Raw genomic sequence first — 72,089 nt, 5'->3', positions numbered from 1 at the left:
TTACCTTCGCACTTCTTACGTATCGCGGGGCATCCGTCAACGGTATGGTCAGCAGACGCACAGTATAAACAGAGGTTGAGGTTACGTCTCCTGGCTTTCTCTCTCTCGGTCAGAGGTCCTCGGATCGCCCCAATCTCCATCATCTCTACAGCAGGACCCTGGCTGGACGGTCTTGGGTTGGGTGTGAAGCCTGAGACTCTCTCGGCTCTGCGTTCCCTCAGCCGTCTGTCAATGGTGGTGGCCTTGTGCATCAAGGCATTAAGTGTAAGTGGTAATTCTCCTCGGGCTAATTCGTCCTTCAGGGCCTCGGAAAGACCTAGGCGGAACTGATTCCTAAGAGTGAGGTCATTCCATTCAGTCTCCCGGGCCCAGCGAGTGTATTCCGCAATAAAGTCCTCTACAGGTCGTCTCCCTTGTTTAAGGCTGCGCATAGCGGTCTCAGCGGTCAGCTGTTTACTATGGTCCTCGTAGAGAAGGGCCATTTTTTCAAGGAACAGAGGGAAGAAATCCAGGACTGGGTCTTCCTTTTCTAAATAAGTATTGGCCCATGCTCTGGGCTCCCCCCTGAGGTAAGAGATCATGGTAAGTACTTTTGTTCTCTCAGTTGGGTAAGTCCGGGGCTGCAGCTCAAACATTAGTTTGCACGCGTTCAGGAAATCCCTGAACTGCCTTCGGTCACCCGAGAATATCTCAGGTGGGCTGACCTTGGGTTCTGGTCCATCACGGGGGTGTCCTGGCCCGTGAGTGACAAGTTGCCGTAGTGCCTGGTTTTCTAGCTGGAGATGTTGTACAGTCACGTTGAGGGTCTCCACCCTCTTAGTGAGGGTGACGAGGTGACCTGCAACCTCCGCTGGATCCATGTGGGTTCCACTAATATGTAACGCACCTAGTTGATCAGTTAGGATCTCAACTGCGGAAGCAATGGACATCCACTATTATCCCACCGCCCTTGTTTTTGGCTGTGGGAATCGCGGTTACTCAGTATGTACCCCAGGCGTCTCTCTCCGTCTTGGGCGGAGAGTTTGGGGTAACAAAATCATTTACCGCTATCCATCTAATTAGTTACTGCTGGAAAGGAAGGCCCCCCAGTATTACAGGAGTCACAAGTTAGTATAAGCTTGTGCACAGTTCAGAGTTAGTATATAGTATGCCCTCAGTTTAGTCTATAGTATGCCATAGGTTCAGGGTTAGTATATAGCATGTCCTCAGTTTTAGTATATAATATGCAGTAGGTTCAGAGTTAGTATAGCATGTCCTCAGTTTTAGTATATAATATGCAGTAGGTTCAGAGTTAGTATAGCATGTCCTCAGTTTAGTATATAATATGCAGCAGGTTCAGAGTTAGTATAGCATGTCCTTAGTTTAGTATATAATATGCAGCAGGTTCAGAGTTAGTATAGCATGTCCTCAGTTTAGTATATAATATGCAGCAGGTTCAGAGTTAGTATAGCATGTCCTCAGTTTAGTATATAATATGCAGCAGGTTCAGAGTTTGTATAGCATGTCCTGAGTTCAGTGTTGGTTTGGGAATATCGCCTCACACCAGCTGGAACCACCCCACTCTGAGTTCCAGGACCTTAATCAGAGCAGGTAACAGGCATATACTTGCGGTTAGTTGGTCCTGGCTAGGAAGCCAGCAGTGGGGAAGCCAGTGGCAACAAGGTAGGCAGTCCTTCACAATGTTGTTAGGGATCCAGGTCTGGATATGTGGACAGAGTCCTCAGATGCAATGGAGCTAGCAGGGTGCGCACTCCATTAGTGGAACACCCTGCTTAGCACCTGTCTTCTATTTAAGGCCCGGAGGTAAGTGGGCGGAGTCACAGGGAGCTGCTGCGATCCAGGCTGTACTGTTACAATGACAGCCCGGCCACCACCATCTTGCTTGAAGATCTTGCGCGAAATCGTGCGCGGATCGAGATGAGGTCGTCATGCTGGCCGGCGTGGTGACGTGATACATCACCACGCATGGGATTTTGGTTAAGATCTTCAATCAAGATGGCTGCGGTGGCCCGTAGCGAGAAAATGGAGGAGGTAAGTATGTTTTTTGTTTTGTATTTTTACACTATTTCAGGTTAAATCGATTTGCTACCACGAAGCACGAGAAAATTTGGCTTCGCAGCGAATCAAATTTATCCTAAAATTCGGATAGAATTTCACTTTGTTGGATTTGATTTGCTCGTCTCTGGTTGTAATCGTACTGACCTGGAGAATGAAGTTAACAGGTGAGTTTTACCGCATAGTAAACGCTGTAAAAACAAAACTCATAAAACTGTGGCAGAATAGTTATTTTCTAATTTTATCCCATTTGGATTTTTTTTCACCATCCCACTACATTATATGCAACAGTAAATGCCGTTATAATGTTCCACAAAAAATAAGCTCTCATATGGCTATGTGAATGGAAAAAAAACAAACATATGGCTTTGAGAAGGCAGGGAGTTAAAAACAAAAATGTGAAAACGGATAATGGCCTGGTCCTGAGGGTTTTAATCTGGATTATGCATTCATCTGGTAACTGTATATAGTATTTAGTAGAACTAGGTATACACTACTTATATAGAACATGTGTACTTTTGGAGTCATTTATCAAACTGGTGTAAAGTAGAACTGGCTTAGTTGCCCATAGCAACCAATCAGATTCCACCTTTTATTTTCTAAAGGAGCTGTCAAAATGAAAGGTGGGATCTGGTTGCTATGAGCAACTAAGCCAGTTCTACTTAACACCAGTTTGATAAATGACCCCAATTATGCATATACAGTAGATGCTGCATTAAACTTTTTCTCTGGATCCTGTATACACTACTTATCTCAATGATGTGCTGCAAACTGCTATTTAATTGAACGATGCATGGTACTGTTCATCTTTCTGAAGTGTACACTGCCTTATCTAGAGTGTTTATGTGATTCCTGTTTGACACTTTTTATCTGGGTGCTTTAGGTCAATATTCTTCTTTCTGCAATATGCACATGTACTGTACAGTAAATTTATTGATGCTAATTGACAATTTTTATGTGTGGGCTGTTACGGTATCCATGTACTACTTATCTGTACAATGCATATATCATTTATCTGTACAGTTTGCCACCATTTACATGTACAGTTGTGTTCAAAATTATTCAACCCCCAATGCTGTAAAGGGTTTTAGGGAATTTAGTGTACATTTGTAATTGTGTTCAGAATGAAATCTTACAAGGACTTTTTAAAGAACCAAATGCAACTAAAATGACATCAATTGTTTTTGTAATACAGTATTAAATGTTTTTTTTAGTGATTTCTTCATTGACACAATTATTCAACCCCTTAAAGACTACCACTCTTAAGAACAGAGGTTCATTCAAGTGTTTTCGATCAGGTATTGAAAACACCTGTGGATGTCAAGGAGCAGCAATCAAGCATAATAAGCACCAATTAGGCAGATTTAAAAGGACTGTGATACTCAGCTCCTTCTAGACATTTACTGGTGTGTTTACAAACATGGTGAAGTCAAGAGAATGGTCCAGGAAGACAAGAGAAGAGGTGATTTCTCTTCACAGGAAGGGCAATGGCTATAAGAAGATTGCAAAGATGTTAAACATACCAAGAGACACCATAGGAAACATCATTCGCAAATTCAAGGCAAAGGGCACTGTTGAAACGCTACCTGGTCGTGGCAGAAAGAAGATGCTGACTTCGACTGCTGTGCGCTACCTGAAGCGCAAAGTGGAGAAAAGTCCCCGTGTGACTGCTGAGGAACTGAAAAAAGATTTGTCAGATGTGGGTACTGAAGTTTCAGCTCAGACAATAAGGCGCACACTGCGTAATGAAGGCCTCCATGCCAGAACTCCCAGGCACACCCCCTTGCTGTCTCCAAAGAATAAGAAGAGTCGACTGCAGTATGCCAAAAGTCATGGGGACAAACCACAAAAGTTTTGGGATAGTGTTCTGTGGACTGATGAAACAAAATTAGAACTGTTTGGGCCCATGGATCAACGCTATGTTTGGAGGAATAAGAACAAGGCCTATGAAGAAAAGAACACCTTGCCTACTGTGAAGCATGGTGGGGGGTTAATCATGCTTTGGGGCTGTTTTGCTTCTACAGGTACAGGGAAGCTTCAGCGTGTGCAAGGTACCATGAATTCTCTTCAGCACCAGGAGATATTGGATGAAAATGTGATGCAGTCCGTCACAAACCTGACGCTTGGGAGACGTTGGACCTTTCAACAGGACAATGATCCCAAGCATACCTCCAAGTCCACTAGAGCATGGTTGCAGATTAAAGGCTGGAACATTTTGAAGTGGCCATCGCAGTCACCAGACTTAAATCCGATTGAGAACCTCTGGTGGGACTTAAAGAAAGCAGTTGCAGCCAGGGCCGTCTTTAATATTGATTGGACCCTGGGCAAAAATTTACTTGGGCCCCCTGGATCCCGCCTTCCCACACCTTAGGCAATCACGCCCTCCACCACAACACACACAAAAAAAATCCACACATCTGGTAGAGTACAGTGAATGACTGTAAATACTTCCAGTTCTGAAGACTCCAGCGGGTCAGGATCAGTGCCCTGGGCAGCTGGGCTCAGGCTGGAAGTGGGCACCGCTCTGCAGGAAGGAGACCGGGGCTCGGCTTACCCTAGTGTTACAGTGCACCCAAGCACCCCACAGTATGCAGTATAGCACCCTATAGTATACAGGACCCCACAGTATACAGTATAGCACCCTATAGTATACAGCAACCCACAGTATGCAGTATAGCACCCTATAGTATACAGCACCACACAGTATGCAGTTTAGCACCCCACAATATACAGTACCCCACAGTATATAGTAGAGCAGTATAGCACCCCACACTATACAGTACCCCACAGTATATAGTAGAACAGTATAGCAGCCCACAGTATACAGCACCTCACAGTATACAACACCTCACTGTATACAGCACCCCAAACTATACACGATACAGCCCCCCACACTATACAGTACAGCAGTATAGCACTCCACACTATACCGCACCCACAGTATACAGTATACAGACCCCCACTGTATACAGTACAGCAGTATGCCCCCCCCTATACAGGCCCCCCCACTATACAGGCCCCCCCCACACTATACAGGCCCCCCACACTATACAGCCCTCCCCCCCACACTATAAAGGCCCCCCCACAGTATACAGCCCCCACAGTATACAGCCCCCCCACACTATACAGGCCCCCCACACAGTATACAGCCCCCCACACAGTATACAGCCCCCCACACAGTATACAACCCCCACACAGTATACAGCCCCCCACACAGTATACAACCCCCACACAGTATACAGCCCACCACATAGTATACAGCCCCCCCACAGTATATAGGCCCCCACACAGTATACAGTCCCACACAGTATACAGCCCACCACACAGTATACAGCCCCCCCCCACAGTATACAGGCCCCCACAGTATACAGGCCCCCACACAGTATACAGCCCACCACACAGTATACAGCCCACCACACAGTATACAGCCCCCCCCCCACAGTATACAGGCCCGCACACAGTATACAGCCCACCACACAGTATACAGCCTACCACACAGTATACAGCCCCCCCCCCCCCCACAGTATACAGGCCTCCACACAGTATACAGACCACCACACAGTATACAGCCCACCACACAGTATACAGCCCCCCACAGTATACAGCCCCCCACAGTATACAGGCCCCCACACAGTATACAGCCCACCACACAGTATACAGCCCACCACACAGTATACAGCCCCCCACAGTATACAGAGCCCCCACAGTATACAGAGCCCCCACAGTATACAGCCCCCCACACAGTATACAGCCCGCCACACAGTATAGAGCCCCCCCCCCCCCCCACAGTATACAGGCCCCCACACAATATACAGCCCACCACACAGTATACAGCCCACCACACAGTATACAGCCCACCACACAGTATACAGGCCCCCCACAGTATACAGGCCCCCACACAATATACAGGCCCCCACACAATATACAGGCCCCACACAATATACAGGCCCCCACACAGTATACAGCCCACCACTATACAGTAGTTTACAGTATATTAACATAACAGCCCCTGTCACCTTTTTCTGATGTAATGTTCACACAAAAAAGCTCCACAGCAACACTCCTGGTAGGACCTGTGATGACCTCATAGCCATGTGACCAGTAATTGCTAGGTTACTGGTCACATGGTGATGATGTCATTAAGGTCCTGAAGTGATCACACACAACTTTAACAAAGTACGATCATGATGCCTGGACTCAGTGCAATAATGGCATGGCAGCACCCCTGTGTAGCTGACAGCTTGACACCCGGGGCAGTGGCTAGCAGGGCTCAAGAGGCAGCTGCCTTGGGCCCCCCAGGAGCAACTGGGCCCGGGGCAGCTGCCCCTTTTGCCCCTTGGTAAAGACGGCCCTGGTTGCAGCGCGCAAGCCTAAGAATGTGACTGAACTGGAGGCTTTTGCCCATGAAGAATGGACGAAGATACCCGTAGATCACTGCAAGACACTTGTGTCAAGCTATGCTTCACGTTTAAAAGCTGTTATAACTGGAAAAGGATTTTGTACTAAGTACTAAGATTGAATGTCACTTGGGGGTTGAATAAAACTGATAATGATGTGAGCACAGAAAAGACATTTGTGGTTATTTCATTATAAATGTTATGTTATATTTGTCTGACTTACAAGTGCCTTTTTGATTTAATTGTAAACAAGATGACTGAAATGATCAAAATCAATGTCAAACTGGCCAAAACACTCAATTTCAGTGGGGGATGAATAATTTTGAACACAACTGTATAGTATGCCACTAGGGATGAGCGAACCCGAACTGTATAGTTCGGGTTCGTACTGAATTTTGGGGTGTCCGTGACACGGACCCGAACCCGAACATTTTCGTAAAAGTCTGGGTTCGGGTTCGGTGTTTGGGGCTTTCTTGGTGCATTTTGAAAGGCTGAAAAGCAGCCAATCAACAAGCGTCATACTACTTGCCCCAAGAGGCCGTCACAGCCATGCCTACTATTGGCATGGCTGTGATTGGCCAGTGCAGCATGTGACCCAGCCTCTGTATAAGCTTGGGTCACGTAGCGCTGCACGTCACTCTGCTGTTACAAGTGTAGTGAGAGGTTGCAGCTGCGACGTTAGGGTGAGATTAGGCAGTGATTAGCTCCTCCAAAAGACTTCATTCAGTGATCGATCTACAGCTGTGGATCATTGAACTGCTGCTATTCAATTGCTCACTGTTTTTAGGCTGCCCAGAGCGTTTTTCATTCACTTTTTTCTGGGTTGATCGACGGCCATTTTGTGTCTTGTGGTGCGCCAGCACAAGCTGCCACCAAGTACATTTAACCATCAATAGTGTGGTTATTTTTTGGCTATATCCTACATCAGGGTCAAGCTGAGCCTGTCACTAAGTGCATTTAACCATCAATAGTGTGGTTGTTTTTTGGCCATATACTACATCAGGGGCAAGCTGAGCCTGTCACCAAGTGCATTTAACCATCAATAGTGTGGTTATTTTTTGGCTATATCCTACATCAGGGTCAAGCTGTCATCAAGTGCATTTAACCATCAATAGTGTGGTTATTATTTGGCCATATACTACATCAGGGGCAAGCTGAGCCTGTCACCAAGTGCATTTAACCATCAATAGTGTGGTTATTTTTTTGCCATATACTACATCAGGGGCAAGCTGAGCCAGTGACAAAGTGCATTTAACCATCAATAGTGTGGTTATTTTTTGGCTATATCCTACATCAGGGTCAAGCTGTCATCAAGTGCATTTAACCATCAATAGTGTGGTTATTTTTTAGCCATATACTACATCAGGGGCAAGCTGAGCCTGTCACAAAGTGCATTTAACCATCAATAGTGTGGTTATTTTTTGGCCATATACTACATCAGGGGCAAGCTGAGCCTGTCACGAAGTGCATTTAACCATCAATAGTGTGGTTATTTTTTGGTTATATCCTACATCAGGGTCAAGCTGTCATCAAGTGCATTTAACCATCAATAGTGTGGTTATTTTTTGGCCATATACTACATCAGGGGCAAGCTGAGCCTGTCACCAAGTGCATTTAACCATCAATAGTGTGGTTATTTTTTGGCTATAGCCTACATTAGGGTCAAGCTGAGCCTGTCACCAAGTAATTCTCAATAACTTCACACACACGCTACTGTGCCATTCCAAGTCTAATTCTGTGTGTAAACGTATACCTGTCACCCAGCGCCTAAAAAATAGGCCTCAAATTTATATTCATCCAAATCTGTCATTATTGCTTTAGCTGGTCAAGTTATTTAGTGTCCGTCAAAGCACAGTTTTTGTTCTGGGTTGAAATACAATTCCCAATTTTGCAATTCTCTAAATTAGTGGTTTCTGCTGTATCAGGCCTATTTTAAATCTATCCCTAAAAGGGTATATAAGATTTAAGGTGCAGATAGGGTTATTCTCAATAACTTCACACACACGCTACAGTGCAATTCCAAGTCTAATTCTGTGTGTAAACGTATACCTGTCATCCAGCGCCTAAAAAATAGGCCTCAAATTTATATTCATCCAAATCTGTCATTATTGCTTTAGCTGGTCAAGTTATTTAGTGTCCGTCAAAGCACAGTTTTTGTTCTGGGTTGAAATGCAATTCCCAATTTTGCAATTCTCTAAATTAGTGGTTTCTGCTGTATCAGGCCTACTTTAAATCTATCCCTAAAAAAGTATATAAGATTCAAGGTGCAGATAGGATTATTCTCAATAACTTCACACACACGCTACTGTTCAATTCCAAGTCTAATTCTGTGTGTAAACGTATACCTGTCACACAGCGCCTAAAAAATAGGCCTCAAATTTATATTCATCCAAATCTGTCATTATTGCTTTAGCTGGTCAAGTTATTTAGTGTCCGTCAAAGCACAGTTTTTGTTCTGGGTTGAAATACAATTCCCAATTTTGCAATTCTCTAAATTAGTGGTTTCTGCTGTATCAGGCCTACTTTAAATCTATCCCTAAAAGAATATATAAGATTCAAGGTGCAGATAGGGTTATTCTCAATAACTTCAAACACACGATACAGTGCAATTCCAAGTCTAATTCTGTGTGTAAATGTATACCTGTCACCCAGAGCCTAAAAAATAGGCCTCAAATTTATATTCATCCAAATCTGTCATTATTGCTTTAGCTGGTCAAGTTATTTAGTGTCCGTCAAAGCACAGTTTTTGTTCTGGGTTGAAATACAATTCCCAATTTTGCAATTCTCTAAATTAGTGGTTTCTGCTGTATCAGGCCTACTTTAAATCTATCCCTAAAAGCGTATATAAGATTCAAGGTGCAGATAGGGTTATTCTCAATAACTTCACACACACGCTACAGTGCAATTCCAAGTCTAATTCTGTGTGTAAACGTATACCTGTCATCCAGCGCCTAAAAAATAGGCCTCAAATTTATATTCAGCTAAATCTGTCATTACTGCTGTGCCTGTATTAGTGTAATACGGTACCTAAATAGATAGCCAGATAGTGTTAGGTGTCTGTAAAAAAAAGCCTGAATTTGAATTCAATACATTGGGCCAAATAATATTTTTCTTATTGTGGTGAACGGTAACAATGAGGAAAACATCTAGTAAGGGACGCGGACATGGTCGTGGTGGTGTTAGTGGACCCTCTGGTGCTGGGAGAGGACGTGGCCGTTCTGGCACAGCCACACGTCCTAGTGTACCAACTACCTCAGGTCCCAGTAGCCGCCAGAATTTACAGCCATATTTGGTGGGGCCCAATGCCGTTCTATGGATCGTAAGGCCTGAACAGGTACAGGCATTAGTCAATTGGGAGGCCGACAGTGCATCCAGCACGTTCACATTATCTCCCACCCAGTCTTCTGCAGAAAGCGCACAGATGGCCCATGAAAACCAAGCCCATCAGTCTGTCACATCACCCCCATGCATATCAGGGAAACTGTCTGAGCCTCAAGTTATTCAGCAGTCTCTTATGCTGTTTGAAGACTCTGCTGGCAGGGTTTCCCAAGGGCATCCACCTAGACCTTCCCCAGCGGTGGAAGACATAGAATGCACTAACGCACAACCACTTATGTTTCCTGATGTTGAGGACATGGGAATACCACCTCAGCACGTCTCTGATGATGACGAAACACAGGTTCCAACTGCTGCGTCTTTCTGCAGTGTGCAGACTGAACAGGAGGTCAGGGATGAAGACGATGCAGGGGACGATGAGGTCCTAGACCCCACATGGAATGAAGGTCGTGCCACTGACTTTCACAGTTCGGAGGAAGAGGCAGTGGTGAGACCGAGCCAACAGCGTAGCAAAAGACAAAGAGGGAGCAGTGGGCAAAAGCAGAACACCCGCCGCCAAGAGACTCCGCCTGCTACTGACCTCCGCCATCTGGGACCGAGCACCCCAAAGGCAGCTTCAAGGAGTTCCCTGGCATGGCACTTCTTCAAACAATGTGCTGATGACAAGACCCGAGTGGTTTGCACGCCATCAGAGCCTGAAGAGAGGCATTAACGTTCTGAACCTTAGCACAACCTGCATGACCAGGCACCTGCATGCAAAGCATGAACTGCAGTGGAGTAAACACCTTAAAAACAAGGAAGTCACTCAGGCTCCCCCTGCTAGGTCTTCTGCTGCTGCCGCCTCAGCCTCTTCTGCTGCTGCCACCGCCTCGGCCTCTTCCTCCGCCTCTGGAGGAACGTTGGCACCTGCCGCCCAGCAAACATGGGATGTACCACCAACACCACCACCTGCGTCACCAAGCATCTCAACCATGTCACAAGGCAGCGTTCAGCTCTCCATTTCACAAACATTTGAGAGAAAGCGTAAATTCCCACCTAGCCACCCTCGATCCCTGGCCCTGAATGCCAGCATTTCTAAACTACAGGCCTATGAAATGCTGTCATTTAGGCTGGTGGACACAGACAGCTTCAAACAGCTCCTGTCGCTTGCTGTCCCACAGTATGTTGTTCCCAGCCGGCACTACTTCTCCAAGAGAGCCGTGCCTTCCCTGCACAACCAAGTATCCGATAAAATCAAGTGTGCACTACGCAACGCCATCTGTGGCAAGGTCCACTTAACCACAGATACGTGGACCAGTAAGCACGGCCAGGGACGCTATATCTCCCTAACTGCACACTGGGTAAATGTAGTGGCGGCTGGGCCCCAGGCGGAGAGCTGTTTGGCGCACGTCCTTTCGCCGCCAAGGATCGCAGGGCAACATTCTTTGCCTCCTGTCTCCTCCTACTCAGCTTCCTCCTCCTCTTCTTCCACCTGCTCATCCAGTCAGCCACACACCTTCACCACCAACTTCAGCACAGCCCGGGGTAAACGTCAGCAGGCCATTCTGAAACTCATATGTTTGGGGGACAGGCCCCACACCGCACAGGAGTTTTGGCGGGGTATAGAACAACAGACCGACGAGTGGTTGCTGCCGGTGAGCCTCAAGCCCGGCCTGGTGGTGTGCAATAATGGGCGAAATCTCGTTGCAGCTCTGGGACTAGCCGATTTGACGCACATCCCTTGACTGGCGCATGTGCTGAATTTGGTGGTGCAGAAGTTCATTCGCAACTACCCCGACATGTCAGAGCTGCTGCATAAAGTGCGGGCCGTCTGTGCGCGCTTCCGGCGTTCACATCCTGCCGCTGCTCGCCTGTCTGCGTACAGTTACAGCGTAACTTTGGCCTTCCCGCTCACCGCCTCATATGCGACGTGCCCACCAGGTGGAACTCCACCTTGCACATGCTGGACAGACTGTGCGAGCAGCAGCAGGCCATAGTGGAGTTTCAGCTGCAGCACGCACGGGTCAGTCGCACTGCGGAACAGCACCACTTCACCACCAATGACTGGGCCTCCATGCGAGACCTGTGTGCCCTGTTGCGCTGTTTCGAGTACTCCACCAACATGGCTAGTGGCGATGATGCCGTTATCAGCGTTACAATACCACTTCTATGTCTCCTTGAGAAAACACTTAGGGCGATGATGGAAGAGGAGGTGGCCCAGGAGGAGGAGGAGGAAGAGGGGTCATTTTTAGCACTTTCAGGCCAGTCTCTTCGAAGTGACTCAGAGGGAGGTTTTTTGCAACAGCAGAGGCCAGGTACAAATGTGGCCAGACAGGGCCCACTACTGGAGGACGAGGATGAGGAGGAGGTGGAAGAGGATGAGGATGAAGCATGTTCACAGCGGGGTGGCACCCAACGCAGCTCGGGCCCATCACTGGTGCGTGGCTGGGGGGAAACGCAGGACGATGACGATACGCCTCCCACAGAGGACAGCTTGTCCTTACCTCTGGGCAGCCTGGCACACATGAGCGACTACATGCTGCAGTGCCTGCGCAACGACAGCAGAGTTGCCCACATTTTAACGTGTGCGGAGTACTGGGTTGCCATGCTGCTGGATCCATGGTACAAAGACAATGTGCCCACCTTACTTCCTGCACTGGAGCGTGATAGGAAGATGCGCGAGTACAAGCGCACGTTGGTAGACGCGCTACTGAGAGCATTCACAAATGTCACAGGGGAACAAGTGGAAGCCCAAGGCGAAGGCAGAGGAGGAGCAAGAGCTCGCCAACGCAGCTGTGTCACGGCCAGCTCCTCTGAGGGCAGGGTTAGCATGGCAGAGATGTGGAAAAGTTTTGTCACCACGCCACAGCTAACTGCACCACCACCTGATACGGAACGTGTTAGCAGGAGGCAACATTTCACTAACATGGTGGAACAGTACCTGTGCACACCCCTCCACGTACTGACTGATGGTTCGGCCCCATTCAACTTCTGGGTCTCCAAATTGTCCACGTGGCCAGAGCTAGCCTTTTATGCCTTGGAGGTGCTGGCCTGCCCGGCAGCCAGCGCTTTGTCTGAACGTGTATTCAGCACGGCAGGGGGGGCGTCATTACAGACTAACGCAGCCGCCTGTCTACAGCCAATGTGGACAAGCTGACGTTCATAAATATGAACCAGGCATGGATCCCACAGGACTTGTCCATCCCTTGTGCAGATTAGACATTAACTACCTCCCCTTAACCATATATTATTGTACTCCAGGGCACTTCCTCATTCAATCCTATTTTTATTTTCATTTTACCATTATATTGCGGGGCAACCCAAAGTTGAATGAACCTCTCCTCTGTCTGGGTGCCGGAGCCTAAAAATATCTGACAGTGGCCTGTTCCAGTGGTGGGTGACATGAAGCCTGATTCTCTGCCATGACATGAAGACTAATTCTCTGCTGACATGAAGCCAGATTCTCTGCTATGGGACCTCTCTCCTCTGCCTGGGTGCCTGGGCCTAAATATGTGACAATGGACTGTTTCAGTGGTGGGTGACATGAAGACTGATTCTCTGCTGACATGAAGACTGAATCTCTGTTATGGGACCTCTCTCCTCTGTCTGGGTGCCGGGGCCTAAAAATATCTGACAGTGGCCTGTTCCAGTGGTGGGTGACGTGAAACCTGATTCTCTGCTATGACATAAAGACTGATTCTCTGCTGACATGAAGCCTGATTCTCTGCTATGGGACCTCTCTCCTCTGCCTGGGTGCCTGGGCCTAAATATGTGACAATGGACTGTTCCAGTGGTGGGTGACATGAAGCCTGATTCTCTGCTATGACATGAAGACTGATTCTCTGCTGACATGAAGCCTGAATCTCTGTTATGGGACCTCTCTCCTCTGTCTGGGTGCCGGGACCTAAAAATATCTGACAGTGGCCTGTTCCAGTGGTGGGTGACATGAAGACTGATTCTCTGCTGACATGAAGACTGATTCTCTGCTGACATGAAGCCTGAATCTCTGTTATGGGACCTCTCTCCTCTGTCTGGGTGCCGGGGCCTAAAAATATCTGACAGTGGCCTGTTCCAGTGGTGGGTGACATGAAGACTGATTCTCTGCTGACATGAAGCCTGAATCTCTGTTATGGGACCTCTCTCCTCTGTCTGGGTGCCGGGGCCTAAATTATATGACAATGGACTGTTCCAATGTTGGGTGATGTGAAGCATGATTCTCTGCTATGACATGAAGACTGATTCTCTGCTGACATGAAGCCTGAATCTCTGCTATGGGACCTCTCTCCTCTGCCTGGGTGACGGGGCCTAAAAATATCTGACAGTGGCCTGTTCCAGTGGTGGGTGACATGAAGCCTGATTCTCTGCTATGACATGAAGACTGATTCTCTGCTGACATGAAGCCAGATTCTCTGCTATGGGACCTCTCTCCTCTGCCTGGGTGCCTGGGCCTAAATATGTGACAATGGACTGTTCCAGTGGTGGGTGATGTGAAGCCTGATTCTCTGCTATGACATGGAGACTGATTCTCTGCTGACATGAAGCCTGAATCTCTGTTATGGGACCTCTCTCCTCTGTCTGGGTGCCTGGGCCTAAAAATATCTGACAGTGGCCTGTTCCAGTGGTGGGTGACATGAAGCCTGATTCTCTGCTATGACATGAAGACTGATTCTCTGCTGACATGAAGCCTGAATCTCTGTTATGGGACCTCTCTCCTCTGTTTGGGTGCCGGGGCCTAAAAATATCTGACAGTGGCCTGTTCCAGTGGTGGGTGACATGAAGCCTGATTCTCTGCTATGACATGAAGACTGATTCTCTGCTGACATGAAGCCTGAATCTCTGTTATGGGACCTCTCTCCTCTGTCTGGGTGCCGGGGCCTAAATTATATGACAATGGACTTTTCCAATGTTGGGTGACGTGAAGCATGATTCTCTGCTATGACATGAAGACTGATTCTCTGCTGACATGAAGCCTGAATCTCTGCTATGAGACCTCTCTCCTCTGCCTGGGTGCCTGGGCCTAAATATCTGACAATGGACTGTTCCAGTGGTGGGTGACGTGAAGCCTGATTCTCTGCTATGACATGAAGACTGATTCTCTGCTGACATGAAGCCAGATTCTCTGCTATGGGACCTCTCTCCTCTGCCTGGGTGCCTGGGCCTAAATATCTGACAATGGACTGTTCCAGTGGTGGGTGACGTGAAGCCTGATTCTCTGCTATGACATGAAGACTGATTCTCTGCTGACATGAAGCCAGATTCTATGTTATGGGACCTCTCTCCTCTGCCTGGGTGACGGGGCCTAAATATCTGACAATGGACTGTTCCAGTTTTGGGTAACGTGAAGCCTGATTCTCTGCTATGACATGAAGACTGATTCTCTGCTGACATGAAGCCTGATTCTCTGCTATGGGACCTCTCTCCAATTGATATTGGTTCATTTTTATTTATTTTATTTTTATTTTAATTCATTTCCCTATCCACATTTGTTTGCAGGGGATTTAACTACATTTTGCTGCCTTTTGCAGCCCTCTAGCCCTTTCCTGGGCTGTTTTACAGCCTTTTTAGTGCCGAAAAGTTCGGGTCCCCATTGACTTCATTGGGGTTCGGGTTCGGGACGAAGTTCGGGTCGGGTTCGGATCCCGAACCCGAACATTTCCGGGAAGTTCGGCCGAACTTCTCGAACCCGAACATCCAGGTGTTCGCTCAACTCTATATGCCACCATTTATTTTCAGAAAACTTTTGATGTGTCAAAGAGATCGCTGCAGAGGACAGAATCGAGATGGTCTCATAGACTTCTATTGAGCCAGTCTCCTGCTGCAAGGAGACAGAGCATGATATACCAGCACTTCTCTCTCCTCATTCTAGCTATCAGTAAGAATTTCAGCACTCAGCCCTCCACCAATCAAAACGTTTGATATTGTTTCTATAACATATTAAAAGTTTTTTGAGAACTCTGACCATACTCTTCTGGAAGAGAATGTCTCCCCTGCTAGTGCCATCTCTTTCACTTACAAAACTATTGAAACTTTGAAATATGAAAGTTGGTAGTATTGATGGCATCAGACTTCCTGCCCAGTGGTGAGACATGTTTCTGCTATGATAATTTCATTGAATGTAATTGATTTTACAGTAGAGCCACCTCGGCAATGATTATTATGTCTACAAAATAATTGCTTGGAAATGCATTACACAAACAACTAAATGGGATCATTGCTGCTGTTGCTCACATTTTATAGATTAATTACTTACATGCCAATTTTTATGGTCTGTGTCACACGGCTTTTGGGAATTGCTCCCTTTTCTAGAATATACACCTGTTTTGATGTAAAGGCTCAATTCACATCTTACTTCTCGTGTTCTATGTTGTTCATGTGCAGCGCGCCCCTGAGGAGCCGATGCACAGAATGGGAGTGGTAGTGGTCCTGATTAAGGATAAGCAAAGTGAGCTTCGGATCCTAGTTCTGAAGTCGCTTCACTCAAAATTTCATTTTAGTGCTGTACAGAGATTCATCTCCGCTCAGCATTAAAATGTATGGGCTCCGGGAAGGCAAATTCGTCCCATGAGACTTTGGTGAATAACTTCGGGATATGATTTTTCAACTTGAAAACAATTTTAAAACTTGGTTCCGAAGTTGGCTTTGGTACTAAGGTGCCAGACAGTACTGAAGCTGACTTGGATACCTGTTTTAAAATGGTTTTCTTGTTTAACCATCAAATGCCAAAGTCTTCGGTGATATTTCCTATTAATACACCCAGTAAATGGCTGTAGTACAATGTAACTTCACAGCTGAACGGCAATTATGACATATGTATATATTATTTTTATTTTTTTCTATTAATACCCCCCTCCCCAAAAAAAATAACAATCAAAATTCACCACAGAACGGCTACTAGGACGGAGGTATATTTCCTATTAATACACATGGTTCATAACTGTAGTACAATGTAACTTCACCGCAGAACGGCAATTAAGACGGCTAATAGGACATACGTATCTTTCCTATTAATACACCCTGTAAATGGCTGTAGTAAAATGTAACTTCACAGCTAAACGGCAATTATGATATATATTTATTTCTTTTTTTCCCCCTATTAATACACCCCCCAAAAAAACTAAAACAATGTAAAATCAACACAGAACGGCTATTAGGACGTATGTATATTTCCTATAAATACACCCCATAAATGGCTGTAGTACAATGTAACTTCACTGCTAAATGGCAATTATGACATATATTTTTTCCTATTAATACACCCCCCCCAACAAAAAAAAAAATCTAAATTCACCACAGAACGGCTGTTAGGACGTATGTATCTTTCCTATTAATACACCCCGTAAATGGCTGTAGTACAATATAACTTCACTGCTGAACGGCAATTATGACATACCATTTTTTCCTTTTTTTTCCCCTATTAAATCTCTGTCCGAAAAAAATGCAAAACAATGTAAAATCAACACAGAACGGCTAATAGGACGTACGTTGATTTCCTATTAATACACCCCGTAAATGGCTGTATCACACAAAACTTGCACCCCAATAATAAGCAAGGTTTGCTGGAATTACTGAGCTATCATATAGTGCAAACAACATAAAAGCAGCAGTAAAACTGCAATTTGGATCCCCAATTAGTGCAGCAAGGTGTAATAGAATGGCTCCTATTACCCAGGCTGTACACTCTCCTATTGCACCCTATTCTCCTTTTATAGTGTGGATGATTCCTCCCTATTCTTTCCCTACACCTTGAATAATCTTTCCCTGAACTTCTAAATCAATTTTTCAACATAATGAAGTCTTTCCTAGCACTGTCCCTAGCGCCTGCTGACGTCACTGGAAAACGGCAGAATCCAAGATGGCTATTTATAGGGCTGTGACATCACATGGGCTTGCTGGCTGGCTGATGATTGGCTGCATGCATGGCATTGTGGGTGATTCTTCGTTCCCAAAGTTCTTTGCTCCATGTCCTAACATGTGCAGCAGCCATTTTAGGAAAAAATGTGATTTGTTACTACGAAGCGTGAGGAAATTTGGTTTCGGTGTGAAACAAATTTTTCCTGAAATTCGGATCTAATTCCACTTCGTCAACTTTAATTCGCTTATCTCTAATTGTCATCTTACTGTTACCCCCATTACTGTACCCGTTGTGCTCCCCAATGGCCAGAACTAATAGTGCCATATAGTCCTCCCCATAGTAATATGCTCCTAGACTGCCCTCAATAGTAATAGTCCACACTATAGTATCCTCAATAGCAGCCCCATTAGTAGTAATGCCCTTCATATTGTGTCCAATAATAATAATGCTACCACAGTACCCTCAGTAATAATAATGCCCCCATAGCGCACCTTTAACGAGATATAGCCGCAATGATATTCTTTCCAGGTTCGGCGTCCCACGTGTTAGTACCTTTGCCTTTCCTCTGGATAGCTGTGACTGTTGGATCTGGGGCTATTGAAACTTCACCTCAATTGGGTATTTATGGTGTTTCCTTCCGTTTCTCTTTAATGGATAGCAGTTTCCTTTTTATTTTTTTTAATAAAAGGTTATGTCCGCGGCTATAGATATCGGTGTATAATTCTTTAGCGGGTCTTCCTAGATTGCATTTAATTTATACCAGATGCGTTTCGGAGCCTGCACACTCCTTCCTCAACGGTATAAAATGCAATCTCTACGAAAGACCTTTTTCTAATTATCGTTGCATAGGGCGGGATTATTTAGAAATATCCGTTGGAAAATCCGCAATACGGCCACGGCTGGGCCGTGTGTCTAAGGCCTAACCCTGACATCACCATGGAATCCGCTTGGATAAGCTGCGATTCATTATAATTACACACCTCTGTGGAAGCCATGATGAGAGCATGAAAAGAGCTTTATGCTGATGACAATCTCAATTTTTTTACAGGTGTTATTGTCTTATAGGTGCCTCAGATAAAAGGAATGTTATCAAATGTTTGTGGCACACATAGGGGTTGATTAAGTATAATTTGGTATATAAATTGCAATCTCCGATCATACTCATTATGTGCAGTGCATCATGATTGGTTTCCACCCAGTCTTTCAACTGCTATAAAAGTAGCTGAACTTTTTCTGAACACTAATCACACGTCCTGCATCTACAGGTAGGTACTTAATATACAAATTTGTAAGCAGTTGTTTAAACAATATCATTTTCCCTTACTTTACAGTATATTAACATTTAAAGTTGAATATTGTTTTGCTTGTGAATGCTCCCAATTCCTGTTCCATTTGGGGCTACTTTGTAGGAATATTTAGTAAATCATTTGTCTGTTAAACGGGTATTACAGTAGAAAAAACTGTTGTTGTATGATCATGAAATGGTATAAAACAATAAACTAGCTTATACCCACCTTGCCAATCCCCCGTATCGGTCATTCCGATGTTGCACGGTACGCCACTGCGCTCCATTTCCTGCCTGCGGAATGCCACTCAGCCGTTTCCTGCCATGTCAAGACAGGAGCAGGAAGTGGAGAGCAGCAGGGATCTGGCCACCATCACAAAAGCAGTGACGAGGTGTCGGCAGAGTGAGTATAAGCTAGTTTACATTTTTTTAACAATTTCATGGCCGTCCAAGATACTTTTTTTCTTCTGGAATACCCTTTCAAAGTCCAGATTTTATATTATTATGGGTTATATGTGGGTTTAATGCAAATCTATTACTACTTGGCTTCTCTGTCAAAAATTTGTATGTCAAAATCTATTGCACGAGCCAATCGGAATCCTTTAATATTTAAAGGAGTGTGAGTATGTACGAATGTGCATGTGGATTCTCGTGTGGAAAATGTGCAGCATAATACAGTACCAGCTAAGCAGATGAGATCTTCATGTACACGGCCTGGAAATTGCCCTGTGGTGTGGATTTCACCTTTTGTAATGCAGGGTGAGAACTGTGTCAAATTTCATAATAAGACCTGCTTATCTGGAGCAGAAATGCAGAGAAAACAGCAGGAAAATCTGCATAAAGAACATTTCTTCTCGACATTTGACAAAAAATGCTGTATATTCATGGCCTCTAGGAGATTCCATTTACACACAACTCATTGTTCCAATATTACCAGAAACAGTTAAAGGAGTATTTGCTTAAAGGGGTATTTGCATCTAAACATTTGTGGCATATAACTAAGATATGCCACAAATTTCAGATTGGTGTGGGTCCTTCCTATGGAACCGGCTCCTATTTCGAGAGAGGAGCCACCAAAGTGAAGGGAGAGCGGCCGCACATGGTCACCTTGCTCTCCATTAGCTGCTTTGAGACATTTGAAAATAGTGCTCACCTATTTTTGGAACTCCCTTAGCGTTGAATGGAGGGTGGTTGCACAGGCGTGGCCGCTCTTCCTTCATTCAGGCTCCGTACTCCAGAAAGGGATGAGTCCCAGAGGTGGGACCAGCACCCATCTGACATTTGTGGCATATCTTAGCGATATGCCACAAATATTTAGAATAGTACCCCTTTAAAGAAAACTATAGCTAAACTATACTTCACACTGTGTACATTCAGATAAAACTTTTTTTATGGTAATATATCTAATATATAAAGCTGAGTATGTATGTATGTCTGCTAAAGGAATCCCCACCGTCGCATTTACAATCACAAAATATTGCACAGCCGCCTCCTGTGACTCGGGGAAAGTCATAGACTATGTTTTCAGTGGAGATTTTCCCCCCTACGCTTTGCAATTATTTGCCATAAAATATGCTTAGTAACCTAACCGCCAAACTACAGAAAGCATTGTCTGTTGGCAGTTAGCCTGGATATTCATCAGGTTGCATATAGCAGCCAATCACAGCTCAGCTTCTGTTTTGCTACAGGTCATTAATATGAGCTCTGATTGGTTACTATAAGCATCGAAGGACAGTTTTAGTATAAGACAGCTTATGTGTGAGTTAATATGATTTCAATTGCGACACTTAGCCAATGTTGTAAAAAAAGTAGTAAATGAGGCGCACAGGAACACACAAAGACCAAGCAGAGGTGCACTCAGTAAAGTGGACTCACCCAGTCCACTAAAAATAACGTGCAACTTGTGATAAATGAACTGGGAACTCTCAGGATACAGGGATCACACAGATATTTATTAATATATAAGGCAAAAAACGACAATAAAAGAGAGAATATGGCCCTCCTGTAGGAAAGCTATGTATAAAACAACACTTGCTCACTATAACCGGCACTCTGACTCTAGATGGATATTATAAACTACACATGGCATATTCTAACATTAAAACGACAATAAAAAGGTACATCATAGATTATTCACACAATAAAAGAATCGCACAATTAAAACGCATATATATCGCAAATGCTGAATTTTTACTGGGAAAACTACAATTGCGAGTTGTTCCCCAACTCACTGGCAAAGTTCTGAAGCTCCAAGGTAACAGTTAGAGGCACCGTGACGTGATAGTCCCACAACAAAACAGGTATAGCGGCGTCCCGCTCTATATTCAACCAGTAGCGTCCCACTGGGCTAATAGCATTTGAGTCTTGTTAAATCTCTTGTCAGCAAATATTTGATGAAAAAGATAGTCTTACCGGAAAGGTTCTCCTCACCACTTCGCTGCACACCGTCGCTCTGCTGGGTCGTGTTTTTAATTACCTCCAGGCTTTTTTGAGCGGTCAGGTTGTTAAAATCCCACGTAGGTAAAAGTTTGGCATGTGCAGCCCGGTCTCTGCTGTAGGCTGTCACGGATTCTTTATACTTGAACCTTATCGTGGTGTTTAGCAGTATGGTGCGAGGTTCCGGCACTATCTATTGGTCCTCACTCCTTAAAAATTCGGGGTCCTGTTGGAGCTAGACGCGTTTCGGGGCTTAAGATTGCCCCTTCCTCAGTAGCTACCAGTCCCCCTGAAATGCTTCCTTTTATAGTCCTAGACTACTTCTTCAAAACCCGGCATGGATCCTGACCGGAATCTGGACCCACAGTTTACTGGAGCTAATGTTTGCTCCTAGAACACATGGAGCTTTGTTTCTTTTACATATCCCCCCACTCCTACAACTTTACGGAATATTGAAAATATTGGAAGTATCGAATGGCAAGACCCAAATAGTTATATTGAAATGGCTTATTAGTGGTATTGATTGATGAATTTTTGTATTTTTTAGAAGTATGTTCTTAAGCGACTGTTTTTTATCACTTTGAAGTTATAGACTTAATTGTTATGTATTGTCCACTACCCAACAGACAGTAGGGAGCATGAACAGATGTTTTGTTATATTTTATCTTATAAAAGGGAAAGAGAAAAAATAAAATAAAAAAAAAACGCATGAAAAACGCACCAGAACCGCATGGGTGTAGTTGCGTTTTTTGGTGCAATACAACCAGCAGAGAGAGATAAGTCACTGGTATGAATATTTTTTAAAACTGATATTGCTTTGATGTGTTTTTAATAGTTTTTGTATAAACATGATGTAGGTTATTGAACACTATTATTTATAAACTCAATATGCTGGAAGCATAAAAGAAACAAAGCTCCATGTGTTCTAGGAGCAAACATTAGCTCCAGTAAACTGTGGGTCCAGATTCCGGTCAGGATCCATGCCGGGTTTTGAAGAAGTAGTCTAGGACTATAAAAGGAAGCATTTTCAGGGGGACTGGTAGCTACTGAGGAAGGGGCAATCTTAAGCCCCGAAACGCGTCTAGCTCCAACAGGACCCCGAATTTTTAAGGAGTGAGGACCAATAGATAGTGCCGGAACCTCGCACCATACTGCTAAACACCACGATAAGGTTCAAGTATAAAGAATCCGTGACAGCCTACAGCAGAGACCGGGCTGCACATGCCAAACTTTTACCTACGTGGGATTTTAACAACCTGACCGCTCAAAAAAGCCTGGAGGTAATTAAAAACACGACCCAGCAGAGCGACGGTGTGCAGCGAAGTGGTGAGGAGAACCTTTCCGGTAAGACTATCTTTTTCATCAAATATTTGCTGACAAGAGATTTAACAAGACTCAAATGCTATTAGCCCAGTGGGACGCTACTGGTTGAATATAGAGCGGGACGCCGCTATACCTGTTTTGTTGTGGGACTATCACGTCACGGTGCCTCTAACTGTTACCTTGGAGCTTCAGAACTTTGCCAGTGAGTTGGGGAACAACTCGCAATTGTAGTTTTCCCAGTAAAAATTCAGCATTTGCGATATATATGCGTTTTAATTGTGCGATTCTTTTATTGTGTGAATAATCTATGATGTACCTTTTTATTGTCGTTTTAATGTTAGAATATGCCATGTGTAGTTTATAATATCCATCTAGAGTCAGAGTGCCGGTTATAGTGAGCAAGTGTTGTTTTATACATAGCTTTCCTACAGGAGGGCCATATTCTCTCTTTTATTGTCGTTTTTTGCCTTATATATTAATAAATATCTGTGTGATCCCTGTATCCTGAGAGTGCCCAGTTCATTTATCACACTTAGCCAATGTTGTTGTAGAGGCCGATGTAACTGACATGACCTTAAGTGTATACTAATTCTGTGGGGTTTTATATACTGTCAATTAAAGACAATAATGCCGCATAAGAAAAGGAATTTGATTGGACGATTGTCAAGCCCCTTCTGGATGTCACTGTTAAAGGGGCGGGCACTGTGGAGGTCACTGTTAAGGCAGCAGGGTACTGTGAGGTCACTGTTAAGGGAGCGGGGTACTGTGTCAGTCACTGTTAAAGAGGCATGCGCTGTGGAGGTCTCTGTTAAAGGGGGCAGGGAATGGTGGAGATCACAGTTAAGAGGACTGTTCCCTATTGTGGTCACTGTTAAGGGGCGGGGTGCTGTAGAGGTCATTGTTAAGGGGGCAGGCACCTGTGGAGGTCACTGTCAAGGGGTTGGGGTGCTGGGGAATCATTGTTAAAGGGCAGGCTGCTGTGAAGGTCAAAGTTAAGGGGGTGGGCTTCTGTGGAGGTCCTATTTTAATGAGGTGGGGCACTGTGGGGGGTCAGTGTTAAGGGGTGGATTGCTGTGGAGGTCACTGTTAAGGGAGCGGGATACTGTACAGGTCATCTCCATTCACAGTAGGTATGCAATTTAAAGTACCTGTTCTGTTAATTATGAGTCCCTGATGTACCAGTAAAAAGCCTAACTGATCAAAACATAATCTCATTTGGAATAAATTGTAAACATTTGAACTGCTTCCTTAACGTAAAGGGGTTGTCCCATCACAGACCATGGGGACAAATCACTAGGATATGCCCACATTTTCAGATAGGTGCGGATCCCGAGAACAGAGCAGGTAAAGGTGGTGGAGGGTGCACTGCGCATGCGCAGTCGCCCACCATTCATTTCTTTGGGGCAATCGAAAATAGTTGAGCTCTGGCTTGGCTATTTTCATCGGCCCCATAGAAATGAAGAGAAGCGGTGGCCACGCGAGTGTATGGGGAGAGAGCTTGGTGGTGGCCGGACCCTGGGAAACCTGGGGTCCTATTAACCTACAAAAGGCCACCCGTCGGCTAGACGGTTAACAAAAACCACTTGTATAACAACCAAGGTAAACCAAAAACTAACAAATGGGGAATGGTATAAAAATGTAAATTTATTGATAAAAATACAAAGGATGGAGCTACTACAGAATTACAGGAATGCGGAGAAGCACAGGGTCACAGACGCCACAATACACCAAGGTGTCAATGAATAATGACATCTATTTCAGGTACCAGAGTAAAATGCTAATGTGCATTTAAATAAACCCAATTGGTCCAATATGTAGTTGCTGTACGATTCCTTCAAACAATTGATGCAAAAAGCCCTGTTAATAGCAGGGGAAAAGCACAGCGAATCCACACATAGCATAGAGGCCAGAGAGCAACAAATCATGTAAATAAAATTCTCTCATAAATAGCACTATATAAACAATAATCGGCATGAATATGTAAAGAGGCTCGCTATGGATACGTGCAGAATCACCAGCAGGGTTAGGACAGGAAGAAATCAATGCAGACCGTACCTGAAGACATGGTGGTAAGTGGGTGTGAGGACCCTGAGCGCACAACCTCGACGCGCGTTTCGCCCTACGGCTTCGTCAGGAGGTATAGAATGATGTATAGACAGGGTATATATAAGGAGAGGTGGGGTGGGTCAAGGAAATTACCTTGATTTGGTACATCTGTGGTCCACATGTATGGGCGCGGAATGCCCCATGATGCTCGACGCCATCTCTCGGCGCATCCACGTCATCGCGCGAGCGCGAAAATGTGACGTCATGGAGCGCGTCCAGATGGCGCCGAGCAGCGCATGCGCAGTCCGCGACCCTGTGGAACGCAGGTGACCCGCAGCCGGAAGTGTATCAATGTATAAGCGGAGAATACTGCAGACATGTCACTAACTCTAATCTCATGCCAAAAGAGACACCGGACGCATCCATACCGAGCCTCACATCAATACAATTGCGCTTAAAAGCAACAGTTCACATCATATATACATACCAACCAAACATATAGGGAATCAGCCGCGTATGAGTGGGGGCGGGGCGGAGCACATCCTAAAACAGATAGTTGCTCCAGCCCAACCCCACCAATCACGGCCGAAACATGGGAAGTGCCACCAAAAAGCCATATAATGATAAACCTGACATCATACACCAAACGTGACATAAAAACAAAATAGCGTGATGTGTAGTACGTCATATAGAAACATACACATGTATACATAGCAAATATTTGACAATAAAATTACATGCATATTTTCAATGATTATACTCAGGTGTCGGCTGTGTGCTCACTGATCCGGGCGACGTAATTAAATACGCCTGCCCGTTGATAGATGTCCTAAATGGTTGAATTTAAGAATGAAGGTGTAGAAAGATCCACACCTTAATAGGTGAAACGATCTAAATATACTACCCAATTGGATATCGAACACACAGTCGACATCCGAAAATCAACCAGCATGATTCAAAAAGACATATCACACAAATCATGATAATATCTAAGAAGTCATGATCAATATAGTGAGAATTAAACCTTCATCGCAAAAAACATAACTGTGATAATATAGTGAATAGGTGATTATCATGTGCTGAGACAGTGATATATCCAATCGCCCGCCCCAGCAGATTTAAGGGTCAAGGTCTGGGTGAGGGACATTCAGGGACGACACCGCGGGCGGCAATGACTGGCCGCCGGCAGAGTCAACCGAGAAAGTCCCCCATCCAACAATAACCCAGACCTCTGCAGTGAAAGAAAAAAGAAAGAGAATCGAGTACGACCCAGCAGTGAAAAAAAGAGGAGCAATCCAAGCCAACCTAGGGCTCGGAAGTAGTCCGCATAATCCAAAGGCGATGTTGAATCTGCTAGCAGAACTAACAATGTGTTGCAACCCTAGATGTTCAGGTGATGGAGTAACCATGCCAAGGAATGATGTCCTTCATATGATCCATGATGCAAAATCCGATGTTATCCCACATGATGACCGTATTCTCCTATGGATGATGGCAACCTTCCTTGCTACCAGAACCCACAAGGACTGAATATATGGAACCTCGAAAAGAAAGGAAAAAAGAGAGACAGATACTATTTAGTCGTGAAACATATATAAACATCTAAATATATATATACCCTGTGATTAAAATTCGCGCGCTATTCATAGAAAAGAAGAAAAGCTGCTAAACTCATTGAGGCCGTGGGGTGTAACGGTGTCTAGGGTGACAATCCACTTGGTTTCCCTACGCAGCAATGCCACTTTTATATTGCCGCCCTCTGGATCCCAAGTGGATTCTGTCAATGCCTCTAACTGATAGTCCCGCTGGGTCGGATCTGTGGAATTTGTAAAAGTGTCTAGGGACTGCTTGTAACGAATCCCAATCCTTTTCAGTGTACCTGACGCTGCCCGAATACTGCGAATGTGTTCTAAGACACGAACCTTGAGAGCTCTTTTAGTCAAACCGATATAAAGTAAATTGCAGGGGCAGGTGATCTGATATATCACTGCCTCAGTATTGCAATTTATATGGTGTACGATGGTGTATTTCTTCAGACCAGAAGAATCACAAAAGCCAGTGGACCGGATCATGTACTGACAAGCAGTACAGGATCCGCAGGAGAAAGAGCCCCAATTCGGGCCCCTGCTCCCAAAGATTCCACCAATGGGTTTAGGCACGTAATGGCTTTTGGTGAGGATGTCGCGCAAATTGCGCGACCCTTCTCCAAGTAATCTGGGGATACGCCGGAAGGCTCGCAGCCAGATCACCATCGGTTTGCCAGAACTGGCCAGTGCTTGCGGAGGATGTATTGTATAAACTTCCACTTGCTATTGAAGGGGGTGATGAATCTCACGTTATTATCTTTTTTGTTTTTTGATTTCAACTTACTTACCAGCAGAGAGTCTCTAGATGTTTTTTTGGCTCTCTCATAACCCCGTTGAATAGTGTTGAATTGGTATCCTCTTTCGAGAAATCGTTGTGTTAGGGCTGAGGACTGCTGGTCGAAGTATTCTTCGCTGGAACAAATCCTGCGGGTTCTCAGGAATTGCCCTGTAGGGATTGCCTGAATCGTGTTTGGATGGTGAGCAGAGGAGGCGTGGAGAAGGGCATTGACAGCCGTGGATTTCCTGAATAAGTCGGTAGACAGATATCCATCAGGGCCTTTAATGATCATGATGTCTAGAAATTCAACATTTGTAAGACTGTATTTCCAGGTAAGTTTAATGTTGCGGGTATTTGTATTCAGACGAGCCAGAAAATCTTCCAAGGCAGGAATGGTGTCGTGCCATAGAAAAAATACATCGTCTATATACCTCGACCATAGGAGTGCGGCATCATATCCAGGTGTTTCATGTACCAGCTCTCTCTCCCACAGCCCCAGGAACAAATTTGCATATGAGGGTGCACATGCTGCCCCCATTGCTGTACCCTGGAGCTGTAGGAAGAGGCGGTCCTTAAACAGAAAATAGTTATGCGTCAATGTGAATTCTAACAACGCTAAGATGAATTCAATCAAATCGTTGTCAAAGTCAGTCATGACTAAAAAGGATCTGGATGCTCGCACTCCCTGGTCGTGGCATATAGACGTGTATAGCGATTCAATATCGCAGGTGACAAGAACCGCATCTTGATCGACGTGGATGCCATTCAATCGCCTCAACATATCTGTCGTATCTTTAACAAAAGATGGGAGAATTTCCACACTCTTTTGAAGGAAAAAATCGATAAACTTCCCTATGTTGGTACACAGACTGCCGATCCCCGAGACGATCGGGCGTCCAGGAGGATGGGTACGGTTCTTGTGCACCTTTGGGAGCAAATACAGGGTTTGGTTTAACGGGAAAGTCAACCATTAAACCCTTCCATCATTTTTAGAGTAATAACGCCCTGATCATGGGCATCCCTTAGGATATCGTCTAGTTCCCTTTTAAAATCAAGTCGGATCTTTCTCAATTTTTCTATAACATTGTTTGTTATTTAACTGTCGGAAGACTTCCTTTTCATACATCTGCACAGGCCATATCACGACGTTGCCCCCTTTATCGGCAGGTTTTATGACTACCTCCTTCAGATTCTGCAGTTCTCGCAGTGCCTGTCTCTGTGGGCGTGACAAGTTATCACCCCTAATATGTGAGTGATCGATGTTAAGATCACGTTTAACAAGCTTCACAAAGACATCCACTGCGGGACATAATGTTTTGGAGGGAAACGTCTGTGAACGCCTGTGCAGATGTATGGGGGATCTACTGGGTGTAATTTCTACCTGGTCTTCCAAAAGGGATTCTAGATCTCTAATCGCTTGCCTCTCAACCGGAGACAGTGAGGCGATACCTTCCTGACCGCGGTTAAAATATTTTTTGAACAGTAATTTTCGAGGCAAATAGTTCTAGATCTTTGATTACTTCAAAGTAATCAAATCTGCCCACTGGGGAAAATGATAAACCCTTTTGTAAGACCTCTTGTTGTGCTGAGGTGAGATTAATGGTAGAAAGATTTATTACCTTTAATTCTTTGCTCTCTTCCCTCGACCATTCCCGTTCCAGTGTTTCCGTTTTTGTACCGGAGTGCGGAGATTGTAACCTGCCCTGTCGGGATCTGGACCGCGAGTAGTGCCCGGGCGCCCTTCTAAAAAAGGCCCGCCACATTCTTCCTCAGACAGAGATGACGCTAGGGACTGAGATCGTGAGCGTGATTCGGGTCTAAGATTCGTGCGTTGCCACTTGAATACTTTATTAGACTGGTAGTCTCCCAGATCTCTCTGGAATTTTTTTGTTTTAATCGACTGGATTTCTTTTTCCCACTTGACTAGGTCTTCCTCAAGACCTCTGTCAAAGGTCTCCAGATCCTCCTTAGTCAGTAGTTGGTTAATATTATCCTTATAACTGTCAATGTCCTTCTCCACAGCCTCCAAGGATCTCCGATCCACCCCAATCAGCAATTCAATTAGGGTTTGTGAACATTTAGTGAGAGTTTCCTCCCATTTTGCAATGAAGGAGGGATCTTCACCCTCCAAGGTTGGAAAGATCTGTATCCGAAGTCCCCGGGGTATAATATTCCGATTAAGGTAATTCTCAAGTGAGGCTTTATTCCACCACAACTTGGTACGTTTTTTTAAGGCCTCTCTGAGCTTATGCTTCAATTCTTTACCATCACATTTCTCCGCATCTTGCACTGCAGTGTCTCCAAACACTGATCCCAATTGTGACATCCAATCTTTGTCACGTGATCGATAATCCATAAATGAGGAATTGCCTATAAATATATATTCAATGCTGGTCCTCAATGCTGGTCCTCCTGCCACCACTCTCCACACTCTGTTCTTGGTGTAGATGCGAGTCCCAGAGGTGGGAGCCCGCACCTATCAGACAATGGGGCATATTCTCGCGATATGCCCCATTGTCTGTGATGGGAATACCCCTTTAAGTATATTTAAATGGATTAATTATTTTATTTATTTTTTAGCTTTATTTTACAGGTGCTCCACCATGTATCCCTACGGTGAGTTACTTATTATCAGACTTATTGACTCCATATTTTTCTTTATCTGACAAATGCTTCTAAACTCCAACTTCTTGTATTTTGCTTGCTGCATTTTTCATTGTGTTTATGACAGATCACACTATTAGCACAGACACTTTTGGGTCATTAATCAAACTGGTGTAAAGTAGAACTGGCTTACTTGCACATAGCAACCAATTAGATTCCATCTTTCATTTTTGACAGCTTCTTTGGAAAATAAAAGGTGGAATCAGATTGGTTTCTATGGGCAACTAAGCCAGTTCTACTTTACACCAGTTGGATAAATGACCCCATTTTTTTCTTACCTATCTTTCTTCAGACCTCCACCAGACAATTATTCCCTCTCCTCTTGTAGATAAGGAATAAATATTTGTAGTCAATAACTGAATTGGTGCTTTCCTCCAGAACATTTAGTTTTTTCGGGGGGTTGACCCACCATTACAGAGATACCCTGCACAAACTGTATATGTATTGGAAGTGGCTTGCCATGGGGAGACATCCAAAGCTTGTCTCTTGGAGTGGAGTCTTTCTCCATAACTCTGACACTGTCCAATCGTAGACGGAGAGCATTGGAGCTGTCAAGCACAGCCTGATCTCATGACATCGTCCATAGCTCATGAGAACACGCTGTGACAAGGGCTGTTTTTGGTCAATGCTGCTAGACTTCTCGGTTCTCCTCTCGCTTCTGCTCCGGGCTGATGCTTCCTTAAATCTGTATGGCGGATAACAACACTTCTCACAGGGTGGTCTCATGAGATAAAGAAAATCTCGATAAATTATACTGTGCACAGTTTGCAGGTTTTGACCTGGTGACAGGTCCTTTTTCAAGTGAATGTATTCCCTTGAATACAATCAGTTTTAATGTCAGTAGGTTAAAGTGGTCTGATCCTGTGTTCCAAATCCCTGTTAAAGGGTTGGTCTGGGACTTATCTACTGACCAGTTTACTACTGTGTTCCCATTCAAGTGAATGCTGCAAATACTGGGCACTACGCATTGGATGGAGCAGTGTAGTTACAGTGTTTGGTTCTAGGGACAGGGCTTCTGAAAACAGCTTGTGCTAGGATTTGGACCCGGCTGGCACGATCACTATTACATTGCCTAGTCCAGTCAAAGTCCAGAGAGGGTGGCAGTTGCAGAGAGACCAGAGCCTCTAGGTGTAATGACAATGCCCCCGTTGCTCTTAGAGGTGCATTTGCAAATGCTAAAACTTCATTTTTCTCAGCAATGCGGGCACATATGAACATGGGACCAACACAGATGCCTTCAGCTGCCTGACACACATGCAACAGGTCAGCCAATATAATAGGTGCAAAACTGCTGACAGATGCCCTTTAAGGGTATTCTCCAGGCCTGTTCCTAAAAAAGTCTCTTTCAGCTAATCTGTGGGTGGAAAGAAGACACTTTCAGCAGTACTTACCATTCCATAGCTTGACTGGCTGCTCTTACTCTGACGTAGCAACTTTTTTTTTCTGTTCAGCTACATCTATGGTATGGAGCTGAATAGGAAGAAAGAGAAGCACATATGGCTGTAACATCAGAGGAAGACTTCACATCCAGTCAGGTGGTCACGTTCTCCCAGCACGGATCGGTGGAGCGACAGAAGTGTAAGCACTGCTCAAAATGTCTCCTCTCCACAGGTTAGTTGAAAGAGACTTTTTTAAGAAGAACCTATCACCAGGAAATGCAGTGAGCAGGAGGAGCTGAGTGAGTGTGTATATATATATATATATATATATATATATATATATAATCAAATAGAAAGCAGGACTGCACTCCAAAATGTGATGAAAAAATCAAAGCTGTTTATTCACCCATGTTATGGCAAAGTTTGCGACGTTTCAGCTCTTGCGAGCCTTTCTCAAGCATGCTCGCAAGAGCTGAACGTCGCAAACTTTGCCATAACATGGGTGAATAAACAGCTTTGATTTTTCATCACATTTTGGAGTGCAGTCCTGCTTTCTATTTGATTATACTATTGGGGATTGCCGTTGCCCCCTTTTGGACATTGCACCCGCTTGTCAGGTTGGTGCTCCCGTTGGACTTTCTTTTTTTTTATATATATATATATATATATATACAGTATCTTACAAAAGTGAGTACACCCCTCACATTTTTGTCAATATTTTATTTTTATTTTTATATGGGACAACACTGAAGATATGACACTTTGATACAATGTAAAGTAATCAGTGCACGGCTTGTGTAACAGTGTAAATTTGTTTAAAAAATATAACTCAACACACAGCCATTAATGTCTAAACCACTGGCAACAAAAGTGAGTACACTCCTGAGTGAAAATGGCCAAATTCTGCCCACAGTGTAAATATTTTGTGTGGCCACCATTATTTTCCAGCACTGCCTTAACTCTCTTGGGAATGGAGTTCACTAGAGCTTCACAGGCTGCTACTGAAATCCTCTTCCACTCTTCCATGATGACATCACGGAGCTGGTGGATGTCAGAGGCCTTGCACTTCTCCCCCTTCTGTTTGAGGATGCCCCACACATGCTCAGTAGGGTTTAGGTCTGGAGACATGCTTGGCCAGTCCAGCACCTTTACCCTCAGTTTCTTTAGCAAGGCAGTGGATGTCTTGGAGGTGTGTTTGGGGTAGTTATCATGTTGGAATACTTCCCTGCGGCCCAGTTTCTGAAGGGAGGGGATCATGCTCTGCTTCAGTATGTCACAGTACATGATGGCATCCATGGTTCCCTCAACGAATTGTATTTCCCCACAGCCGGCAGCACTCATGTATGCACCGTGACACTCTCACCACCGTTCTTGACTGTAGGCAAGACACAATTGTTTTTGTACTCCTAACCTGGTTGCTGCCACACACGCTTGACACCATCTGAACCAAATAAGGTTATCTTGGTCTCCAGTAATCCATGTCCTTAGTCTGCTTGTCTTCAGTAAACAGTTCGCAGGCTTTCTCGTGCATCATCTTCCTTCTGGGACGACAGCCATGCAGACCAATTTAATGCAGTGTGCGGCATATGGTCTGAGCACTGACCATCTGGCCCCCCACCCCTTTGACCTCTGCAACAATGCTGGCAGCATCTGGATATGACTCTGAGCACGTGCACTCAACTTATTTGGTCGACCATAGCCAGGCCTGTTCAGAGTGGAACCTGTCTTGTTAAACCGCTGTATGGTCTTGGCCACCGTGCTGCAGCTCAGTTTCTGGGTGTTCGCAATCTTCTTATAGCCTAGGCCATCTTTATGTAGAGCAACAATTCTTTTTTTCAGATCCTCAGAGTTCTTTGCCATGAGGTGCCATGTTGAATTTCCAGTGACCAGTATGAGAGAGTGTGAGAGAGATAACACTAAATTTAACACACCTGCCCCCTATTCACGCTTGAGACCTTGTAACACTAACAAGTCACATGACACCAGGGAGTTAAAATGGCTAACTGGGCACAATTTGGCCATTTTCAATTAGTGATGTACTCACTTTTGTTGCCAGCGGTTTAGACATTAATGGCTGTGTGTTGAGTTACTTCGAGGGCACACCCAATGTACACTGTTATACAAGCTGTACACTGATTACTGTACATTGTATCAAAGTGTCAGATCTTCAGTGTTGTCCCATGAAAAGATAGAATAAAATATTTACAAAAATATGAGCGGTGTACTAAATTTTGTGAGATACTGTGTATATATATATATAAATATCCACACACATACATATTTATACACAGTGTTTATTTGTGGGATGAGATTATAGTAACTTGTAATTTATACATTTAAACTTCTGTTCTTTCTGAGCTCAGTTGTACATGGGAGCCATCTTATTAATAATGGACAGCTATCTCTGTACACACACTTATACAAAGAATGCTATCAATCACTGATGACACCTCCCCCGTGTACAGCTGACGTCAGAAAGAGGAGAGATTTAAAGAATAACAGTCATTTTATTTTATTTTTTTGCTAAAGTGTAGGGCAAGTGATAGGTAACAATTTTGCAATAGACTTTATTTAGCCAAAACTTTTATTTTTGGTAGAAAACTGGGGCTGAAATGGCCCTTAGCAGCACTCTTCAAAAGAGCGTTGCTAAGGGCCATCCGTCCATTAGAAAAGACGGGCTGTGCAGACGCTGTGCTTCTGAAGCGTGCTTCCCTAGGACACAGAAGGTGGGGCACAGGAGTCTTAGGAGTTAAAATTACATTTATATTCCCCCATTTCTATGCAATCTAATGCTCCGTTACATTTACTGACCTGCTGCGATCCCTGTGATAATAATTCATGTAGCAGCCGCCGGAAGTAGAAGCACTATGCGCAGTGAGCCGGCTGCTACATGAATTATCACTTGCCCTACACTTTAGCAAAAAAAAATTATAATATGACAGTTATTCTTTAAATGTATAAATTACAAGTTTTACTTTTACAAGTATAGGACCGGAAAACCCCAGTAAAGATGAGTCATTTAATGTACCAGTATATGCCTTTATACTTTTGTATGAAGGCCAATCAGTTCTAATCTACACAATGAACCAAATTTTTTTTTTTGTAGATTTGTGTCAAAAATTAGTTTGAAGTTCCAAAAATACTAAGGGCATTAATAATGGATTAATTGAGAGCAGGCAAAAGGTATTCATTTTTAGGATGGGGGAATAAGGTAATTGAATATAAATCAGCTTTCTCAGGAATTTTCTCTGCAACATTAAAATTATCATGGTTGATCCTTAGCGAACATACACATTGGAAATTTAGAGGTATTAAAGAGTAACTAAGGAGCAACTTACCGTTAAAAAAAAAGTAGCACTGCAAATCAAACCTACTGTCAAACTGGCCATCTTGCTACCTTTTAATATAATCACATATTACAGTGCTTATTCTAGTATCAAATTATGTTTCAGGACCATATAATAACAATCCGTCAGTATGGTACAACCCCCCATCTCCTTGGGTAGGATATTCCAGACCACTTTATCCTCCATATAATCCAGGCTACTGGAACTCTTGGTGGAGCAACAATAGATCCTGGAATAATAGACCCCATCGACACCATGGACACCATGGACACCACTAGTGTGCACAGCTTAGCCACAGCAAAGGTGAGTTTAAAATCATTAAACCGGCAGCTGCCACAACCAAGGCATTGTATGACCTGATATTTTCACTTGTGTCATGCATAAAACATTGCTATTACATGCTCACACCTTTAAAGTGGTTGTCCCATGAATGAAAATAAAAAGTATCTGTTAGATCACGCAAAACCTAACTATTACAATAACTGGAGTCACTTTAAATGGGTTGTTCTAGAATGAAGGGGGGGAGTTGCATCCCCCCCCACACATTCTGCAGGGCCTGCAAAGGGAAGATGACTTACCTGCTTCCCGGAACTGGCTCCTCACTCCTTCTTCTCTTGGTCAGCAATGCTCCTTTGGGTTCCAGCGATGTCAACATCCGGTTTGACATCATTGCAGCCAATCACAGGCCGTGGTGGTGTCAAGCTTTCCTTGCGACCATTTGTGATTGGCTATAGTGATGTCAAACCGGATGTTGAAATCGCTGGAGCCCAACGGAACATTGCAGGCTGACAGAATAAGGAGCAGGGGCTGGCTTTAGGAAGCAGGTAAAGTCATCTTCCCTTTGCAGGTCCCGCAAAATGAGGGGTTTGCCAAAAACATCCCTATTCTTGTCCAACCCCTTTAAAGTGGTATTCCGGATCCCACCGTGTCCTTCAAACTCATCTTCATTACACATAACATGCCTGTAGTAGTTTGCAATATACTTACCATCCCAAAATTGCATGGATGGACCGCTTGGGGCATAATGTGCCTTTTTTTAAAATCCTGCTTCTGTCGACCTCCCATTATGTAACAGGTTTCCAGCCTGGGGTATGGACGGCAGGGTTGGACTGTCCCATCAGAGTATCAGAAGATCCTCCAGTGGGCCCAAGGTCTGACAGTAATGGACCTCTTATAAAACAGGGCCCTTAATATCTTATACACTGAAGGTGGACCTTCAGAATCATTTCCTCTGGAAGGCCAAAGGGACTTCAGTCTGACGCTGATGGTTGGTATGTCACTTCCACTGTGGACGTGGCCAGAACTATTCATGCCCCTAGTGCATGCGCAGATGAGGCGGATTCAGGAGTTTGTGCAGGGAGATGAATAGTCCTGGTCCCATCTACAACAGAAGTGACTTCCCATCCATAGCTTAAGCCAGAAACATCTGTGGAAGCAGGATTTCTGTTACCTTACTGGGTTGCCAAGTAGCTGATGCACACAACTTTGCGATGGTAAGTATATTAAAAACTTTCTTCTACAGGAGAGAGATTTTGTGTTTGTGGTGGATTTGCATTACTTGATGGGTCCCAGAAAATCCCTTTATAAAATGCGCTTGTGTCTAGCGATTGTTGTTGCATGCTTGTTATGACACTCCCTGGGTGTTCTTTTGAATATCTCCTAGAACAACTGCCTAATGTTACCAGTTCCGGTGGTCACACATGCTCAGTAGCTCAGCTCCACTGCCCAGATACTGATTCTGGACACCAGCACAGGACAAGCTGAACCCGCTGCCACCAATTTTTTCACCTCTCGAAAACCACTTTACTGTGTTGTTTAATGTATAAATAAAAAACAAAGAAGCAGAAAAAAAAAATTATAAAAAAAATAAAAATCCCACATGTGTAATTTTCTCCATATCCTTCCCATTTTTAGTGGTAAAACAGGCAGCTAAGAGGGCTCAGAATTTGTTGTGTATATGTGAACTTTGAAGAATTTAAAAAAGGGAATATAAAGGCAAGGTGCATTATTTGTGCATTTCATTCATGTACCGTCCAAAGGGACTTATTTTGGAGTGCATGTTCTTGGAAGAGGCAAAGCATCTTATCATACAACTATGTTTTACTAGATATAAAGTACAGTATATATATATATATATATATATATTATGTTTTTATTTTATTTATTTATTTTTATTCCTTTTATAGAAGACCATGGACACTTTTGTACTCACATCCAATTCAAATGTGTACTTACTGTAATTTTTCATTTCATTTATAGACTGAACCTACTCAATGAATTTTCATGGCCAAAAAAAAGAGCACAGTTTCTGATTACTTACACAAATTTCTGTATGTAATTGCTCATGCATGTGAATCATTCCTCTTTTACATACTTGCATTACTTACGTTAAATTTATCATCATTTTCTTTATCATAAAGCTTGAAGTGCATATTGTAATGAATGGAAATAAAGCTTGTCAGATGACACATAATAATGGCCTGTGTGTGTGATGTAATCAGCTACAGGTAGTTATAATGTTTTTTAATTGCATTTATATATCATTTAAACATTGAAGAAAAACCCGCCTGACCCTGTGGTGTAAAAATAACAGTAATATTGATAATGCTAATAATACATTAATGGCGAGCCATGCTGAGGAATATTCTGTAACACAGAGTCTTAGGGCTGTATTACACCAACAGATTGACAGATTTTATGACCAATCATTGGTCAGATGGCCATTTGCACACACAGATCTTTTGTTATTCACACCAACTATTAGTCTGATTGGGCAGAAATTGGTCAGATAATCTGTTGGTCTAATATAGCCCTTAACCAGACTGGTCCTAAAAATCTATTTGCTGCAGTATTACTGTATCTAAATACTCTTGCAGAGCCTGAATAACCAGCGCATATGTCTAATAGTACCCCATAGCTATGCCCATCCTCAAGATAGATCATCAATATCAGATCATTAGGGGTTTGACTCCTGGCCGTCCCACCATGCGCCATGTCAATCAGTCTTCCCTTCATTGTTTACCTGCTCACCGTTGACATCAACTACAAGACGTCCCATTCACTTCTATGGAATGGCTCTTTCCTATATATTTGAATAGGAATGAGCTGTCCCATTGAAGTGAAAGGGATGGCTTCTTGTAATTACACCTGCTCACCGCTGTGCTGTCGATGGCGAGCAGGTAAACAATGAAGAGAAGGTTGTGCTGGCATGGCGCGTTGCCTTCTCTTAAACCAGCTGATCAGCAGGGGTTCCAGGTGTTCGAGCCCCGCCGATATGATATTGATGACCTATCCCGAGGATAGGCCATCAATATCTAAATCCTGGAAAACCTCTTTAAGGTCTATTCACACCAGCAATGTACCTGTCCATGCACTCTCAGAGTTTAGAACAGACAGCACATGGACGGACACCCTATAGTCAATGGGTCAACTAACATCTCAGAAAATCACATTGTGCAGTACTTTGACCTGATTCTCACTCTAGACTCTAGACCGCTTCAAGTCATTGAGCACATAGATGCCAACTGTGCATGGTCTGTTTTTCACGTATGATAGCTAAAAAAAACTCTGAAAAGAAGTAAAAGCAGAAAGAACTGCCAGATGTGATAAACATAAGGCTTAAAGATGGAAAAAATGTACATATGGAACTCAGGCAAAGACAATGTTGATTTCAATTCGAAATTGTCCTTTTTTAGCGGAAGAAACACAGATGAGTTTTGCATCACTCGTATGAATAAGTCCTAACTGTACACATTTCAGAAGAACATGTCAGATCTGGAACAATGGAGTTTGTTGAAGTGCGCACAGTATGGGCTTAAATGTTGATTGATTTATTTACATTATATATTGTGGCAGTGGAGCTGCAAGAGGGCCATATGAGGGCCATTAAAATGGTTTCTCACCCAGAGGAAGCTGGATGAGAACAATGAGAACAAGAAAGGCTGGGAAACTGATGATTTTCCTCTGTGTGGATCAGTCAGGCTGTTAATGAGAGGTAATTAGCAGTCAGCTGAGGAGCTCAGGAAGGGCTGGCCTTAGGTGTTCAGGCGCCCTGTGCGAGCTAATCTTGTGGCGACCCCCCCCCCCCCTACCCCCACCCCCAGTTCACCTAAACATACACAAAGAGGAAAACAATCTTTGTAACAAACAGTTTTTTTTTTTATTACAGATAATTTAAGTGCAAGTGCAAACAAGTACAATCATACCCAGTGTCACCCATAGCCAGTCCCCTGCCCCCTTAATCATACCCTGTCACCTTTACCCAGTCCCCTGCCCCCCTTAATCATACCCAGTGTCAACCAAAGCCAGTCCCCTGCCCCTTAATCATACCCAGTGTCACCCTTATCCAGTCCCCTGCCCCCTTAATCATACCCAGTTTCTGTCACCCTTATCCAGTCCCCTGCCCCCTTAATCATACCCAGTTTCTGTCACCCTTATTCAGTCCCCTGCCCCCTTAATCATACCCAGTTTCTGTCACCCTTATCCAGTCCCCTGCCTCCCTTAATTAGACCCTGCCCCCATTTAATGAAAGATATTTGGTAAAAAAAAACAAAAAAAACAATAAGAACAGGTACTCACTATTTGAAGTTTTCTGCTCCCTCCCTGTCTGCAGAGCACCGGCCGCCGCCCTCACACATTGAGCGGATCCTTCCGCGGCTCTCTGTAAAGGCGCAGCACTTGGACGCTGCGCCTGCGCCCCTAAGCTCCTCCTCCACGCTCCGGAACCTGACCTGGCAGCTGCAGCGGCTCAGCTCGCCAGGCTCGCCTCACACAATCTCGGGCCAGCCTGCTGTAAGAGACCGACTGTGAGCTGTGTCGGCCGCCGGGCGCCCCTGTTGCCATGGCGCCCTGTGCGACCACACAGATCGCACACACCCCAAAAGCCGGCCCTGAGCTCAGGTAAAGGTGGGCGGGGCTCCCAGTCTGGGGAAGAAACAGGCTGCGCCAAGGCCTGTGGGAGCCAGGACCCTCTAACCCTGTGTAGGGTAAGCACTGTGCTGTGTTTTGGGGAGCTGGGTGGTAGACCCAGATCCCGATAGAGAGGGAGAACTACTGTGTAGTAACTGGCCAGACGGCCAAGGATTTATGTTTATGATTTATGTTTGGTCTGCTGTAAAAGTGCCAATAAAGCTGGGTCATGGCCAGTTTGCATCCAAATCTGCAGTGTTGAAGTGGCTCCTTGAGGTGTGCCAACCGTCTAAGCTGAGAAGATGGCGATCCTGGAGAGCTAAGTGACCCCGAGTTGTCACAATATATATATATATGTATATTGTAAATCTGTCAGCTCCTACGACCAGTGTTGAAGAAAGCCAGGGACCGGATCGCAGCCGGGACAGGTCAGTCCATAACACACGAACAGAGCGATAAAGGCTCGGGTCTCACTTAGAACCGTCTTCAGGCCAATGTTGCTTCACACACGCCTTGCGCTCTGTAATCTGTAAGCCTCTCACTCATACAGACACACCCTGCTTGCTGCTGACTTTTTAATTCACAACTGTGGACATGGGCCACCTGTGAAACCTGAAATGGATCATGGGGCATAAGCACCCACCCAGCTCTTTGCTTATTCCCAATAAAAGCCAGGCCCAGATTAGCTAATACCAGCTATACTAATTACCAACAGCGTCCACTATCTATCCTAGTGGAAACACTAGGTACTGGCTTTCACTCCACCAAGGACGGGCACCTTGGTGGCACGTCTCAGGTGATGGGGCATAAGCACCCACCCAGCTCTTTGCTTATTCCCAATAAAAGCCAGGCCCAGATTAGCTGATACCAGCTATACTAATTACCAACAGCGTCCACTATCTATCCTAGTGGAAGCACTAGGTACTGGCTTTCACTCCACCAAGGACGGGGACCTTGGTGGCACGTCTCAGGTGAACCACAGCAAACCATGATATTCATCTCCTATAATAGGTTTCCTGCACCATTCTAGGAGACACAAACCTTCCTTCATATATGAGACCTGTCACTGCCTCACAAAATATATATATATATATATACTAGCAGAAGGACCCGGCTTCGCACGGGTATATTTCATCTATTTAATTTTATGTTTACGTTTGTCGTAAAAAAAATAACAGTTTACCCCATAACAGTGACCTCTACAGTGCCCGCCCCTTTAACTGTGACTTTCACTGTGAATGCCCCTTTAACTGTGACATTCACTGTGACCGCCCCTTTAACTGTGACTTTAACAGTGGCCGCCCCTTTAACAGTGACTTTCACATAGACCGCCCCTTTAACAGTGACTATAACAGTGACCGCCCCTTTAACAATGACTTTCACAGTGACCGCCCCTTTAACAATGAGCACCCCCTTAACAGTGACATTTACAGTGGCCACCCCATTAACTGGGACTTTTACAGTGACCGCCCATTTAACTGTGACTTTTACAGTGACCACCCCTTTAACTGTGATATTCACAGTGACCGCCCCTTTAACTGTGACTTTCACAGTGACCGCCCCTTTAACTGTTAATTTCACAGTGACCGGCCCTTTAACTGTGACTTTCACTGTGACCACCCCTTTAACTGTGACTTTCACTGTGACCACCCCTTTAACTGTGATTTATACTGTGACCGCCCCTTTAACTGTGACTTTCACTGTGACCGCCCCTTTAACTGTGACTTTCACTGTGACCGTCCATTTAACTGTGGCTTTCACAGTGACCGCCCCTTTAACTGTGACTTTAACAGTGACCGCCCCTTTAACTGTGACTTTCACTGTGACCGCCCCTTTAACAGTGACTTTCACTGTGACCGCCCCTTTAATTGTGCTTTTCACTGTGACCGCCCCTTTAACTGCGACTTTCAATGTGACCGCCCCTATTATCTGTGACTGCCCCTTTAACAGTGACTTTCACTGTGACCAGCCATTTAACTGTGACTTTCACTGTGACCGCCCCTATTAACTGTGACCGCCCCTATTAACTGTGACCGCCCCTTTAACTGTGACTTTCACTGTGACCGCCCTTTTAACTGTGACTTTCACAGTGACCGCCCCTTTAACTGTGACTTTCACTGTGACCGCCCATTTAACTGTGACTTTCACTGTGACCGCCCCTTTAACCACTTCCCGACCGCCTAACGCAGGGATGCGTTCTGTGGGCGCTCGGTTTGTTCCTTCTTGACGTATTGGCGCGTCATCTCGCGAGTGAATGATCTCGCCAATGATCATCGCTGGCAGGTTGGTGACTTTTAAAAAATCGAATCAGAAGCCGTTTAACACATTATATTTATAAATATAATGTGTTAAATGGCTTCTGTGCTCTCTGCTGATTCCTTTTCGTCGGTTGGTCCCAGCAGAGAGCACACATCACTGTGAGTACACCAAACACTACACATTTAGCCCCAGATCACCCCCCATCACCCCAATTAACCCCTTGATCACCCCTGTCAATCACTAGTGAAAGGGAAAAAAGTGATCAGTGTAAACTGTCACATTATTTTCCCGCCAGTATTGACTGTTAGGTTTAGGATAGTTTAGGCCCCTTTGGTAGGTAGTTAGCTTCATTTAGCGCCCAGCCCACCGCATCACTGATTAGCTGATTAGCGTATCGCTAATCAGCATTGGTACTTTATAGTATCTGTAAGTGATCAGAACAGATCTATAATAGTATTAGTGTCACCTTAGCTCGCCCTCCACCCAAAACGCAGTGTTTGCCCGATCAGGCCTGATCGGTCGCCCACACGTGCGTTCACCCACGCCCGCCCTGCCGCAGTGACAAAAATGTATTATTTTTTCTTATCACTGCACTACACAAGCGCTGCGGCGATAAAAAAATCAGTTTTGATATTTTTTATCAATCGCAGCAGCTTCCTGTACTTCGCTAGCCTCCCATTTGTAAAACAGGCTTGCTTTCTTTCTTGGGTAGTCTCAGGGAATACCCCTAAATTTAGTTGACCAAATGGCAAGTAAGGGGTATTCTTCTGAAGAGGCCTACAGGCTTCTGACCCAGTCGGATGAGGAATGGAACCTCATTGAACGAATCCAGCGGGTCAGAATACGAACCTGTAGAAAGCAAGTGGCAGTTTGTCCAAAAGTTCGGACGATGAGGTTGAGGTCCCTGATACCACCAGACATACTGTATACATCCCAGAGTATGTCACTAAAACTCTGTCACCCAGCTTCATGATGTTAAAGTGTAGATGTGTTGTCATCTTGTGTATTCTGACATTTGCATTTATGATTGTATGCCATTTCTATGTCTGTATTGAATGTATTTGCTGTAACTTCAAATGTACACAGAGGTGGCAGCAATATGTAGACAGAATAAGGCCAGTTAGTATACTAGACTGGATAGACTATCCCAGGCTAGCTTACCCCCTATCTGAGGAGGAGTGGAATGTTTCCCACATCCTACTTCAGAGGGAGGACAGAAAGTTCTAGGCAGTGTACCAGCCACCCCCTGTTGGGGTAGGCTGTCGTGAATAGGAGCTCCCAGGAAAAACAGGGATTACAACAAGGATTCAGACTGTGCTGAGGCCCAAAGCAACCTTCCCAGCCTTAGTTCCTTGCCTCAGCTGGATGACAAAGAAAGCAGCCAACTTCAGAACTATCATATCTCCAGGAAGAAACCACCATTCCCTGCGAGTAGGGATGAGCAAACCCGAACTGTATAGTAAAACATTTTCGTAAAAGTCCGGGTTCGGGTTCGGGGTTCGGGTTCGGTGTTCGGCGCTTTCTTGGCGCTTTTTGAAAGGCTGCAAAGCAGCCAATCAACAAGCGTCATACTACTTGCCCCAAGAGGCCATCACAGCCATGCCTACTATTGGCATGGTTGTGATTGGCCAGTGCAGCATGTGACCCAGCCTCTATTTAAGCTGGAGTCACGTAGCGCCGCACGTCACTCTGCTCTGATCAGTGTAGGGAGAGGATGCAGCTGCTGCTGTTAGGGCGAGATTAGGCAGGGATTTATTTACTGAAGTGATCGATATACAGCTGTGTATCATACAACCTCTGCTATTCAATTGCTCACTGTTTTAAGGCTGCCCAGAGCGTTTTTCAGTCACTTTTTTCTGGGGTGATCAGCGGCCATTTCGTGTCTTGTGGTGCGCCAGCACAAGCTGCCACCAAGTCCATTTTTAACCATCAATAGTGTGGTGTTATTTTTTGCTATATCCTACATCAGGGGCTTGGCTGTGCTTGCTATTTTATTGAGGGGTAAAATACAATTGCCAAAATAGCAGTACCCTAAATCTGGTGTTTCAGCTGTGGCTAGCCAATTGTAATACTGTCTGCTGTCTGCCGAAGCACAGTTTTTGTTCTGGGTTGAATACAATTCCCAACTTAACAATTCCCTAAATTAGTGGTTTCTGCTCTATCAGGCCAAGGTTAAATCTATCCATAAAAGGGTATATTAGATTGAAGGTGCGGATAGGGTCATCCTCAATAACTTCACACGCTACCGTGCATTTCCAAGTCTAATTCTGTCCGTAAACGCATACCTGTCATCCAGCGCCTAAATAATAGGCCTAAAATTTATATTCAGCTAAATCTGTGTTTATTGCTGAGGCTGGTCAATTCATTTAGTGTCCGCCAATAGGGATGAGCGAACCCGAACTGTATAGTTCGGGTTCGTACCAAATTTTAAGGGTGTCCGTGACACGGACCCGAACCCTAACATTTTCGTAAAAGTCCGGGTTCGGGTTCGGTGTTCGGCGCTTTCTTGGCGCTTTTTGAAAGGCTGCAAAGCAGCCAATCAACAAGCATCATACTACTTGCCCCAAGAGGCCGTCACAGCCATGCCTACTATTGGCATGGCTGTGATTGGCCAGTGCAGCATGTGACCCAGCCTCTATATAAGCTTGGGTTACGTAGTGCTGCACGTCACTCTGCTGATACAAGTGTAGGGAGAGGTTGCAGCTGCGACGTTAGGGCGAGATTAGGCAGTGATTAACTCCTCCAAAAGACTTCATTCAGTGCTCGATCTACAGCTGTGGATCATTGAACTGCTGCTATTCAATTGCTCACTGTTTTTAGGCTGCCCAGAGCGTTTTTCAGTCACTTTTTTCTGGGGTGATTGGCGGCCATTTTGTGGCTTGTGGTGCGCCAGCACAAGCTGCCACCAAGTACATTTAACCATCAATAGTGTGGTTATTTTTTGCTATATCCTACATCAGGGTCAAGCTGTCATCAAGTGCATTTAACCATCAATAGTGTGGTTATTTTTTGGCCATATAATACATCAGGGGCAAGCTGAGCCTGTCACCCAAGTGCATTTAACCATCAATAGTGTGGTTATTTTTGGCTATATCCTACATCAGAGTCAAGCTGTCATCAAGTGCATTTAACCATCAACAGTGTGTTATTTTTTTTGGACATATACTACATCAGGGGCAAGCTGAGCCTGTCACCAAGTGCATTTAACCATCAATAGTGTGGTTATTTTTTGGCCATACACTACATCAGGGGCAAGCTGAGCCTGTCACCCAAGTGCATTTAACCATCAATAGTGTGGTTATTTTTTGGCTATATCCTAAATCAGGGCCAAGCTGTCATCAAGTGCATTTAACCATCAATAGTGTGGTTATTTTTTGGCCATACACTACATCAGGGGCAAGTTGAGCCTGTCACCAAGTGCATTTAACCATCAATAGTGTGGTTATTTTTTGGCTATATCCTACATCAGGGGCAAGTTGAGCCTGTCACCCAGCGCCTAAAAAACAGGCCTCACATATATATTCATCCAAATCTGTCATTACTGCTTTAGCTGGTCAAGTTATTTAGTGTCCGTCAAAGCACAGTTTTTGTTCTGGGTTATAATACAATTCCCAATTTTGCATTCTCTAAATTAGGGGTTTCTGCTGTATCAGACCTACTTTAAATCTATCCCTAAAAGGGTATATTAGATTCAAGGTGCTGATAGGGTAATTCTCATGAACTTCACACACACGCTACAGTGCAGATCCAAGTCTAATTCTGTGATTAAACGTATACCTGTCACCCAGCGCCTAAAAAATAGGCCTCACATTTATATTCATCCAAATCTGTCATTACTGCTTTAGCTGGTCAAGTTATTTAGTGTCCGTCAAAGCACAGTTTTTGTTCTGGGTTGAAATACAATTCCCAATTTTGAAATTCTCTAAATTAGTGGTTTCTGCTGTATCAGGCCTACTTTAAATCTATCCCTAAAAGGGTATATTAGATTCAAGGTGCTGATAGGGTAATTCTCAAGAACTTCACACAGACGCTACAGTGCAGATCCAAGTCTAATTCTGTGATTAAACGTATACCTGTCACCCAGCGCCTAAAAAATAGGCCTCACATTTATATTCATCCAAATCTGTCATTACTGCTTTAGCTGGTCAAGTTATTTAGTGTCCGTCAAAGCACAGTTTTTGTTCTGGGTTGAAATACAATTCCCAATTTTGCAATTCTCTAAATTAGTGGTTTCTGCTGTATCAGGCCTACTTTAAATCTATCCCTAAAAGGGTATATTAGATTAAAGGTGCTGATATGGTAATTCTCAAGAACTTCACACACACGCTACAGTGCAGATCTAAGTCTAATTCTGTGATTAAACGTATACCTGTCACCCAGCGCCTAAAAAATAGGCCTCACATTTATATTCATCCAAATCTGTCATTACTGCTTTAGCTGGTCAAGTTATTTAGTGTCCGTCAAAGCACAGTTTTTGTTCTGGGTTGAAATACAATTCCCAATTTTGCAATTCTCTAAATTAGGGGTTTCAGCTGTATCAGGCCTACTTTAAATCTATCCCTAAAAGGGTATATTAGATTCAAGGTGGTGATAGGGTAATTCTCAAGAACTTCACACACACGCTACTGTGCAGATTCTGTCCGTAAACGTATTCCTGTCACCCAGCGCCTAAATAATAGGCCTCAAATTTATATTCAGCTAAATCTGTCATTACTGGTGTGCCTGGATTAGTGTAATACGGTACTTGAATAGATAGCCAGATAGTGTTAGGTGTCTGTAAAAAAAAGGCCTGAATTTGAATTCAATACATTGGCCCGAATAATATTTTTCTTATTGTGTAACGGTAACAAGTGAGGAAAACATCTAGTAAGGGACGAACGCGGACATGGTCGTGGTGGTGTTAGTGGACCCTCTGGTGCTGGGAGAGGACGTGGCCGTTCTGCCACAGCCACACGTCCTAGTGTACCAACTACCCAGGTCCAGTAGCCCGCCAGAATTTACAGCCATATTTGGTGGGGCCCAATGCCATTCTAAGGATGGTAAGGCTGAGCAGGTACAGGCATTAGTCAATTGGGTGGCCTGACAGTGGATCCAGCACGTTCACATTATCTCCCACCCAGTCTTCTGCAGAAAGCGCACAGATGGCGCATGAAAACCAAGCCCATCAGTCTGTCACATCACCCCCATGCATATCAGGGAAACTGTCTGAGCCTCAAGTTATGCAGCAGTCTCTTATGCTGGTTGAAGACTCTGCTGCCAGGGTTTCCCAAGGGCATCCACCTAGCCCTTCCCCAGGGGTGGAAGAGATAGAATGCACTAACGCACAACCACTTATGTTTCCTGATGATGAGGACATGGGAATACCACCTCAGCACGTCTCTGATGATGACGAAACACAGGTGCCAACTGCTGCGTCTTCTGCAGTGTGCAGACTGAACAGGAGGTCAGGGATCAATACTGGGTGGAAGACGATGCAGGGGACGATGAGGTCCTAGACCCCACATGGAATGAAGGTCGTGCCACTGACTTTCACAGTTCGGAGGAAAGAGGCAGTGGTGAGACCGAGCCAACAGCGTAGCAAAAGAGGGAGCAGTGGGCAAAAGCAGAACCACCCGCCGCCAAGAGACTCCGGCCTGCTACTGACCGCCGCCATCTGGGACCGAGCACCCCAAAGGCAGCTTCAAGGAGTTCCCTGGCATGGCACTTCTTCAAACAATGTGCTGACGACAAGACCCGAGTGGTTTGCACGCTGTCCATCAGAGCCTGAAGCGAGGCATTAAACGTTCTGAACCTAGCCACAACCTGCATGACCAGGCACCTGCATGCAAAGCATGAACTGCAGTGGAGTAAACACCTTAAAAACAAGGAAGTCACTCAGGCTCCCCTGCTACCTTCTTCTGCTGCTGCCGCCTCGGCCTCTTCTGCTGCTGCCGCCGCCTCGGCCTCTTCCTCCGCCTCTGGAGGAACGTTGGCACCTGCCGCCCAGCAAACATGGGATGTACCACCAACACCACCACCTGCGTCACCAAGCATCTCAACCATGTCACACTGCAGCGTCAGCTCTCCATCTCACAAACATTTGAGAGAAAGCGTAAATTCCCACCTAGCCACCCTCGATCCCTGGCCCTGAATGCCAGCATTTCTAAACTACTGGCCTATGGAATGTTGTCATTTAGGCTGTGGACACAGACCAGCTTCAAACAGCTCATGTCGCTTGCTGTCCCACAGTATGTTGTTCCCAGCCGGCCACTACTTCTCCAAGAGAGCCGTGCCTTCCCTGCACAACCAAGTATCCGATAAAATCAAGTGTGCACTGCGCAACGCCATCTGTGGCAAGGTCCACCTAACCACAGATACGTGGACCAGTAAGCACGGCCAGGACGCTATATCTCCCTAACTGCACACTGGGTAAATGTATTGGCGGCTGGGCCCCAGGCGGAGAGCTGTTTGGCGCACGTCCTTCCGCCGCCAAGGATCGCAGGGCAACATTCTTTGCCTCCTGTTGCTTCCTCCTCCTACTCGGCTTCCTCCTCCTCTTCTTCCACCTGCTCATCCAGTCAGCCACACACCTTCACCACAACTTCAGCACAGCCCCGGGGTAAACGTCAGCAGGCCATTCTGAAACTCATATGTTTGGGGGACAGGCCCCACACCGCACAGGAGTTGTGGCGGGGTATAGAACAACAGACCGACGAGTGGTTGCTGCCGGTGAGCCTCAAGCCCGGCCTGGTGGTGTGTGATAATGGGCGAAATCTCGTTGCAGCTCTGGGACTAGCCGGTTTGACGCACATCCCTTGCCTGGCGCATGTGCTGAATTTGGTGGTGCAGAAGTTCATTCACAACTACCCCGACATGTCAAAGCTGCTGTATAAAGTGCGGGCCGTCTGTTCGCGCTTCCGGCTTTCACATCCTGCCGCTGCTCGCCTGTCTGCGCTACAGCGAAACTTCGGCCTTCCCGCTCACCGCCTCATATGCGACGTGCCCACCAGGTGGAACTCCACCTTGCACATGCTGGACAGACTGTGCGAGCAGCAGCAGGCCATAGTGGAGTTTCAGCTGCACCACGCACGGGTCGGTCGCACTGCGGAACAGCACCACTTCACCACCAATGACTTTGCCTCCATGCGAGACCTGTGTGCCCTGTTGCGCTGTTTCGAGTACTCCACCAACATGGCCAGTGGCGATGACGCCGTTATCAGCGTTACAATACCACTTCTATGTCTCCTTGAGAAAACACTTAGGGCGATGATGGAAGAGGAGGTGGCCCAGGAGGAGGAGGAGGAAGAGGGGTCATTTTTAGCACTTTCAGGCCAGTCTCTTCGAAGTGTCTCAGAGGGAGGTTTTTTGCAACAGCAGAGGCCAGGTACAAATGTGGCCAGACAGGGCCCACTACTGGAGGACGAGGAGGACGAGGATGAGGAGGAGGTGGAGGAGGATGAGGATGAAGCATGTTCACAGCGGGGTGGCACCAAACGCAGCTCGGGCCCATCACTGGTGCGTGGCTGGGGGGAAACGCAGGACGATGACGATACGCCTCCCACAGAGGACAGCTTGTCCTTACCTCTGGGCAGCCTGGCACACATGAGCGACTACATGCTGCAGTGCCTGCGCAACGACAGCAGAGTTGCCCACATTTTAACGTGTGCGGACTACTGGGTTGCCACCCTGCTGGATCCACGGTACAAAGACAATGTGCCCACCTTACTTCATGCACTGGAGCGCGATAGTAAGATGCGCGAGTACAAGCGCACGTTGGTAGACGCGCTACTGAGAGCATTCCCAAATGTCACAGGGGAACAAGTGGAAGCCCAAGGCGAAGGCAGAGGAGGAGCAAGAGCTCGCCAACGCAGCTGTGTCACGGCCAGCTCCTCTGAGGGCAGGGTTAGCATGGCAGAGATGTGGAAAAGTTTTGTCACCACGCCACAGCTAACTGCACCACCACCTGATACGGAACGTGTTAGCAGGAGGCAACATTTCACTAACATGGTGGAACAGTACCTGTGCACACCCCTCCACGTACTGACTGATGGTTCGGCCCTATTCAACTTCTGGGTCTCCAAATTGTCCACGTGGCCAGAGCTAGCCTTTTATGCCTTGGAGGTGCTGGCCTGCCCGGCGGCCAGCGTTTTGTCTGAACGTGTATTCAGCACGGCAGGGGGCGTCATTACAGACAAACGCAGCCGCCTGTCTACAGCCAATGTGGACAAGCTGACGTTCATAAAAATGAACCAGGCATGGAACCCACAGGACCTGTCCATCCCTTGTGCAGATTAGACATTAACTACCTCCCCTTAACAATATATTATTGTACTCCAGGGCAATTCCTCATTCAATCCTATTTTTATTTTCATTTTACCATTATATTGTGGGGCAACCCAAAGTTGAATGAACCTCTCCTCTGTCTGGGTGCCGGGGCCTAAAAATATCTGACAGTGGCCTGTTCCAGTGGTGGGTGACATGAAGCCTGATTCTCTGCTATGACATGAAGACTGATTCTCTGCTGACATGAAGCCAGATTCTCTGCTATGGGACCTCTCTCCTCTGTCTGGGTGCCTGGGCCTAAATATGTGACAATGGACTGTTCCAGTGGTGGGTGACGTGAAGCCTGATTCTCTGCTGACATGAAGCCTGAATCTCTGTTATGGGACCTCTCTCCTCTGTCTGGGTGCCTGGGCCTAAATATGTGACAATGGACTGTTCCAGTGGTGGGTGACGTGAAGCCTGATTCTCTGCTATGACATGAAGACTGATTCTCTGCTGACATGAAGCCTGAATCTCTGTTATGGGACCTCTCTCCTCTGTCTGGGTGCCGGGGCCTAAATTATCTGACAGTGGCCTGTTCCAGTGGTGGGTGACATGAAGCCTGATTCTCTGCTATGACATGAAGACTGATTCTCTGCTGACATGAAGCCTGAATCTCTGTTATGGGACCTCTCTCCTCTGTCTGGGTGCCGGGGCCTAAAAATATCTGACAGTGGTCTGTTCCAGTGGTGGGTGACATGAAGCCTGATTCTATGCTATGACATGAAGACTGATTCTCTGCTGACATGAAGCCAGATTCTCTGCTATGGGACCTCTCTCCTCTGCCTGGGTGCCTGGGCCTAAATATGTGACAATGGACTGTTCCAGTGGTGGGTGACGTGAAGCCTGATTCTCTGCTGACATGAAGACTGATTCTCTGCTGACATGAAGCCAGATTCTCTGCTATGGGACCTCTCTCCTCTGCCTGGGTGCCTGGGCCTAAATATGTGACAATGGACTGTTCCAGTGGTGGGTGACGTGAAGCCTGATTCTCTGCTATGACATGAAGACTGATTCTCTGCTGACATGAAGCCAGATTCTCTGCTATGGGACCTCTCTCCTCTGCCTGGGTGCCTGGGCCTAATATGTGACAATGGACTGTTCCAGTGGTGGGTGACGTGAAGCCTGATTCTCTGCTATGACATGAAGACTGATTCTCTGCTGACATGAAGCCAGATTCTCTGCTATGGGACCTCTCTCCTCTGTCTGGGTGCCGGGGCCTAAATATATGACAATGGACTGTTCCAGTTTTGGGTGACGTGAAGCCTGATTCTCTGCTATGACATGAAGACTGATTCTCTGCTGACATGAAGCCAGATTCTCTGCTATGGGACCTCTCTCCTCTGTCTGGGTGCCGGGGCCTAAATATATGACAATGGACTGTTCCAGTTTTGGGTGACGTGAAGCCTGATTCTCTGCTATGACATGAAGACTGATTCTCTGCTGACATGAAGCCTGATTCTCTGCTATCGGACCTCTCTCCAATTGATATTGGTTAATTTTTATTTATTTTATTTTTATTTTAATTCATTTCCCTATCCACATTTGTTTGCAGGGGATTTAACTACATTTTGCTGCCTTTTGCAGCCCTCTAGCCCTTTCCTGGGCTGTTTTACAGCCTTTTTAGTGCCAAAAAGTTCGGGTCCCTATTGACTTCAATGGGGCTCGGGTCCGGGACAAAGTTCGGGTCGGGTTCGGATCCCGAACCCGAACATTTCCGGGAAGTTCGGCCGAACTTCTCGAACCCGAACATCCAGGTGTTCGCTCAACTCTATCCGCCAAAGCACAGTTTTTGTTCTGGTTTGAAATACAATTCCCAACTTAGCAATTCCCTAAATCAGTGGTTTCTGCTGTATCAGGCCAAGTTTAAATCGATCCATAAAAGGGTATATTAGATTGAAGGTGCGGATAGTGTCATCCTCAATAACTCCACACGCTACCGTGCATTTCCAAGTTTAATTCTGTCCGTAAACGTATACCTGTCATCCAGGGCCTAAATACTAGGCCTACAATTTATATTCAGCTAAATCTGTGGTTACTGCTGTGCCTGTATTAGTGTAATACGGTACCTAAATAGATAGCCAGATAGTGTTAGGTGTCTGTAAAAAAAGGCCTGAATTTGAATTCAATACATTGGGCCAAATAATTTTTTTCTTATTGTGGTGAACGGTAACAATGAGGAAAACATCTAGTAAGGGACGCGGACGGGGACATGGTCGTGGTGGTGTTAGTGGACCCTCTGGTGCTGGGAGAGGACGTGGCCATTCTGCCACAGCCACACGTCCTAGTGAACCAACTACCTCAGGTCCCAGTAGCCACCAGAATTTACAGCGATATTTGGTGGGGCCCAATGCCGTTCTAAGGATGGTAAGGCCTGAGCAGGTACAGGCATTAGTCAATTGGGTGGCCGACAGTGTATCCAGCACGTTCACATTATCTCCCACCCAGTCTTCTGCAGAAAGTACATAGATGGCGCATGAAAACCAAGCCCATCAGTCTGTCACATCACCCCCATGCATATCAGGGAAATTGTCTGAGCCTCAAGTTATGCAGCAGTCTCTTATGCTGTTTGAAGACTCTGCTGGCAGGGTTTCCCAAGGGCATCCACCTAGCCCTTCCCCACGGGTGGAAGAGATAGAATGCACTAACGCACAGCCACTTATGTTTCCTGATGAGGACATGGGAATACCACCTCAGCACGTCTCTGATGATGACGAAACACAGGTGCCAACTGCTGCGTCTTTCTGCAGTGTGCAGACTGAACAGGAGGTCAGGGAGGAAGACTGGGTGGAAGACGATGCAGGGAACGATGAGGTCCTAGACCCCACATGGAATGAAGGTCGTGCCACTGACTTTCAGAATACGGAGGAAGAGGCAGTGGTGAGACCGAGCCAACAGCGTAGCAAAAGAGGGAGCAGTGGGCAAAAGCAGAACACCCGCCGCCAAGAGAGTCCGTCTACTACTGGCCACCGCCATCTGGGACCGAGCACCCCAAAGGCAGCTTCAAGGAGTTCCCTGGCGTGGCAGTTCTTCAAACAATGTGCTGACGACAAGACCCGAGTGGTTTGCACGCTGTGCCATCAGAGCCTGAAGCGAGGCATTAACGTTCTGAACCTTAGCACAACCTGCATGACCAGGCACCTGCATGCAAAGCATGAACTGCAGTGGAGTAAACACCTTAAAAACAAGGAACTCACTCAGGCTCCCCCTGCTACCTCTTCTGCTGCTGCCACCGCCTCGGCCTCTTCCTCCGCCTCTGGAGGAACGTTGGCACCTGCCGCCCAGCAAACAGAGGATTTACCACCAACACCACCACCTCCGTCACCAAACATCTCAACCATGTCACACGGCAGCGTTCAGCTCTCCATCTCACAAACATTTGAGAGAAAGCGTAAATTCCCACCTAGCCACCCTCGATCCCTGGCCCTGAATGCCAGCATTTCTAAACTACTGGCCTATGAAATGCTGTTATTCAGGCTGGTGGTCACAGACAGCTTCAAACAGTTCATGTCGCTTGCTGTCCCACAGTATGTTGTTCCCAGCCGGCACTACTTCTCCAAGAGAGCCGTGCCTTCCCTGCACAACCAAGTATCCGATAAAATCAAGTGTGCACTGCGCAACGCCATCTGTGGCAAGGTCCACCTAACCACAGATACGTGGACCAGTAAGCACAGCCAGGGACGCTATATCTCCCTAACTGCACATTTAGTAAATGTAGTGGCGGCTGGGCCCCAGGCGAAGAGCTGTTTGGCGCACGTCCTTCCGCCGCCAAGGATCGCAGGGCAACATTCTTTGCCTCCTGTTGCTTCCTCCTCCTACTCGGCTTCCTCCTCCTCTTCTTCCACCTGCTCATCCAGTCAGCCACACACCTTCACCACCAACTTCAGCACAGCCCGGGGTAAACGTCAGCAGGCCATTCTGAAACTCATATGTTTGGGGGACAGGCCCCACACCGCACAGGAGTTGTGGCGGGGTATAGAACAACAGACCGACGAGTGGTTGCTGCCGGTGAGCCTCAAGCCCGGCCTGGTGGTGTGCGATAATGGGCGAAATCTCATTGCAGCTCTGGGACTAGCCGGTTTGACGCACATCCCTTGCCTGGCGCATGTGCTGAATTTGGTGGTGCAGAAGTTCATTCACAACTACCCCGACATGTCAGAGCTGATGCATAAAGTGCGGGCCGTCTGTGCGCGCTTCCGGCGTTCACATCCTGCCGCTGCTCGCCTGTCTGCTCTACAGCGTAACTTCGGCCTTCCCGCTCACCGCCTCATATGCGACGTGCCCACCAGGTGGAACTCCACCTTGCAGATGCTGGACAGACTGTACGAGCAGCAGCAGGCCATAGTGGAGTTTCAGCTGCAGCACGCACGGGTCAGTTGCACTGCGGAACAGCACCACTTTACCACCAATGACTGGGCCTCCATGCGAGACCTATGTGCCCTGTTGCGCTGTTTCGAGTACTCCACCAACATGGCCAGTGGCGATGACGCCGTTATCAGCGTTACAATACCACTTCTATGTCTCCTTGAGAAAACACTTAGGGCGATGATGGAAGAGGAGGTGGCCCAGGAGGAGGAGGAGGAGGAAGAGAGGTCTTTTTTAGCACTTTCAGGCCAGTCTCTTAGAAGTGACTCAGAGGGAGGTTTTTTGCAACAGCAGAGGCCAGGTACAAATGTGGCCAGCCAGGGCCCACTACTGGAGGATGAGGAGGACGAGGATGAGGAGGAGGTGGAGGAGGATGAGGATGAAGCATGTTCACAGCGGGGTGGCACCCAACGCAGCTTGGGCCCATCACTGGCAGCCTGGCACACATGAGCGACTACATGCTGCAGTGCCTGCGCAATGACAGCAGAGTTGCCCACATTATAACGTGTGCGGACTACTGGGTTGCCACCCTGTTGGATCCACGGTACAAAGACAATGTGCCCACCTTACTTCCTGCACTGGAGCGTGATAGGAAGATGCGCGAGTACAAGCGCACATTGGTAGACGCGCTACTGAGAGCATTCCCAAATGTCACAGGGGAACAAGTGGAAGCCCAAGGCGAAGGCAGAGGAGGAGCAAGAGGTCGCCAACACAGCTGTGTCACAGCCAGCTCCTCTGAGGGCAGGGTTAGCATGGCAGATATGTGGAAAAGTTTTGTCAACACGCCACAGCTAACTGCACTACCACCTAATACGGAACGTGTTAGCAGGAGGCAACATTTCACTAACATGGTGGAACAGTACGTGTGCACACCCTTCCACGTACTGACTGATGGTTCGGCCCCATTCAACTTCTGGGTCTTTAAATTATCCACGTGGCCAGAGCTAGCCTTTTATGCCTTGGAGGTGCTGGCCTGCCCGGCGGCCAGCGTTTTGTCTGAACGTGTATTCAGCACGGCAGGGGGCGTCATTACAGACAAACGCAGCCGCCTGTCTACAGCCAATGTGGACAAGCTGACGTTCATAAAAATGAACCAGGCATGGATCCCACAGGACCTGTCCATCCCTTGTGCAGATTAGACATTAACTACCTCCCCTTAACCATATATTATTGTACTCCAGGGCACTTCCTCATTCAATCCTATTTTTATTTTCATTTTACCATTATATTGCGGGGCAACCCAAAGTTGAATGAACCTCTCCTCTGTCTGGGTGCCGGGGCCTAAAAATATCTGACAGTGGCCTGGTTCAGTGTTGGGTGACGTGAAGCATGATTCTCTGCTATGACATGAAGCCTGAATCTCTGCTATGGGACCTCTCTCCTCTGTCTGGGTGCCGGGGCCTAAATATGTGACAATGGACTGTTCCAGTTTTGGCTGACATGAAGCCTGATTCTCTGCTATGACATGAATACTGATTCTCGGCTGACATGAAGCCTGAATCTCTGTTATGGGACCTCTCTCCTCTGTCTGGGTGCCGGGGCCTAAATATATGACAATGGACTGTTCCAGTTTTGGCTGACGTGAAGCCTGATTCTCTGCTATGACATGAAGACTGATTCTCTGCTGACATGAAGCCTGAATCTCTGTTATGGGACATCTCTTCTCTGTCTGGGTGCCGGGGCCTAAATATATGACAATGGACTGTTCCAGTTTTGGCTGATGTGAAGCCTGATTCTCTGCTATGACATGAAGACTGATTCTCTGCTGACATGAAGCCTGAATCTCTGCTATGGGACCTCTCTCCTCTGTCTGGGTGCCGGGGCCTAAATATATGACAATGGACTGTTCCAGTTTTGGCTGACGTGAAGCTTGATTCTCTGCTATGACATGAAGACTGATTCTCTGCTATCGGACCTCTCTCCAATTGATATTGGTTAATTTTTATTTATTTTATTTTTATTTTAATTAATTTCCCTATCCACATTTGTTTGCAGGGGATTTAACTACATTTTGCTGCCTTTTGCAGCCCTCTAGCCCTTTCCTGGGCTGTTTTACAGCCTTTTTAGTGCCAAAAAGTTCGGGTTCCCATTGACTTCAATGGGGTTCGGGTTCGGGACGAAGTTCGGGTCGGGTTCGGATCCCGAACCCGAACATTTCCGGGAAGTTCGGCCGAACTTCTCGAACCCGAACATCCAGGTGTTCGCTCAACTCTAATCAGCAGATGAGAGTGTATCTGGCAGAGACAGATATTTAGATAGAATGGAACTTACCATTCCATTCTCCCCCTTTTGGGCAGAAGTGGGAAGGGTTGCAGGAAACTATAGTCAGTTTAGATTTGACAGTGGAGTTGAAAAGACATGAAAGATTTAGCAGTGAGGGAAAGCCCCCCCCCCCCCCCCGCAGCAGGAGTCTCACTAGGGAAGCAGCTCACAGAGCACCATGACTCCTTACAGAGTAAGAAACAATGTGTCATGAGGGAGTCAACAGCCCAAGGCACCCCACTTCAACAGTACCAGAATAGTTTGCAAGTCCAGTAATCAGACTGAAGCCTGAGTTTAGCACAGCAGAGAGATAAAGCAGAACATTCAAGTGTGCCTGCCAGTTTATCCCCAAAACCTGCTGGTACAAAGAGAAAGATCACCGGACAGAAAAGAACCAGGGCTGTGGAGTCGGTAGATAAATGCTCCGACTCCGACTCCTCAGTTTTTGGTACTTCCGACTCCGCCTCCTCTGTATTTAATATGCAAATGTATTTTATACATTCCTTGAAGGAAAGAAAGGCAACATACATGTCATTACCACAGAACTACTGGCTAGGAAGCCAACAGTCTACTGTATTGAACAGTTTAAGCAAAAGACAAACACAATGTGTTCCACCAAGTTCTTCTAAGTTCTTATAGCAGAGAGAGGTAGTTGGGCAGAATTGCTGCCTTCTCCTTTGTGTGCTGATCTTCTGCTGAAGATAGGGCAGTGGGAGGATCCAGGAAGGGGCAGGGGAAGGGGCATTTATTTTAAAACATGATTTCCCTAGTAGAATCCCATAGTCATGTTGAAAGTTTAAGCTAACAATCTAAGTTTACAAGTTTTTATAGCCTTAGCTGTGTTAAAGATGTGTGAATTTGATTCTATATTTTGTATATCTAGGACTGTAATGAGTTAAACTTTTTCTTCTCCAAGTGCCTCCCACCCCTCTCTTTGTTTCAAGACTGTAGAAGAGAGGGGGGGGGGGGCAAATTGCTGCGGGCAGAGTCTGATTTCTCATCTTTTTGCAGGTGTCCCATAGAGTGTGGTGGAGATGCGTAAGCCAATCATATGGCTTGATGATATATATTATTCACTGCCTATAGAGAAGCACCTCTATATGGCTTGATGATATATATTATTCACTGCCTATAGAGAAGAACCTCTTTGAAGTGTCCCATATGACGTATGCAGTATTATTGTTAGAATAGAAGCCATTACAAAATGGCGATGATAACGAGATGTTTACATTAGTTCACATTCCAAAGTGGTACTCACTGCGCAGATGCCAGGGTGTTATCTCCTCTCTGTTATCTCTTCTTCCTTTTTGACCAATGAAACAATGTTTAAGCCTCAGAGAGGACTGCCCTCTTCTGAAGATGTATAATACGGCTTACCTGATTTAAATAAAGTTAGAGATTGCTTTGACCAACTTCTGTGTCAGTGTTCAGTCTCTCAGCCACGCGTGGATATTAACCCCTGGAGGGGTACAATGATCTGGAACACCAGAGTGTATCTAAAATGCCCTAATTTAGGGCTGCTTTAACAGCTGAATGACAGCAGTTTTTCAAATGGTTTACAGCTTCAGTCTTGAACTATTGACTATCCATTCCCATCACTTATACAAGTGTATCTAGTCCTGCAAAAAACATATTTACTTAATCAGTTATTAGTGAGAGGCTAGGTTAACCATGGGTGTTGCGCTCCCTGTAACAGCGGAACACAACACAATGGAAAGTATAAGTATTGCCGCTCCTTAACTGTGCGTTGCGTGCCATATAGTGAAGCATATGAAAAGCATGCTTCTTCACGGTCACTTAACGTGTTCGTTTTGCAGTAAAGTGACGCACTGCATGCATTGGCCTTTATTCTTACAGCAGAGAAGTAATTAATTATAACTTTTTGTGAATTGGGACATTCAAACTTGCTTTTAAATTTTTTTATTCCAATTTTAATTTAGTAGGAGTCGGAGTCGGTTCATTTTTGCCGACTCCGACTCCAGGTACCCAAAATTGCCTCCGATTCCGACTCCACAGCCCTAAAAAGAACTTTGGCTGATGTGGCTGGAGGTACATTAGGCGTTCTCTGGAAAAAAAATGTTACTGTAGGCCACTGGAGTAGAGGCCCCAAAAATTTGGCATTCACCTGACACAAAAGAACTTGTGATTTTGTGGCTGGAGGTACATTAGGCGGTCACTGGATAAAAAATTTACTGTAGGCTACTGGAGTACAGGCCCCAAAAATTTGGTATTCACCGGACAGAAAAGAACTTTGGTGATGTGATTGGAGATACATTAGGCGTTCACTGGATAAAAATTTTACTGTTGGCCACTGTAGTACAGGCCCCAAAAATCTGGCATTCACCGGACAGAAAAGAACTTTGGCTGATGTGGCTGGAGGTACATTAGGCATTCACTGGATAAAAATGTTACTGTAGTCCATTGGAGTACTGGCCCCAAAAATTTGGCATTCCCCTGACAGAAAAGAACTTTGGCTGATTTGGCTGGAGGTACATTAGGCGTTCACTGGATACAACTTTTAGTGTAGGCCACTGGAGTAGAGGCCCCAAAAATTAGGCATTCACCTGACACAAAAGAACTTGTGATCGTGTGGCTGGAGGTACATTAGGCAGTCACTGGATAAAATGTTACTGTAGGCCACTGTAGTACAGGCAACAAAAATATGGCATTCACCGGACAGAAAAGAACTTTGGCTGATGTGGCTGGAGATACATTAAGCATTCACTGGTTAAAAATCAAACAAAACAATAGCTGATGTTAGGGAGACCAGCTACAGAAAACACTGCAGAGCCTCATTTAAGAGTCTCGACACAGCAATCCAAAGTGCAAAGCTCCCTGGGAAACAGTAATATGCAAAATAACTGTGGAGCCCCAGTTATGGGTCTTCAACACAGTGATAGCCAGATATCCCTCAAAGGAAGGAAAACCAAGCAAAGGGGTGTCCCCATTACAGAGATCACCCCATCCACCATATTAAGTGGCCCCTATGTCAAGATCCTGCTCTTTTACAAGCTTTAAGGATGTGACGGGGAGGACCTAAGCCAGTTATCCATCCACAGACAGCTGTTTCAGGGTGTTGCTCCTAATCGGTGTGGAGTAGGATTCTGGCTAACCGGGAGCAATGCCTTGGAGACTACTCAAACAAAACAATAGCTGATGTTAGGGAGACCAGCTACAGAAAGCACTGCAGTCTCGACACAGCAATCCAAAGTGCAAAGCTCCCTGGGAAACAGTAATATGCAAAATTACTGTGGAGTCCCAGTTATGGGTTAAAAATGTTACTGTAGGCCACTGGAGTACAGGCTCCAAAATTTGGCATTCACCGGACAGAAAAGAACTTTGGATGATGTGGCTGGAGGTACATTAGGCGTTCACTGGATCAAACTTTTACTGTAGGCCACTGGAGTACAGGCCTCAAAAATTTGGCATTCACCTGACACAAAGGAATTTGTGATTGTGTAGCTGGAGGCACAAAACAAAAAGAGGGGCGGGGTGAAAGGGGCCCAGCATGCATGTGGGACCTACACTTCATGAATTTCATTGTCGCTGTTATGGCACCCAACAGGTGAGTTTAGTGTTAGGACCCGTCTTATAGAGATCGCCTTGGCGTGCGGCAGACGGGCTCAAATAATTTTGTACAAAATGTATTTGCTAAGCATCTCTAATTTGTTAGCATAGTATTTGCAATATAATATACCTTTGTAATTTATTTGGTTTGTAGAGTGCTGTTGCATTATGTGTTGTTCTATGTGTGGCTGGAGGTACATTAGGCGGTCACTTGGATCCCCAAAAAGTTTGAAGTCCCCCGAAAAGCCTGCTCTTCTTGATCCTCTTCCTCTTCCTCCCCCCAGCCACCATCCTCCTCTGACTCCTCTTAAGACTCCTGCTGACTTGTCTCAGATGGAGTAGCCCCCCCCCCTGGGAATTCATTCAGCATTGTGACTTTCTCATCTTCCAGCTCCTGCTCCTCAATGGCTTGATCAATGACACGACCCAATGCACGCTACAGAAAGAAGGCGTAAGGTACGATGTCATTGATGGCGCCCTGGCTGCGACTGACCAGTTTGGTGATCTCATCAAATGACCACAGGAGTCTGCATGTGTCGCGCATGAGCAGCCACTGGAGCAGTGAAAAGAAACCAAGCTCCCCAGAACCTGTCCTGCTGCAGAGTTCGTACAGGTAGTCGTTAATGGCACATTGCTTCTGGAGCAGCCTATTAAGCATATACAAGGTGGAGTTTCAGCATGTCGGGCTGTCACAAACCAGACGTCTGATTGGCAAGTGGTGTCGCCGCTGACAACGTCTCACCTAGGACATCTAATATGTTCTGGGGAGCTTGGTGGGGCACAGCGAAAGAGGCGGTAGCTGTGGAAAAGGAGGATTCAGCCGAGGAGGAGACAGAGGATGGAGTAGGAGGAGGAGGAGGAGAAGAGGCAGGCCTGCATGCAATCCGTGGCAGTGGGCAGTAAAATCTATGTACCTTCCCTGCCCGTGTTTGCTAGACCACTTGTCTGTGGTCAGAAGTATCTTGTGTGGGGAACCGTACTCACAAGACCAGTGTTCAAAGGCAGGGACACCAAACCGTTCATCAATATTCCTCTTTATTTAGGCTTTTCATATCAGTACAGGCAATACATCCGAAACGCAGCCGGGTCCTGCAGTCATAGCACACTCTGACAGTATTACCTCACACTTTCTGCCTTTCCTCCAGACTGAGACACACCTAAGATCCAGTAGCAGGATTAAATAGGATCCCTGGACATGAGCATGCCTCAAGTCCTGGTCTGGAACCTGGGGAACAGGCACCCACCCAACACATTGCCTGTTCCCAGTAAAAGCCCGCCCTGAACTAGCTGAACCAGCTACACTATCTACAAACCGGATTCCAAAAAAGTTGGGACACTAAACAAATTGTGAATAAAAACTGAATGCAATGATGTGGAGATGGCAAATGTCAATATTTTATTTGTAATAGAACGTAGATGACAGATCAAACGTTTAATCCGAGTAAATGTATCATTTTAAAGGAAAAATACGTTGATTCCAATTTTCACTGTGTCAACAAATCCCAAAAAAGTTGGGACAAGTAGCAATAAGAGGCTGGAAAAAGTAAATTTGAGCATAACGAAGAGCTGGAAGACCAATTAACACTAATTAGGTCAATTGGTAACATGATTGGGTATAAAAAGAGCTTCTCAGAGTGGCATTGTCTCTCAGAAGCCAAGATGGGTAGAGGATCACCAATTCCCACAATGTTGCGCAGAAAGATAGTGGAGCAATATCAGAAAGGTGTTACCCAGCGAAAAATTGCAAAGACTTTGCATCTATAATCATCAACTGTGCATAACATCATCCGAAGATTCAGAGAATCTGGAACAATCTCTGTGCGTAAGGGTCAAGGCCGTAAAACCATACCGGATGCCCGTGATCTCCGGGCCCTTAAACGACACTGCACCACAAACAGGAATGCTACTGTAAAGGAAATCACAGAATGGGCTCAGGAATACTTCCAGAAATCATTGTCAGTGAACACAATCCACCGTGCCATCCGCCGTTGCCAGCTGAAACTCTACAGTGCAAAGAAGTAGCCATTTCTAAGCAAGATCCACAAGCTCAGGCGTTTTCACTGGGCCAGGGATCATTTAAAATGGAGTGTGGCAAAATGGAAGACAGTTCTGTGGTCAGACGAGTCACGATTCGAAGTTCTTTTTGGAAATCTGGGACGCCATGTCATCCGGACCAAAGAGGACAAGGACAACCCAAGTTGTTATCAACGCTCAGTTCAGAAGCCTGCATCTCTGATGGTATAGGGTTGCATAAGTGCGTGTGGCATGGGCAGCTTGCATGTCTGTAAAGGCACCATCAATGCAGAAAAATATATTCAGGTTCTAGAACAACATATGCTCCCATCCAGACGTCATCTCTTTCAGGGAAGACCCTGCATTTTTCAACAAGATAATGCCAGACCACATTCTGCATCAATCACAACATCATGGCTGCGTAGGAGAAGGATCCGGGTACTGAAATGGCCAGTCTGCAGTCCAGATCTTTCACCTATAGAGAACATTTGGCGCATCATAAAGAGGAAGGTGCAACAAAGAAGGCCCAAGACGATTGAACAGTTAGAGGCCTGTATTAGACAAGAATGGGAGAGCATTCCTATTTCTAAACTTGAGAAACTGGTCTCCTCGGTCCCCAGACGTCTGTTGAGTGTTGTAAGAAGAAGGGGAGATGCCACAAAGTGGTGAAAATGGCCTTGGACCAACTTTTTGGGGATTTGTTGACACCATGAAATTCTGATTCAACATATTTTCCCCTTAAAATGGTACATTTTCTCAGTTTAAACTTTTGTTCCGTGATTTATGTTCTATTCTGAATAAAATATTAGAAGTTGGCACCTCCACATCATTGCATTCAGTTTTTATTCACGATTTGTATAGTGTCCCAACTTTTTTGGAATCCGGTTTGTATATGGTGTCCCCCAACTACTTTAGTGGACACTTGGACTAGGGCTTTTACTCCACCAAGGCGGGACACCTTGGTGACACATTCCTGGTATAAGCAAGCTACTTTAGAATACTTCCTGCAGCATTCTGGGTGACACATATCTCCCCTCATAAATGACTCCTGTCACCGCATCACACTTGGCACGTGAGATATATTCACTTGCCGCTGAACGTGGCCATATACAGTAGCTCTGGGATGCCCTTCTGGGAGAAATATTTCCTTCTAGGGACCTTCCATTGCTGTGTGCCAATGGCCACAAATTTTCTAAAGGCCTCCGAGTCCACCAGTTTATATGGCAGTAGTTGGTGGGCTAGCAGTTACGACAAGCCAACGGTCAGCTGTTGGGCAAAAGGGTTATCCGGCGTCATCATCTTTTTATGCTTGAAAATGTGGGCCACGGAAGCCTGCCTTATGCCAGATGAATGCGACAATTGAACCGCACGCAACTGCTGCACTGTTCAAATGCACTATACAAAAAGTATATTATAGGTATATTACACCCCTGCCTCAATCAGTTTTTTTGGGGTCTACAGGTATATCACACCCGTTGCAATTAGTTGTTCCGATACCGTTTGAACCTCTATATAGATGCAGTATCTCAGCAGAACCGCACACAACTGCTGCACAGTTCAAATGCACTATATAGAAAGTACATTATAGGTATATCACATCCCAGCCTCAATCTTTTTTTTGAGGGGCAACTGGTATACGACACCCATTGCAATTAGTTGTTCCAATAGCGTTTGTCCCTCTATATAGCTGCGGTTTTACAACAGAACCGCACACAACTGCTGCACAGTTCAAATGCACTATATAGAAAGTATATTATAGGTATATCACATCCCTGCCCTCATTCTTTTTTTTGAGGGGCAACTGGTGTATCACACCCATTGCAATTAGTTGTTCCAATAGCGTTTGTCCCTCTATATAGCTGCGGTATTACAACAGAACCGCACACAACTGCTGCACAGTTTAAATGCACTATATAGAAAGTATATTATAGGTATATCACACCCCTGCCTCAATCCGTTTTTTTGGGCAACTGGTACAGTATATCACACCCGTTGCAATTAGATGTTCCAATAGCGTTTGTCCCTCTGTATAGCTCCGGTATCGCAGCAGAACCGCACATAACTGCTGCACAATACAAATGCACTATAATATACTTTCTATGTTAGAAAGTATATTACAAGTATATCACACCCCTCTGTATATCACACCTATCAATAGCACTCCTATACCAGTTCTTAAAATGACTTTTGTGGCGCTGTTAGCTAGCATTTGGTGTTCCTAACAGTCTGTCCCTGCTCCACAAAGCAACCTCTCCCTACACCGACAAAATACAGAATGTAAAATGGCAGCCAGATCGGGTTCGGTTATAGGGTGAGGGTGTGTCCATGTGCTGAAACGTCTCAATTGGCTGTCCTGTCCCACCTGAGGGATGTGTCATGGGTCAAAGTTCGGTGCAATGCAAAAGAATATGGCGTGCGCGAACATCGCCATATGTTCACATGTTCGGCGGATCGCGAACGCTCAAAGTTTGCCGTGAACCAACCGCCGAGCAAACCTCAAGGCCATCACTAATGTACATGTTAAATTTTTTTAAAAGGATATGCATGCCACTGGGCCTTGCTATTAGACTGCTTACTACTGTGATCTGCCACCATCTTGTGCTTTATGCCACTGCTGTTGCTCCCCCCACTCTGTCATGGAGCCACTATTGTCTCTGTTACTGCTACTGCTGTTGTTCCCTATACCCACTCTGTTATGGGGCCACTATTGTCCCTGCTTATCCGTGTTGACATCATAGTTTATTTTTCCCTTCTTCTAAACCGTCAGAACAGAAAAAAAGGATCCTTTATTTTGAGAATCTGTATGGCCTCTTGCACCTGGTCAGTATTTGATCAGAATTTGCAAGCCAAAAACAGGAGTGTGTCCAAAACACAAATGAAATACAAATAATTATATTACATTTTATCTCTGTTTTGTACCCACTCCTGTTTTTGGCTTACAATTACTGATGCAAAACACTGTACAAATACTGACTGTCTGAAAGAGGCCATTAAAGTGCTGCATGCAGAACTTCTTTTCCTTGTTTGATTTCAGATGTAAATAACCAAAACAGATGCAAATTGCGGATAAGGCCTCTTTCAGATGGTCAGTGTTTTGCATCAGTATTTGATCAGAACTGGTAAGCCAAACTCACCAGTGGGTCCAAAACACAGATGAGATGCAAATAATTCCATTACATGTTATCTCTGTTTTGGACCCACTCTTGTTTTTGGCTTACACATACTGATCAAATCGTGATGCAAAACACTGCCACTTTCCCCACTCTATCATGGGGCCACTACTACTGCTGCCACCGTCTCCACTCTGTCATGGGGCCACTACTGCTGCTGCCACCGTCTCCACTCTGTCATGGGGCCACTACTGCTGCTGCCACCATCCCCACTCTGTCATAGGGCCACGATTGTCATGTTTACTGCCACTGCTCTCTTTTGCTGGCTTAATTCTTTTTTTCCATCACATCATACACTGCTCATATCCAGCGGTTATGACCACCCTGCAATCCTTCACCAATGGCCGTGCTTGTTCACTACATGAAAAAGCGCAGGCCTATGCACGCTCCTGTGGTCCTGGCCACCAGAGAGGCCAACGCGTTTTCTTAGACTGTACAAACACGGCCACCACTGTTGGATTGCAGCATGGTCGTAACGCCTGGATACAAGCAGTGTATAATGTGATGAAAAAATGAATCCAGTCAGCGAAGGAGGCAATATGGAGAATCACAATACATTAGTAAGCGCCTTGTATAAACTTTCTCTACATGATAAATGCTAATTGCTGAAGTAAGACAATCCCTTTAATCAGTTTTTTCTGTACAATTTAAGAGTGAAATAAGAGATTACATGTAATGAGCCAGAGAGGAATCAAATTTATTATTTCTTAAGAATAATTGCATAAGGTTTGAAATTTGGCTATCATACACATGTATAGTAAATATTACATATATTTGCATATTTTAAAGGGATCCAAATCGTTTTGTTCTTGACTGCTCAGGTTGCTTCTAAATCAAAGGAAACAAAAAAGGGTTAATACATACTCATGTATATGCCTTCAACCAGAGCACAGCACATAAGAGCATTGAACCAAAGCGGCGCCACTGTATCTGCACATCACGGCTTGACAAGGTACTTGGTGTTGCAAACTTGTACTAATGCAATCACCTCCTGGCCAATGGCATACCTTTAATAAAGGCAGACCAGGTGACTAGGGAGAGGTGGATCCAGCACTGATCTTCTTCTCTCCCTCTTCCATTCTGAGGTGAAAACCTCAGTGCTTCCCAAGACATTGTTTTAGCCTCTAGTGCACTGTATAAACTGAGCTCCCCCTAGTGGTGGTTGCAGACAGAGAGCTTTGTAATATTTGAAGTGAAGCAGGAGATTTATCAATGTGGTGTTAATACATTGAGAAATTGATGGTCAAAATGAGCGCCATATTTTTGACGCACCTGTTTCACGTTTTTCAACACAGAAGTCAGATTCAGTGGGTCAGGCCGAGGGCAAATTTTGTTAATGGAATTTTTATTACAATTTTTTTAATAAAAATTTCTTTGACTTAATAAAAAAAAAAATTCTAAATTCATCAGAAATCTTGGGCGTTCCACATTGCATGGGAGTGTTTAACACATTCGTACTGAGAAATTGGTGGGGCAGGGGAGCTCATACTAAGCTTTGATATGGGGCCCTATCTGTGTACACCCCTGCTCCTAGTTCTTTATAATTTTGCTAACAGTCATATGAATAGATATAAAACTTGTATTAACTAGAGTATAAAGGGAACCTGTCACCATGAAAATGTCATCCAACCTTCACACATCATTTTAACCCCTTAGACACCGGCTTGTTTGGACCTTTCTTCCTTTTTTAAGTCTTGTTCCAAGAGCTATAACTTTTTTTATTTTTCCGTCTATATAGCTATATGTACAGGCTTGTTTTTTGCAGGAAAAGTAGTATTTTTTAATGGGGCCATTTTTGGGGTACGCATAACTTTCTGATTAACTTTTATTAATTCTTTCTGGGAGGGAGATGGGAAAAATAGCAATTCTGCCACAGCGTTTTTACGTTATACATTTAACGGCGTTCATTTTTTGGTATAAATAACATAGTATCTTTATTCTCTGGGTCAGTTTTTTTATTTTTCCTTCTATGGAGTTGTGTGAGAGCTTGATTTTTGCGGGACCACTTGCAATTTTCATTGGTATCATTTTGGAGTAAATGATGCTTTTTGATCACTTGTTATTAAGTTTTTTTGCTGAAAACTAAGAATAAATTTGCAATTCTGTAATTTTTTTTTTCTTATGGTGTTCACTGTAGGGGATAATTTACATGATCAGGGTCATTACAGCTGCGCAATACCAAACATATGGGGGAGATACATTTTTTTTTTTTGCAATTTTTTTCATTGAAAAGCGTATTTTTTTAAGTGGAATTTTTTTATTCAATAAATGTTTTTTTTTTTTTTTTTTAACCACTTAATAGTCCCACAAGGGGACTATAACAGACAGTATTTTGATTGCTTTTAAAATACAATGCACTATCCCTATAGTGCATTGCATTATAATGGCAATGCTATTCTGACATTGACCAGCAGGCTGCACTAGAGAGGCGCAGCCTGCTGGAAATTACTCAAGGATGGTCTGGGGCCTACATGAGATTGCATTTGCTGGTCTGGGGCCTACAACGTGATTGCATTTGCGGGGTGCTGATGGGAGACAGAGAGAGTCCGCTCCCTCTGTCAGCACTTTACATGCGGCGGGCGCCAGTGTATAGACACATGACATCAAACCCAATTAAATAAGTTAACTTCAAACATACAGATTTTAATACATTTTGTTGAAATGATTTGTGTTTTTTTTTTTTATAAATGTGAAAGGTTAATACTATTTTCTTTCATTTTTACAAAAAAAAAACTACACCATGTCAAAATAAAGTACATCAAAACCTGCACATGTGAAATTCCCTAAAAATATAACCCAATCTTACTCTTAGGGTCCATTCACACGTCCGTAAGTGTTTTGCGGAAATACAGACACCTGCAATGTGCGATCCGCAATTTGCGGACCGCACATCACAGACACTATAATAGAAAATGCCTTCTCTGGTCCGCAATTTTGTACAAGAATAGGACATGTTCTATTTTTTTTCAGGAACGGAATTGCGGATCCCAAAAAAACGGATGCGGATCCCAAAAATGCAGATTTGCATCCGCTCCAGCCCCATTGAAAGTGAATGGGTCCGCAAATTGAGGAACGAATGCGGACCCAAATTACGGACGTGTGAATGGACCCTTAAAAAATAAAACGCAGGTAACTGGTGTTCCATATTACAGTTTCATTGTATGCCAAAATTCAGACCTAGACATTATATTTACCCTTCTCAGTTCATTCTAGAATCAATGATAGTGCCTGGGACGACCACCCCGATGACCACCCCAATGACCACCACGAGGACCATAAGAAGGATAATTGCCATAGCCCCAACCTGGTCCATAGCCCCATCTAGGGGGTGGGGGAACATAGCGAGGAGCGTATCCAAACCCATTAACAGGTCTATATGGGTTATATCCGCCTCCCCATGTTCCAGGATTGTAGACTCCCCCGAATCCTAAAAGAAGATGGATAAAAAAAATCATCACAAATATCAGAAATGGATGATGATGGAATAAGATAAAATCAAATTATTTTGAAATGGCTTCATAGGTGGCAATACTGAAGCCAAAGCAGAGTCTGTGCCCTTGCTCTGCTAATCGGAGCAGTGACGCAGGCAGGAAATTGTCAGGCCCAGTCTAAATGAGCGGCCCAGTCAATCCTGAGGCAGTTGGGTGCTCCTTCACCTGCTGGTGAAGGTGAAGATGTCCTGCTGATGAGAAGAATCAATTTGCTGATCTCTAGAGTGTGTAGATAGATAGATAGATAGATAGATAGATAGATAGATAGATAGATAGATAGATAGATAGATAGATAGATAGATAGATTGTAGGTCTTTCAGATGAACATTTCTGTTCATTGGTTTAGCACATTTGTAAAACACTAGATACTATATATCTTTAGTTTATACACTTGAGACATACAAGATTTCTTATTTCAAAGCTATTTGCTGCACCGAGCTCATTCCGCTCAGTCTCCTAGGCTCTCATATTCAGCAGGGAGCCGGCATTGTAGAACATAATATAATTTTATGGCTTGGGTTAATATAGTAGACAGGACAGGGAGACAGAGACGGACAGTTGTCTCCTACTGACTAGGCCACGCTGCTGTTTAGCCGTCAAAATACTGTAATTTAGAAAAATTATTTTGGAAAACCTTCACCAAAATCAGCTTTCTTAATCGTGGTTACAAGTTTTAGTTGTAGTGGTATGACATCTCTGGTGCAGCCACTGTATATTCGTGTATACAACTAGCAACAGATATTGAATCATGTTGAGTCATATGTAAGGTCCTAGGAGAAAAATGTGACTCACAAACCTCTGGGGAAGACTGATATATACTATGGTTCACACAGTTCAGTTTTTAATGGGGTTTTTGAAGGTTCTTTTATTAAACCACAACAAGGTATATAAAATGGGTATTCCCATACCAGACAATGGTGTCATATTGCTAGGATATGCCACCAATCTCAGGCGTGGTTCCCACCTCTAGTACCCACTTCTATGTCCAGAACGGGGCTCCCCACACATACACAGCCGTCTCTTCATTCACACCTATGGGACTGCCGGAAATAGGATGGGAGCAGGACTATACAGGAGGAATAATAGGGAGGAGTTGTAAGGAAAGATGCTCTCACTGAGGTGGTAACACATGCTCAGTTTAAATCTTCAGCTGCCACCTGCCATATGTTCTGTTAGACGCTATGGCGGTTACAGTGAAAAAGCTACATCAGAAAAGACATGACCTGTGAGAAAGGACAAACCCACCGAAAAAGAACTCATCTCATGAGAAAGGACACACCCCTCAGCTGCCAGCCTAAGGGCTTGTTCACACAACCGTGTGAAGCCTGTGCATGTGCTGTGGATAGCAAATGCATGGGCACCGTCCGTGGGACAGCTGCATGGAGATCACTTGAATGGGCCCGCGATCCATCCGTTCCGCAAAAATATAGAGCAAGTTCTATCTTTTTGTGGTGTGGAGGCACGGAACGGAACCCCAGAAAGCACTCCGTAGTGCTTCCGTAGTGTTCCATTCCGTTCTTCCACACCGTCCCGCTTCTCCGAATTTGCGGAACCATTGAAATGAATGGTTCCACATCCGTGATGCGGAATGCTGACAGCCGGTGTCCCGTGTATTGCGGATCTGCAAATGCGGTCCGCAATACGGCAACGGGCTTCACATGGTCGTGTATATGAGCCCTAAGGTAAATCTAAGGCCCTATTCACACGGGCGAGTTTTCCGCGCGGGTGCAATGCGTGAGGTGAACGCATTGCACCCGCACTGAATCCGGACCCATTCATTTCTATGGGGCTGTGCACACGAGCAGTGATTTTTACGCATCACTTGTGCGTTGGGTGAAAATCGCAGCATGCTCCTCTTTGTGCGTTTTTCACGTAACGCAGGCCCCATAGAAATGAATGGGGTTGCGTGATAATCGCAAGCATCCGCAAGCAAGTGCGGATGCGGTGCGATTTTCACGCACGGTTGCTAGGTGACGATCGGGATGGGGGCCCGATCATTATTATTTTCCCTTATAGCATGGTTATAAGGGAAAATAATAGCATTCTGAATAGAGAATGCAAAGTAAAATAGGGCTGGAGGGGTTAAAAAAATAATAATAATAATTTAACTCGCCTTAATCCACTTGTTCGCGCAGCCGGCATCTCTTCTGTCTTCATCTGTGAGCAATAGGACCTTTGATGACGTCACTGCGTTCATCACATGGTCCGTCACATGATCCATCACCATAGTGATGGATCATATGACGGATCATGTGATGAGCGTAGTGACGTCAACAAAGGTCCTATTGCTCACAGAACAAGACAGAAGAGATGCCGGCTGCGCAAACAAGTGGATTAAGGCGAGTTAAATTATTTTTTTTTAAAATTAAACCGCTCCAGCCCTATTGTACTATGCATGCTGTATTCAGAATGCTATTATTTTCCCTTATAACCATGTTATAAGGGGAAATAATACAATCTACACTACAACTAACCCAAACCTGAACTTCTGTGAAGAAGTTCGGGTCTGGGTACCACAGTCGGTTTTTTATCACTCACGTGCAAAACACATTGCACCCACGAGATAAAAACTGAACATCGGAACTCAATCGCAGTCAAAACTGACTGCAATTGCGTACCTACTCGCACGGATTTGCCGCAATGCACCGGGACGCATCCGGACCTAATCCGGACACGCTCGTCTGCAAGGGGCCTAACAGAACAATTGTAGCAATGAATGTGGGGATCTCTGATTCCATGTGAGGTACAGGACTGGTTCTAGCTTTGTTAGAAAGAGATTGTCAAGTACTATATGATGTATTATTTTTTTTACATCAACCATGGTATAACCCCTTTAAAGGGTTTCTGTCACCCTGCAAAACTCTTTTTTTTTTTTTGGGATAGTTAGATTGCTCATAGTGCGATATAGCAGAATATAATGCTCTTACTTACTTTCATGCGGCCGATTCTTTTTAAAACGAACTATTATAATATGTAAATTCGGGCTCTACCAGCAAGTAGGGCGTCTACTTGCTGGTAGCTGCTGCAGAAATCCGCCCCCTCGCCGTGTTGATTGACAGGGCCAGCCGTGATCTCCTCCTCCGGCCGGCCCTGTCAGTAATTCAAAAATCGCGCGCCTCGCGTCATTCGGCGCAGGCGCTCTGAGATGAGGAGGCTCGTATCCTCAGCACTCCCTCAGTGCGCCTGCGCCGATGACATCACCGAAAGAGAAGACGTCATCGGCGCAGGCGCACTGAGGGAGTGCTGAGGAGACGAGCCTCCTCATCTCAGAGCGCCTGCGCCGAATGACG

The 72,089-nt window shown here is 45.3% G+C and overlaps 3 long non-coding RNA genes across 3 annotated transcripts in view; 2 read left to right on the top strand and 1 right to left on the bottom strand.

Moving 5' to 3' along the window:
* The first annotated feature begins 18,827 nt into the window (after positions 1 to 18,827).
* On the top strand, positions 18,828 to 36,751 carry LOC121008028. The gene is made up of 4 exons (XR_005780504.1): positions 18,828 to 18,884; positions 29,654 to 29,689; positions 34,569 to 34,766; positions 36,723 to 36,751. It is a non-coding gene; the product is annotated as an uncharacterized LOC121008028 (long non-coding RNA).
* Positions 36,752 to 65,981: 29,230 nt separating this feature from the next.
* Positions 65,982 to 72,089, bottom strand: part of LOC121008223 — a 10,619-nt gene continuing 4,511 nt past the window's right edge. The window contains exons 3-4 of the long non-coding RNA XR_005780531.1: positions 68,503 to 68,735; positions 65,982 to 66,136 (exon numbers count right to left, since the gene is read on the bottom strand). This is a non-coding gene — a long non-coding RNA (uncharacterized LOC121008223). The remainder of the gene's footprint in view (positions 66,137 to 68,502; positions 68,736 to 72,089) is intronic.
* Positions 68,742 to 70,035, top strand: LOC121008224. The gene is made up of 2 exons (XR_005780532.1): positions 68,742 to 69,027; positions 69,088 to 70,035. It is a non-coding gene; the product is annotated as an uncharacterized LOC121008224 (long non-coding RNA).

Source organism: Bufo bufo, chromosome 7 (genome assembly GCF_905171765.1).
Source record: "Bufo bufo chromosome 7, aBufBuf1.1, whole genome shotgun sequence".
NCBI lineage: Eukaryota > Metazoa > Chordata > Amphibia > Anura > Bufonidae > Bufo > Bufo bufo.
Note: the sequence above shows the minus strand (reverse complement) of the source record. Positions and strands in the feature narration are given on the sequence as shown.